This window comes from Dipteris shenzhenensis, chromosome 18 (genome assembly GCF_047967505.1).
Source record: "Dipteris shenzhenensis isolate YYH24624 ecotype China chromosome 18, Dip_SZ_1.0, whole genome shotgun sequence".
Taxonomy (NCBI): Eukaryota; Viridiplantae; Streptophyta; class Polypodiopsida; order Gleicheniales; family Dipteridaceae; genus Dipteris; species Dipteris shenzhenensis.
The window spans coordinates 35,002,559-35,066,133 of record NC_141613.1 but is presented as its reverse complement, the minus strand read 5'-3'; the positions used below and the strand labels follow the sequence as shown (position 1 = coordinate 35,066,133).

Here is a 63,575-nt window from a genome sequence, read left to right as displayed (position 1 = left end):
TTCTGTTCAGAGATCCTATATTTCATGCTCAAATGAAGCATGTTGAGGTGTGAACTCACTTCGTTCATAAAAAGATTTTGAGAAATGCAATAGAGCTGGTATATTGTCCAACAAAGGATCAAGTGGCATATATCCTAACTAAACCTCTTGCTAATATTACGTAAGAGAAGTTATCCAATGTGGATTTAAAGCCTAACTCTTTGTTATCAAGGAGTGCTTAAAGGATATGGAGTCGGTTCATCAAATCCATCATGGGGTGATTTGGTGGTTAGGATTATTAAAGGTTCCAAAAGAGTAGGAGTTCGACCTTAGGTCCTAGAAGAACCATGTGATGACATTAGAGATTTTCAAGGGCCACAAGAGGTGGCATACCTGCACATGCATCCACATGGATGGAATTAGGGGCATATGGAACCATGCTATTGGTCTAACTTAGGTATCATACAAGCATGCAATCGAGCCACTTCACATACTTTAAGGGCAATTGATCAAATGGTAGGATTGCATCCATGCATATAAGTTAGTGCTTTTCGAATTGGCATGCTATTTCAATACTATATAGGATGAGGATGAGGCCCAAGTTTCTATGTGAAGCCATCAAGTGGCTTCATTGTGACACCTCCTCACTTAGGGTTTGCTATATATTATGGATTAACTAGGGAAGCTAGTTAATGCATTAATTGTGTGTGTACACTCTCCATCTCTAGGAAAGCTTGTAGCTAGTGATTGGCACTTCTTACAATAGTTCCTTTTTAGTGCTTGAATTTGGTTTATGCCTATGTGATTCATATCCCCCTAATGGATCTCCCATCATTCATTATGAATTTGGTTCCTACCTGTGTCATTCATACCCCCCCCCTAATGGCTCTCACATAATTCCTCCATTAGTTTCTCATCTATACATTCCATTTACTTGTTCTAAAACTCTTAATCTCAATAAATTATTCCATACACATAGCTTAACCTAAGGAGAAAGGGGAAGGAAAAGGCCTTTATTTTCAATAGAGATATTTAATTAATTTCTTATAAGGAAAGTGGAGTACCATAGTTGTCTTACCACTAGGCTAAATGAAGATGTTGTGAAAGAGGTAGAGTATAGGTATGATAAGAGGGGAGGGAGTTCCTCCCCTCACAAATAAAGGACCTTCCTTTTTAATCACTTTCCTCTTTATCCCTCTCTTGCTCATTTTTCCACTAATTAGTACGTTTTTTGAATTGTTTTCAATTGGGATAACTTGTTTGTGAGAGAGCACTACAACCTAGCAAGCCTTCTCTTATCTTGTTTCGTTACCCATAAAAAATTCAGAATTGCATAGTACATGTAGTATACTTGAGAATTATTTTTGCTGCCCCAATGGCTAGCCTTAGAAAACAACTAGTGGTCATAAGAGAAATCAACTTCCTACTGACTGCCTAATATGCATCTAGATTTGGCACATTTACATCAACATTTAATTTCCATGGTTGAAAATAATTGTTATTACTATGTTGCCATATTTTTTAATGCTTCCAAAAATGTAGTTCAATTTTTCAAAATCTATCATTTCAAGCTCTTTGCATAATGAGTTGCTCAACGAAAGCATGATCAGATTGCATGCAATGAAGAGATCATCCACATAGAGTATGACAAGGATGACATTGCCATAGTTTGCAATCTAAAAGATTTAGGTCAGTTGGGGCCTTTTGCATGTCAACTTTTTTAAAAAGGACATATATCGGTATACCATGACCTAAGACGCATCTCCTCATCTCGGCCTCCAATAAAGAAGGATGATATGACATTAGATCCTAGTTGGGTCTCTAGCACTCTTAGTGCCTCCCTATTAGATCCTGTCACAACCAATCATACTTGTCCCAAAAATTTCATCTCATGTGACTTCACAGATCACTACATACCCTATAGGAATTGCCCATCATGGTGGCTAGTTCCTTTTACACTAGACACACCCCTAGGTTAATCCTTGGGGGGTCACGCGTAGGGCATTGACCCCCAAATCTAATAAAGGAATCCTTCTAAAAGTTTTAGGGCCACATCAAGGAAAATGATGTCTAATTTTAGTAACTATAAAAGCATTTGGAGTTGATGCATATTAAATGTGCATATTTATGGAGTTAGTTTCATGCTCGTTGGATTTCTCCAAGACTCTTCAAAATAACAATAGCCAATGGACAAGAATTTACAGAATGCATATGCAAATTGTCAAAAGAACTCTAAAAAAGGTCTCAATCACATCTTCATTTGCGAATAGATTTGAGATGACATATAACTAGATGAATCTAGGAACATATCGAAGATCAAACACAACACATAGTACAGTTTCAATCTCATGACTGTCAGTCACAACATTGAAGACCATAAACTCCATCACGCATGGCAAGGACTAGCTACTATGACATTTCTAACAGTGCAAATTTGAGAACATAGTTTACACTATGTCATACCACGCAACAACAATGTAGATTTGAAACCAGTGTTAAAGGATGCATACATAAATTTGCAAATCATAAAAGGACACTCAAAAACATCCTAGTACACCTTCTTTTGTGGGTATTGAACACACTATGTGAAGCATATTTTTCAATAATTTGAGCACCACATTTATTGCAAGCAAATGAAGATTTTTGCATGTGTGGCAATCATAACAAGCAAGCTTTCTATTGGCAAGAAAGGGGTTCGAATCCCCTCGTCATTGCATTTTTTAAAAAGTGGGGGATTGGCAGGGGTTTGAAAGTAGGGCCCCATGGAGCGAAAATTCACTGTGGCTTGACTCTGATAGCCGCGGCTAGAGTGGAGCCTCCAGTTTTTGGTTCACTTTCTTTTTCTCTTTTTTTGGGCAAAAAAGTAATGTGTCTTTATTGCTTTATATCATGTAATACATCAAAAAGATAGAAGTAGAGCTGTTTGTTGTGGCTAAAAGAGCCCTTACATCCTGAAGAACAACAAAAGTATAAAATCCCAAGAAAGTCTGAGTGACTTTTCAAAGATGAAAGGAAAAGCTAGAAGTTTCACTTTCTATCGCGATGCCCTAGCCCACCCCATGGATGTATCAACTAAATTTGCTATATCTGGAGAGAGAGGAGCACAAGTGAATCCTCCAGTTGCTAAGGGCTCAGCCCATTTCCTAAAATGAGTTAAACTTCCGTTGCGAAGCAATTTTGCAGGTTCCTACTTGTGGAGTCAGATGTTCCATACTCCACACCATGGGGACCTGCTCTTAAGGTGGGTTTAGACCACCCACCTAGCCAAGTATCAAAACGTTGCTTGTCTGAGTTATCCCGACGGAAGGGAGCCACCTCCCCTTGCCCATGCAACCTGCCAGTGTGCACAAGCTAAAACTTCAGCACCATCCATGAATCAAAGTTGTTCGCAGGCATGTAGTTAAGACCATCCTCCAATAATGATCCTCCTTGCAGCATTTATGACAAGATGGTAGCCATTTTGGTGTAAAAAGGTGAGACACTAGCCAAGCGATTTGGGAAAAATGGCCGGGCAGGTGGTGTGAACCCAACCTCAAGCTCTTTACACATGAGGTGCCCATCGCTGGGTTATCATTTAAACCAATAGGAGGTGAGCTATTTAACGATTTATACACACACACCACCCATGACCAGACCTTCCAGTCCTGTGGACTCCACGTCCTGCCCTCTGTGGGCAACCAAGCTTGGTTACGGGCATCCTTCAAATCTGCCAGTCACCTTTGCCCTTCTGTGGGCAACCAAGCTTGGTTACGGGCATCCTTCAAATCTGCCAGTCACCTTTGTTTTTCAGGGTCCTGTAAATTTCCATCATTGGGTAAAGGGGTGCCCATGGGTGGGCAGTCAATTTTTTAAAACCCATATTGCAATGGGGTGCGCCAACTACTTAGGACTCTTTTTGGGCGCCCATACATTAGGCTATACTTGGGCACCCTTGGCATGAGTAAACAGCCTTTGAGGCTGGTTTCACACCACTCGTTGATCATTCTACAAAAAGCGGTGTAAAGGCTGTCATCTTGATTGCCCAATAGGAGCGACGAGCCCGCACACTAACACAAAAGATTTGTGTTCGGGCCCAATGAAGGTCGCTCCCACTCATGGCCAACTCCCCCAACCACTACCATTCTAGCTCCTCCAACCGTTACACCAATCACACGGTGGTGAAATCAATTAGGAGCCTGATGACATGCCCTAGTGCATGGCCTAAAACTCTTTAAGGTCAGGTAGTGGGAATAAGCCGTTATCGACAAAGGGTGGACAATCACCTTCGTCTTCCTATGGCTAAAGCTATGACTATGGAGAGCCCCGGCTTGCTTATTTTATGTTGTCCCTTTGGTGAGTAACCCATGTCTTCTCTCACTTGGGCAGGTGCCGGGCAGTGTGTGTTACCTTGAGGCAGTCCAACTGCATAGGCGCTCTCTAGCAAATCCACGAATGATGCGTGGCAAACATCAAGCCATGTCCTTCTAGAGCTTGGTGCGATCTAAGGGTAGGATCACACCATGTGGCGGCTATCCTCGAAAAGTGTTGCAGTCCTCTGGCCCAATACGAGAGATGGGGCCGATGAAGGCCGTGTCCCCTTCAAGCGCTGCATGACTGGCCCATTCTATCTCTTCCAACTAATCACACGCGGAGGGGCCCCTAAGACGACTGGCCCATTCCATTTGTTACGCCGGGGGTGGAAATGAACCACCACACTTGGAGATCATCTTCCAAGTGGGAAAAAGCGGTGTACAATCACTTCCCTCCTCCTTCCCCTGTGGCGAAAGCTATGGCTATGGCTATGGCGATGGCTATGGAGAGCCTCGGCTCCTCTGCCTTCTTCCTTGCACCTCCATCTCTGCGTCTCTCCCGACCCATATCCTCTGCCTCTTCGAGATCGCTCACAACTCGCCCATATTCCTTTTCTATCCTCTCCAAGGCTCAATTAAACAGCTCCGACGACTCCCTCGGTGCCCCCGGCATTGCCGCCGTCGCTGGCGGACTCGTTGGCAACCCAGTGGTCGCTTGGTCCCTCTACACCCTCAAAACCACCGGCTGTGGTCTCCCCCCTGGCCCTGCCGGCTCCATTGGAGCTCTGGAGGGTGTTAGCTATTTGGCCATTCTTGGTATCATCGGGTGGTCTGTCTATACGAAGGTGAAAACGGGTTCTGGGCTTCCTAGCGGTCCTTTCGGTCTGCTTGGAGCGGTAGAGGGACTGTCTTACTTGACCGTTCTTGCCATTGGCGTTGTATTTGGCTTGCAATACTTGGATTACGGTTACATACCGGGTCCAGTTCCAGGAGAGCAGTGCTTTGGTTGAGAAGCTTGTCACAGTGCTGCGATGCCTTTCGAGTTATTCAGTGGCTTTGTAAAGAAACCCCTTCAACTTTGTTCATAAAGTGAATTACTCTGTCATACAATTGTGTAAGTCTATTAAAGGGGCGCATGTACAATAGTTTCTTGCATTGAATATCAGCTGGGTTTTGTTGGACGGCTGATAATGTTTATTGAGAGTTATGGTACACGTTTCTCTATTATGAAAATGGAGAAATTTGGAAGCTGGTTTGAAATGAGAGAAATGTACAATGTAGCTGGCTCGATATGGTTTTCCTTACAGTGGGAGCCTTATGAAGTCATTTTGTTTCAACCAGTTTCTTTCTACCAATTTTTCTTTTGCAACCATTCATTGTAATAATACTAGGTTGACAAAATTTTGGGAGTGCTGAATTTGTGATCCCTTACCTTTTTGTTACCCGTCATAAGGTGGGTACGTGGCTGTATACGTACTTGTTTCTCTTTTGTTCGTATCGATTTCTGATGCTCCCCCATCCTTGTCTCTTCTTTGCTTCTTTGATTCACCTCTTCAGTGTTGTCCATCCTTTGCCACTACCTGGTTTCAAGGGCTGCTGCTAGAATCAGGATGGAGGGTGAATTCGTGCTCTGAATTTCTTCAAGAATCCACTGTATCGTCTGTCATGATTTTTCTTGTTGAAGAGCTTTCAAAGGACTCTTTTTAGCTCCGTTGGAGTTAAGGTCATGGTTTGGATTTTTAAGTCCTATCCATGTAACCTCAGTGTGTAGCTTAATGGTTTGAATGCATTTTAGAGGCAAATCCTAGATTTAATATATTTAAATTCAGCCCTTGTCTTCATAGTATATAATGTTATTGGTGGATCTTAGAAAAGGGGGAAGGAAGTAGGAAATGTGGAGGTGAGAGCAGAGGCAGAGAAAGAGTGAGTAAAAGCCCACGACAAGTGAGCCTTGTAGAGAGGCTGTATCCTCACATGGAGCAGGTACTCTCAAACATCACTGTGGAAGTACCGTGTGTGGATAACATAAATGAAGTGAGGAGGGAGCAGGGAGCTACGATTGAGGAGTTGTGAATCTTAGAGAGAGGCTTTATCTGAACATGACAAATGCACTAGCACAACTTCGTGGAGGAATGAGGTGACGTGAATCTGAAACGTCTGAATATTTAAGTCAACTAACACACTATACTAACTGATGTGAACAAACATGGGAATGGACCTTAGATAATGAGGTTGTGCTCGATCATGCAACACCCTACTGGTAACGAGGAGTAAAGCGTTCCCTTAATGTCAGTGACTTCCTGTCTCCCTGAAGGTTAATCCTCATGTAAGTCAACGTGCTTAGTATATTTTCCCCTCACATTGGGTTCAGGCGTCCCTAGGGTCCTGACTCTGTATCCTAGCGTATCACAGTTTACGTTGATATGATAATTGTTTGGTTTTTAGGGCTTTGAATCCCCAGCGTGCCGCCCATAACTATTGGATGCCATGGGTAAGGGGCTGATGTAATGAGATTTCTGCTCCCTTTCAATATGTTCAGTATTCCTTGCGATCCTCAAAAGAATTAACATTTTCACTACCAGGAATGCTCTGGTTGTTGTCATTACCAAGCCTTTTGGCCTCTTTTGTTTTACAGGGGTTTGTACCCTCATTTTGGATGCAGTGTTAGGCAACAAATTCTTGTTGTGCACGACATTATAAAAGCAGTGGAAGCCTACAAAATTTCTTGTTAAACTCAATCATATCTGTCAATCAACACCACTAGATGATTATCCCGTCAAACTATGACAACAGGTTCCAAATGTTGGAAGGGCCTAGCTAATGAGGAGTCTTTCTTAGCATCCAGAATCAACTGTCCTGATTATCCTTATTTGCTGTATTGATAGCAGCCTGTCACTGAGTATTTCTTGCAACAGACAGCATGGGCTGCAATCACCCTTCCCCAGGCACACGTCTTCTCTCGTCCTTGCTTATCACGGCTACGTATGTTGATGACAAAATATCTGTTGAATGGAGTTGTTAAACAGCATCCATCTTTTCCAATTCGTGCGAAATGGTTTAATGGGACAGTTGCATATTAATAAACCCCCACTGTGGCTGCTGCAACGTGCTCTTCCATGGCTACTCTCTGCATCCTTCTTGGCGTGGAGAGCTATCTCATTGTCTTCACCGTGGCTGCTCTCTGCCCCATCCTTTCTGGCCTTGAAGCTCTCTCGGAGCTCCTTCATCACCGCTCTGGTTTTTGCATTCTCCCTTTTCAGTTCCTCCATCATCTGGTTTTTTTCAATGTTCAACGCGTTCTGCATCATCGCTCTAGTTTCTGCATTCTCCCTTTTCAGCTCCTCCATCACATGGTCTTTCGCATCATTGCTAGCTCCTTGTCCGCGATGTCCCCTTCAGTTCTAACTTCTTCCAGCCTATCCTGGAGCTCCTTAATGCACTTCTCTGCTTCTTCTCTTCTATGCCTTTCCATGTCAACCATTTTTGCAGCATCCTCAGCTTGCTCTCGTGCCTGCACGCTCTCTCTTCTGCCTCCTCTACCTTGGCTTTTGCACGCTCCCTAAGAATTTTCTCAAGTTGTGTTGTCTTTGCTGCATGGATGGCTTTCTCTTGTAGAAAATTCACCTTTTGAGACATCTTCTTATCGTATTACTTAAAAATCCCTTTGAGGGTAGATGTCATCAGGTGCATTGCAACTCCAGTGGACTAAGATGACAATTTGGATTTGCCATCCACGCAATTCTTCAAGTTGGTTATCACGCTCTTGGAGATCGCCCTTGAGAAAGAGACATCACATCCTTTCAGTTGCTCTACTGTTGCTTGAACTTGCTAGAATCCTCTCGTATCAAGAAAGAAGTGCATTGTCTGTTTCTGTACATACTGGAGGTCTGTTCGCGAGTTAGAAATCTTGACTCCACCATCTTTACTAATTTGAGCGTTGAGGTATACATCTAGAATATTCTCTCTCTTCCACTGCTTCTCGAAGAAGTGCTTGCAATTGCCTCCAGGAATGCCTAGCACATTTTCAATCATTCTTTCAACGATGGTAATCTTTTGACCTTGACAGACTATTTGTCCCTCCTTCACATTCACGTCTTGTACTAGCTTGGTGAAGTAACTGTTGAGAATAAGGCCCTTGTTGGTGGGGCAAGAGATCATTCAACCCTCTGTAGAATGTTTTTGTTGGTTTTTTTATGCTGGCTCAATGTTGACTTGTGATTTGTACAAGTTGAATAATTGTGATCCGGTGTTATGTATAAGGCCCTTGTTGGTGGGGCAAGAGATCATTCAACCCTTTGCATATTAAAACCAACTCCATGGAACCGGGTAGGTAGGACAAAGCATGATTGGGCTGGGGCAACATGTGTTTATGGGAAGATTATATGTGGATGCTATGATGAAGCAATGCAGTGTTATTACTTCTATTGAACAAAAAGCTTGGAGGAGGGGAGAGGACTCTTGAACTATTTCAAAGGATGCAAGACAAGGGCATTAAGCCAGACAAGTGCACATTTTTGTGAATCTTGAAAACATGTGGCAGTCTAGGAGCCTTGTGAAAGGGCAAGTTAATCCACGATGTCATGGTTAGAAGGAGTTGAATCTAATTTAGTCATTAAGAACATGCTTGTTGACATATATGCAAAATGTGGGAGCTTAGATGAAGCACAAAAAAACTTTGACAAACAGCAAACTTGAGATGTGAGCCCCATGTGATTAAATTCTATCATTTTGAGGCATCTCAGCCGAATTATCAGCATAGCCCACAAGTCTTATAGGGCATACTCTAAAAATATGGCAGGCATATCCACACCCTCTAATGCACATCTATGGCTCTGCTGGTTGACTCCTTTAGCCAAATGTGTTCATGTAGTAATTAACTTACTCTATGTCTTCTGGATGCCTTGCAACACCTATGCCGTCTGAGAGTCATCATGGAATTTAAGTCCATAGAATCTTCTCTGTGAGTTTCTATTCAGGGTTACATGTCTAGGACAAATAAATTACTTTGTCAATCTGTTAACTCCATCACCCCCTTTGTGTGCTTGAGCCATGACAGACATCCTATTCCTTAGCTTGAGTCTCGTGGGCATGGGAAAGTTGGTGGCTAGATATGTCGACCACACACTTGGGGGACTTCTCAACGTGTTTATCACCAAGATGTATGACCAAGACATATTGGGAGAATTGGATATGGCCATAAACAATCATCAGTAAGAGAATCAGTGTGATTAACATAATTATCAGCATAGGCCACATCTTTTATAGGGAACATGTCCATCAACAATCCTCAGTAAGAGAGTCCCATGCAATGAAGATCTGTCATTTTGAGGCATCTCAGCCAAATTATTAGCATAGCCCACAGGTCTTATAGGGCATACTCTAAAAATATGGCATGCATATCCACACCCTTTGATGCCCACCTATGGCTCTGCTTGTTGACTCCTCTAACCAAATTTGTGTGTTTTGGATGCCTTGCAACACCAATGCCATCTAAGAGTCATGGCATTTAAGTCCATATAAGCTTCTCTGTGAGTTTATATTTGGTGAATCGTGTCCAGGACAAATAAATTACTTTGGCAATCCCTTAACTCCACATCCCCTCTGTGTGTTTGAGCCATGATAGAAATCCTATGCCTCAGCCTAAGTCTCATGGGCATGGGAAAGTTGGTGGTCTGATATATCCACCACACACTTGGGGGACCATTCATCAGGTTGCATTCAGAGCAGCAGGCAATGAGTGAAGGCTTAGAAGAGTGTAGAGTAATCCATGCTACTGTTGCTGGGAACGGATGGCTGTTGGATAATGTTGTGGGGAATGATTTCATCATTTTGTCTTGCAAATGCAAGAGAATAGAGGATGTGAATGCATTGTTTGTTGCAGAGTGCTACAAGTGATCTGCTAGAGTATAATGATTGCTACGTGTTGGCAAGGAGGCCTTGCTTCTATTTGCCTTATGGATTTGTGAGCCATTGTTACTGTCCTAGAAGGGGGTCATGTGACCTATGTTAGTTGCATTGTTTCTACAGTAAGATGTGATCTCCTGGAGTGCCTTGATTATTGTGTGTTGCCAATGAGGCCTTGCTACTATTTATCTTATGGATTTGTGAGCCATTGTGATTGCCCTAGCACATGATTGAGTGATCCATGGCACTGCTGCTAGCAACAGAGGGGAGACAGATGTTGTTATGTAAGGAATCTATTTGCATGGAAGTTAATACTTCTAGTTGTGCTGAATAGACTTGGCTATACATATCAAAATATTCAGATTATGCAATTTATTAGTCTGTTTAAGATTTACATGTAATTTATTTGTACTAGATTTCATCATTAGGAGAGGCTGTAATTAAGAGAGTTCATCAGTAAAAATATATTTATTGGGAGACTAATGAGTTTGAGAGAGGTGTGAAGATGCAAACCTTTTCTCTTAAAACAACTTAGCATTGAATCGAGGAAAATGAAATACATCGGGCATACCAACAATCTAACAAGGCTTATAGAAAGCCACAAAAAATACCCTCCACCTAAGATGAAATCCGACATTGAAAATTTTAGTCCTTTTGAAGATAATTTTATTGCAGATATGTTGGTAGAATCAAGTAATATGGACAAGGCAATTACACTAGAAGAAAAATACATCTCACAGTTTCATACAACTGGAGAACAAGGATACAACCACCTCAAAGGACACCCTCCATATCAAAAGAAATACTACTATTTGAAATGTCGCAATCTCATATAAATTAATTTGTGTAAATAAAAAACCACAATAGTATTGTGTTAGCACTGTTTCTCAACGATTCTCTTATTTAAATTTTGTTTTACAAGAAATTGCTCTTTGATAATTAGAAGCTCTTTAATATCTTGGACATCAGTATCTAAATTTCATTATCTTAGATCTAGTCATTGATCATTCGATTCAAGCAACCATCAATCTTCGATTCCTCTCTTTTGCCTGAGCATATCATAGGCATTAATATGATTGGGGGTTCTACCATCTGTAATCGTCATTCCCAATTTCATCACTGGAAATCCAACCAAAATAGAGGCCAATCATATTATGAGACTATTGATGAGTTGAACATGTTCTTGCGGTTCATGGAACAATACAAAGAGACCAACAATCTCAGGTTTATCAATGTTCATGCCATGTTCAACAAACACAATGCAAATGAACATAAGACTAATATTTTATGTACACTCTAAGTATTATGAATTTTTTATACAAAACAATGAAATCATATATGAATCTAATTCCCTACTTTATATTTCTTTCATGTGTTCTCATTGCCTTGCAGGTAGCATTATCTATAGAAGGAGCATAATACCAAGCAATTAAAGGTAACGTTTTTGCATTTGAGATAATCAAAGTATAACACAAACATGAGCACAAAACAGAGTTGAAAGTAGACATGAAAGGAAAGGAGTCTAACGAGAGAGATATATATTGATTGTACGAGTATTGATGATTTTGAAATTCTATTTAGCAATATAAAACATGTTAAGGGCAAATTTAGTCATGCGCTACTAGTTACACCACCTCTATGTTGATATCAAAAACTCTTGAATTATATCTATTAATAATTAAGTAATCAAGAAATTAAATATTAATTAATTAAAAAACTAGTTTGTAATAAAAGTAATTAATTAATAAAAAATAGTAAAAATCAATAAAGTAAAAATTATTTAGTAATAAAAAAGGATTAGTAATAGAGTTAAATAATAATTAAGAAATTAATAAAAATGAATATAAATTTATAATCAAAGAACTAATTATAAATTTAAAAATTAATAAATAATTAGCTAGTAATGGAAGGCTCAAGCCTTAGGTGTGCACGTACGGATCAAGCCCTATGTGCCCACATATTAAGGGGTGTGCCACATGTGGGGGGCATCTTCCTCTTTTTTCTATCAAATCTTTCATTTGGTGTCAAATGTGCAAAACATTTTACTAAAAAAGATTCATTCCCCTCACGTTCTCTTTCCCACCCAATGTACCTCCACTTTTGCTTCTATAGATCATAATTTGTGGAGATCCATATGTAGTGTTGCAAAAACACCCTTTTTTGAGTCTACTAGGTCAATATCAAGTGGAGGTGATTGGTTTGGGGAAAAAGTCCAAAACAAGAGAAAAACAAATTATGAATACAGTTCTCTATTCCTCACCATGGTGATAATAGCATTACTTACTCCCATGTCCTCCCTTACTTACATTTGTAAACTAGCCGCTAAACTTGGCTTCAATGGCTTCTACCTTAAAATTAGTTAGTTTCATCTCACAAAAAATAAGCATGTCAAAAAGCTTTTCCCTCTTGAGAGTGATAACCATTTACTCCTTGATCTATGTGTAATCCAAATTGGCGGTGGGACTCAGATTAAATAAACTAGATCCTTTTCCAATTTTTCTCCACACCTTTTGATATGTTGATGACATTCTTTTCATTAATAACCCTCTCATGATCAAATTCATTGACCCCTCTCATTCCCTTAATGACGATGATCCCTTTTAAATCTACCCTCTTCACCTCATCTTACTCAAATGCAGCCTCACTTCTTCTAAATTTATCAATCCCATCAAAACCTCATAGGTCTTACCACTACCTTTCTCAATACCAAAATTTCTCTTACTGCCCTTTTTCTTGGAAGAAAAAACTTCTTTATTTTCCCACAATATCACTCATTAATTTTCATAGCAATTGACCACTTACCCCTTCATATAAAGTATATGTCACCTTCGTCTTCCAATTTATATTCATGTTCTGATGATTTTGAAGCTTTTATACACTTTGGAATCCTTATCGGCCTGTGCCACAATAACGGTTTTCACATTCTCAAAATTAAGAAAATTATCCTATTCTAATTAGCTCCCTCATTTGAAATGGGACGTACATGAACTCCTACTCCTTATGGGTAGAGAGTAGGTCATCACACTATTGATGTAATGTCTCACCTAGTTTGTTGTCCCCCATTGCGGGAAATGGTGGACACACACACACACACACACACACACACATGCACGCATGCATGCACTATTCTATTTTCCCTTCTCATAATTACTTTTTCAATATTTCACTTTCATGCCCTCTCATGTATAAACCTTCCACCCACTTTTTCTCTCAGACTTCATACTGATTTTCTCATAGTCTCATCCCTTATTAGTCGTACAAGCTTAAATTAAATCTCTTTCACATACATTTACTTCTCTATCTCTCTTTATGCCTATGAAACTTCTCATAACAACCTCCATTTTGAACCTTTATGGTATTTAAAATTTAGCCTTTTATAATTTTCAATTGCTTATACTTAACCTTTACTGCCTTTTGTCTATTTATCCTACATTGATGTTTCATCACCTCTGGCTCTTTCGTCTTCTTTTATCAATCCATTATCCACCTTCTCCCAAATTTATGCCATCCATACGCTTCATCAACCTTCTTCTCACCTATTTAATCCTTCTCCCTCTCCAACGCTTCAGCACTTGTTTCATCACTTTCATGTAAGACCTTCGTCATAGCTAAAAGCTTTCTTTATGTAAGACCTTTCCAACCCTACTTACATTGCTTGCTTGCACTTGTCACCCTCTCAACAGAACGTCTCTAGCACTTTGAAGCTCCGCAAGATCTCTACTTGGATTCGCAGGTTACTGTGGTCTACTTTGCATTTTTATGTTACTTCTCTGTCAGTCTCTCTTTTCCACATTCTCTTGGTTTGAGCTCATTCCACTCCCTTCCCTTCCTTCTCTCTCTCCCCTACTTTTTCGTTCATGCCTTAAATTATGTATTAGATTATTATAGCACACACATGTATGATACATACACATATGCATAAACATACATGTATGTATGCATACACGCATATATATGTACATGTATGCATGCACACACATATATGTATGTATGCTGTGTGTTTTTTTATAAAAATGACAGAAAAGACTTGGGTACATCTAACTAGGTGGATTAGGGCGTGGCTACATGTAGGCCTTTGCTCACAATTGGAAGACCTCCATTGCTCCTAAGTTTTGGTCCTTGTTCACATGGCAGGGAGGAGATGTTGAAGCATGTGCCCAGCATGACAATTGTGTATAGAATGAACTGAGTTTGGAGGCGAAGAGAAGAGCCTCCATTTTTGCATCGAAAATGTTGGAACCCTCATCGATTATGTACCTTAATATATCATAGGCTTCTATAGATGTTGAACATGGAACCAATTCTTACTAATATATCATAGGCTTCTACAGATGTTGAACATGGAACCACTTCTTGGAGAGCTTCTAAAGATTGAGTGAGATGTTTGAGATGGAGCTCTTAAGATTCTAAGCATTTGAAGGCACTCTCGCTTCTCAAGAGGAGCTGCATTGCTATGGCGCGATCTAGACGAGCTTACAAAAAGTCCAAACCAACCGTTCGCATTGGCTTGCCTAGCCGTAAGCCCTTCAAGTTCAAACCAGCTGCTTCCATACCTCCCAACCTGCCCACACCTCCCCACCAAACGTACTTTTCGCGTACCCTTCCTTGTCGTTTCGATTTCTGGCCTTTGGTTTGAGCTTTTCTTTTCAAGGAACCTCACTCCCCATCACGTGGGGTGGCTGTATGTGCGCAGTGCCGAATGGGACGAGAAGGGTACCTTGATCAAGAACTATCGCTCATTGGGAATCATGAGCAATCCAAACCTTCTTGGTGCACGATCTAGCAGCAAGGAAACTATACAATCCCAGAGCTTGCAGCGGCCTAATGACGCTGAGGAGATAGATCCGGACAGTGGTAGCGATGTTGAATCAGACGGTATGTTTTAAATAGAAGAACTTGGTGGTCTTTGTTAGGAAAGTTTTGCCACCTAAACAAAGTAGCTACTCGTGGGTTGGAAGAACAGGCATGAGATAACACCTGCCAACAGATTGGTTAGGGTTTTATGAAACATACTAAGAGGTCAAGTTTTGTACTTGAACAACTAATTAAAGTAAGTCGCAGCAAGCTTTCTCTCCACAAAAATGTGGGGGATTAACCCATGGAGGGGAATCGGCCTATCAAAAGTCTTCGGTTCATACTGGGATGGGTCTCTACATGAGGAGGCAGAAGAGGACTAAGGGCCCTTCAGATCACTCTAAACTGTACGAAAGGTAATAATGAGCTTCTCATCTGTATTGGGATTTTGGGAAGAAAATTAGATGATGAATAGATATGCTTTGCCCTCGGGTTAGGGCTGAATAGCAGAAACTAGTGCTTTGGGGTTACTGTTTCTAAGTATCCTATGAAGAACCACAGGCTCTTCTTGTTAGGGCTGAATAGCAGAAACTAGTGCTCTAGGGTTACTGCACTTCAAGAGGGGATTCTTGTGTTTTCTTAGATCTTAGAATTTCTCAATCTACCATAGGATTAGAGGTTGATATATACGATAAACGTGAACCACCTGAATATAGTGGTTTACACATTATAAAAATGCCTCACATTGACTCAAACATTTCTGATTTGGCAAAATATGGAGTCATTTCTTTCCAATTCCATAGATTTTCCCGCCTTTGTACAACTAAGGAGTCTTTTATCACTCAATGTAGTAATTTGATCGCTTTACTATTACACAAGAGGTATAATCCAAGGAAAATAATGAAAAAAGTTCGCACATTCTTAGATATGAAGTCTTTAATCTATGGTGTTTCGGCCTTAGGTTTGTTTAGAATGATTGAACATAAGCTGAAAACAAAAAGCGGGGAGCTGAATAGCCCGTTTTTCTTTTAGTTTCAAAAGAGAGTTTGTTTGAGTATGCTTGTGCTTTCTAAGTTAGAAATGTATTTTTGCCTCTTTGTAGAAACGATACATAAGTGTAAAGGGCCATTTAGCTTTTTATGTTTTAAAAGAGAGAGAGAGAGAGAGAGAGAGAGAGAGAGAGAGAGAGAGTTTCTAGTTTTTTGGAAGTTTTTGTTTCTTGACTTGCTTGTTTATTTTTGCCTAGTCACCTGCTTCGTTTCTTCTTTATTTCTTGTTTTCATGCTCTTTTGTTTATTTGACGTATTTTAGTAAGCACTGGGTTTGCCCAAGAGACTCCGCGGGTCTTTAGAAACCCAGTATAGCTGCTTATGCTTGGGCACTGATGACGACATAAGTGGTGCTTTGCTTGCTAAGTATGTCTTCCTTTTGTTTTTCATAAAAGTTTTTGTTTACCTCTTTTTTCTTCTCTTTCATTTTCTCTTTTATTTTCTTTGTAGAGTTTTGATCTTTAGAACAACGAAAATTCTAAAATTGTATGATTGGACTTATTCTAGTCTTACAAAGGTATATTTAATAGTACAGACTTAACTTTCATATGTACTCTGTGGGCTGCACGTACCAAAGTCGTCATAATGTTTGTATCTTTATAACTAGTGCAAATATATCTTCGATATCTATCTGTTTTCCTTGTACATCCTCATTTGAAACCAACCTCTTTTTGCTCGTCTGGAAACCGTGTATAATTCGCTTGCATCATTTAGGGTTCTTACAGTAATAGTTAACGTATGTATCATTATTGCAAGATAGAGTTGTCATGTCTTGTAAAATTTCCTAGCTTGTCTTTGACGCTCTTGTGGTCCCATGTATCTTTCAGTCGAGAATTTCACAAATTTGCCAAGTGTGTCCTTATGCTCAAGGGCTTTTACCTTTGTGCCAATTGAAGGTCACATTTTTCGTTATAACCTACCATAACAATGCTTTCTATAGTTAAGCAATTTGACTTCTAGTTGATAGAATGGTAGTCTTAAGACTTGCAAAATGATGGCCTTCTTAAAATGAAATATGTCCACTGCATCCTCCTCCTTATAGCCAGAGGTTTCACCTTCAGTTGTAGAAGCAGATCTCTGAAATATACTACTTGGGCTTTATAAAACTCAAGCACATATCCCTAGCTCACAACTCAAACTCAGAAACCATATGAGAAGAACCATGAACCAATCACCAAAGTTGACCATAAGTCATCTACTGTGGCAGCTCGGTTGGCCTAAATGATAGGCCTTTTGTTGCTGGGTACTCCCCTAGCCCATCACACCTTGGGCATAAATTCAGCCCATTGGGCCCTCCTTGCAGGCCCATGGCTGTCACCATGGCAGTCCATGTGGACTGTTCGACCTGCATGGTGAGGTCCAGTTGAATACAGGAAGGAAGATCTCTTGCTGCCTGTGTGGCAAATTGTGTGCTGACCACATTGCGGCCCCTCTGTCCCTCCCATCTCTTCCATTGTCCTCCTCATATGGGGGCTCACAGGTGGGGAGTTAACCTCTACATTCCAGCAGCCCCTCTCAGCAAGCCACTCTGTTGAAGAGATGCTCCATTAGCTGTCATTTAGAAGCTCTCAAGAACAAGACGAAGGCCGTGCCGTCATCAGGTTCAAGTTCTGGCTCCTCTTGTACCTTCAAATTCTACTTTGCATTGAACACAATCAACCAGAAACACCTCAGAATTTTTATACAATCACAACACCAGCTGCCAGTGGCACTGCCAATCCAAGTCAAGACCATGCCAGAGTCTTCAAGATATCCATGCACCAATAGGTCGATCGAGTCGTCCCTCTCAAGAACTAGGGACAAACTACATAGATTACTCACCCTGTGGCATCCTTCTAGAAGCTTTGGAAGTGCTCTCAGTTGCCTTTGTAACCAAGCTCTCACGAGCTCCATGCTAGTCTTAATCCTGAGGCTGCCATGATAACTTGCAATCCCTCTTGTTTTCTCATCAGCATCATGTCCTTGATGCTCCTTGGAAAAATCTTCCCTGTTGCTTGCACCAGTCACGTTGCAAAGTCCATGAAACCGACATCTCTAGAAGACAAATGGACAGCTCCAAATTTTTCTATTGTGACCAAAACATGCAACTAATATCAATATCAGAGAGAAAACAACCCCCGGTCCATTGTTTTGCTTGCCATCACAACAATCCAGATACCTTCGTGAAGTATCTACCAGAACATCTTTTGAGTCTTTGGATCCTTACATCCATGTGTCTTTAACTACCTCACATTTCGCCTGAAGGTGGCCTTCTTCATCCTCTCTCTTTGATGATAATAGCTGCATGATCTGAGTAGCATATGCTGTTCTCCATCTTGGAATCTGGATCCTTTGGCCTCTGTTTTTTGTTGTACATGCAAATTTCACCATTGTGAAGTTTTCATCCATGTTGTGGCCTGCTGATATTGCAATTAAGTCTTTCTATCTCAAGTGGTGTATTGCCCTATCAGCTAGATTGTCTAAGCATTTTTTTGATTAGATGATCGTTTGGGAGACTCGTTTGGGAGAGATTAAAATGAAATTGGAGAGTGTAGACAACAAGCACTTGTAGCAGAATGTGGACTAGGCTTTTTGATTAGCCTTCTCCTTTAGTGCTAGCCTTTGTCACGGCTTAGTCTGCCCTTCACCTCCTGAGTGTTGACAGAAATATGACCTTTGTATAAGTGGATGCTCAAGTATGTGTGGCTGTGTGGATTTGTATGTGTGAGATTATGTTCATACTATGCTGTACACCCACTGTTGGGCGCTGATGACGTCGGTGAGGATGTCATAGTAGCTAGTCCCTATTTTTGTGATGGAGTTTATGGTTTTCATCCTTATGAGTGACTATCATGCCATTGAAACTGCACTATTTGTTGTGTTTTTAGAGGATGAGTTTAGGGCATGTTCCTGGATTCAGCTAGATACATGCTCGCAATTACAACTGGATCATTGAATCCAATCTCGGGGCTACTGGGTGTAACCACCATGAAAAACTCGTCAACTACAGTCTACTATGTTTGTTTTCTCTGCTTCTGACTCTTCTTCTTGGCCAACTTGTTACAAAAGATCACTGACCCACCTGTTAGCCCCAATATGAAGACATTAGGGCAGTGCATCTGTAGGCAGGGTGTTACGCTCTAGCCGAGGTAGCATGACCTCGGAAGAATCAGTCGACATTTCCCTTATAGGATCTATCTTTGTAATAAATGTGTTTGCGCTTTATGTAAATGATCGGGAGGGATTAATGTCAAGGTCCTAGGTGAGGGCTGATAGCACCAGACTAGATAGATCTGAGACCAAGGGCCTAGTGCAAAGATTGTGCCTAGGGGCAAGGAATTAAATGCATCCCAAGAGAGGGGTGAAATGTTGCATTAGGAAGGCCCTATATGGATGACATGTGGCATCTAGATCTATCTAGGGATATGGGGTCTGTCAAGGCTAGTGAGAGAAGATAAGGATTCAGTTTTTTTACGTGAGTGTGATAGATCTATCTCTCTTGCTTGGAAGTCTTGGCAGAGTTGGCTGGGAGGAATAGTAAGGTGCTACTCCCGTGATATCTGCAGTGAGAGCAGAGATAGGAGATAGATAGTTTGACAGTTGGTATCAGAGCTCCAGGTTGTGTAGGGGAAAGGCGTGGAGCGTAAGACCTGTGGGCAGCGCAAGTCGACGGGCTGGCTGATCGACGAACGAACGGGCTGATAGCGTGGGGTTGACCTGATGGAACAGGGACCGTGGGAAGGCCCGTCGTCGATCATAGGTGGTGACGAAGCTAGTTGGTGGTGACGGAGCAATCGTGGCGCTCATGTGGACCCACGATTGGGCTATGCAGAACGACGGAGCGCAGGAACGTGGGGCCTACGAATTGGCGAACGCAGGCTTTTGAATTGAGGCTTGAGCCTGGGGTCCCGTAGGTTGGTGATTCGGCGATGCCCACAAGCAAGGACTGTGGCGATCTCGCAGCGGCCCGTGAGCAGTGACGGGTTGATGGTGGGCTGGTCGACGTGTAGTGACGGGTTGACCGTTGCGTGAGCAGGCATCTATCCGAAGGTCGCTAGAGTCCGTGATGGACTTGGTAGGTACAGGTTGGTGGCGTGGAGGTTAGCTAGTAGGAAGGCTAACGAACCTACGTTCCGTTGATTGCGAAACGACAATTGGTATCACCTACGTTCCGTTGGTTGTGAGACGACACCAGAGTGATTCCAAAGGATTGCTTCGGTTGCTGTTATGCAGGAGCGAACCACCAGGGAGCAGCTCTTTTTCTTCCTGCGCAAAATTTCGATTTACAGTTCATTTATTTCTATACAACGGAAGGGAATCTAAAGCGAAAAAAATAAAATAAGATTTTCGTGGACTGTCTTTCAGATTGAGCCTGTGTGCTCAAGTCAGTTTGATGCAGGAATTTCCCTAGTATAGGGAAAGTGGTTTGGGGTATATTGTGATATATGCTTGTGTCAAATACTTGGTCAGTATAGTCGTCAGATTGCAGGTATTCCCTAGTATAGGGAATTGTGTTCAGAGTGTCAGTACCCTGAAATGTGTCAGCTTGTGATTACAGTGTTCTAGGGGTGTTTTAAAAATTATTATTAAAAAAAAAAAAAAAAAAACGCCCCAAAACAAAACACCTACTGAACTAAATGGAAGCAGAAGAAGGGGCTTCCAGGAGGGACCCTGGTGAATCAGGAGTCCGGCCGACCCAGCAGGGATCGCGCCCAGTAGCTCACACTTTATCTGGCAGGATTGCCTTGCTGGAAGATGCCTTGCAACAGTTGTTAGCGCAGCAATTACAAGCCAACGCAAGGCAATCTGAACTTAGGAGAGTACTACAGAGTATGTCTGCCAGACCTTCTCGAGAGGAGAAGGGAAAGGCTCCAATGGAACTGGAGTCTAGTGTCCATACGGTCGAGCCTAGGAAGGCTAAAGTGCCAAATATTGCTAATTACAGATCGGAAAAGTATTCTGGTTGGATGAACGACCGTAGCTCCGATGTCATTGAGACCTGGCTACACAAATGGGACAAGGCGTTCGCCATTTGTGAGATCAGAAATGACATCAAAAAGATCCGCGAGGCCACCCATATGTTTAGTGAGGCTGCGGATCGGTGGTGGATTAAACAACAAAAAGATGGCATAGCATCCACTACCTGGGAGGGGTTTAAAAGAGAGTTCAGGAAACACTTCTTACCTCCTGACGAGGCATCCCGAGCTTGGGATCAATATAGGAACCTTCGTCAGAGAAATTTATCAGTGGCAGAATACACTGATAAGTTTCGAGAGAGTGTAATGAAGGTTGACGAACCCCTGCCTCAATCAATCCAAGTGAAAGATTTCATATTTGGATTGAATGATCGAATAAAAATGAAAGTTCGGGCTAAGTACGCGAACACGCTAGATGATGCAATAGCTATAGCCCTGAACTACGAGGATGCCAAGGGCAGCAAGCCAAGTGGGTTTGCACAGGTCGGAACCCAGTATGGGTATCCGAAGAAGTCTGGGTTTAAGAAGAAGTGGGCTAGTAGAGGGAGTGGTTCGCAGCAGCCTAGTGGTCAAGCCAAGCAGGCGAGACCGGCTGAAACTCCTAAGCCAAGTACCACCATTGGAGTGAAAAGGAAAGTAACTCCAATGGCAGCCCGGGCTTGGTCTAAGTCTCCCTTGAACCCATAACAAAGGGAAAAAGCGAGGAGAGAAGGCTTATGCTTTGGTTGCCTTCAACCTCATCAGTGGAGAGATTGTCCACGTAATAAAGATCGTCGGAGGGCTGAGATGGTGATCTCAGAGTGCGACGTGGAGATGCAGGGAAGTCCCAGAGCGGAAGAGATGCAGATTCAGCTAGCGGGATCTTCTCAGAGGTTAGTACCTTGTTTGTTCTGTGTGTCTGTTACTAAGTTAGTGACGAGTGCACCTGATAACATCCTATCTAAGCCCGCAGCAACGGGGTATACAACCTTCAAAGATACGGAGTTAATCAAAATGAAAGGGCAAGTGGCCAATCATGATGTCATTGTGTTGTTTGACTCAGCGTCAACTCACAATGTGATTAACTCCAAGCTCGTGAAGAGGCTGAAATTAAAGACAAGTCCATCTGACTATGCGTATACAGTCAGGATGGCTGATGGAAGTTCAACTGAAGTATGGGACCAAAGGGTTACCCAGTTGGAGCTTCGGATTCAGGACTATACTGAGAAGCTTGATTTTGAAATAACCAAGCTTGCTCATGCAGATATAGCCCTGGGAATGGCGTGGCATTCTAGGAAGAATCCAGCCATTGATTGGAAAAAGCACGTATATCAATTCAAGATGAATGATGTGCTTTATGTCTTGCGAGGTGAAAGAGATATGCCTCAGGGACCGTTGGTTTCCGTGATGGAAATCAGAAAGGCTCAAGTAGAGTTTTTATACCTTTGCACAGCATCGGTAGAGTCGGTGGATGAGTCTTCGGCTAGCACTGATGTTACGCAAAGTGGTGAAATGGCCAAGCTGGCTAATCTTATAATAGAGGAGTTCTCTGAATGCTTCAGGGATAAACTACCTTATGGGTTACCTCCAGAGCGGAAAGTTCAGCATAAGATTGAACTGATCCCAGGGGCAGAACCTGTAAATAGACCTCCCTATAGAATGAGTTTTACTGGAGAAGCGGAGGTGCGTAGGCAACTGGAAGAATACCTCAAGTTGGGGCAGATTCAACCAAGTTTCTCACCTTTTGCTTCACCAGTGATATTAAAGAGGAAAAAGGATGATACGTTTCGCCTCTGTATAGATTACAGAGCATTGAATAATATCACTGTTAAGCACATGTATCCGATGGCTCGGATTGATGATTTGCTAGATGCATTACATGGAGCCGTGATTTTCAGCAAGATAGATCTTAAGTGCGGCTATCATCAGATCCGGATTAGAGCCGAGGATGTGCATAAAACTGCTTTTAGAAGCAGGTTTGGTCATTATGAGTTTTTGGTAATGCCCTTCGGACTTACCAATGCTCCAGCGACCTTCGTCATGCTTATGAATGATTTACTACGTCCGTATATCGGAAAGTTCGTAGTACATTTCATTGACGATATCTTGATATTCAGTAAAAGTGTTACTGAGCATTGTGAACACTTAAGGATAGTGTTCAGTACTTTGAGGAAAGCCAGTCTTTACGTGAATAAAAAGAAAACTATACTGTGTATGGCTAGGCTTGAGTACTTAGGGTTCATAATTACTCCACAGGGGGTAGAAATGGATCCGAAGAAAGTGGCTGCGATACTAACTTGGCCAATCCCTCAGAGTCTGACCGCGTTGCGATCATTCTTGGGATTTGTCCAGTTTTATAGAAGGCATATCAAAGGATATTCCGGAATAGTATCGCCATTGACTGATCTGACCTCAGATAAAGTACCCTTTGTTTGGGGACAGAATCAACAGGAAAGTTTTAACACCATAAAACAAGCTGTGGTCTCAGGACCGGTGTTAAAAATAGTTGATCCCCAGAAACCGTTGTTCCTAGAAACCGATGCAAGTGGCATTGCGGTAGGAGCAGTTCTCCTTCAAGAGGGAAGGCCAGTAGCCTTCGAAAGCAAGAAGCTTTCTCCCTCTCAAAGGAATTGGCCAACTCATGAATTGGAGTTGTATGCTGTTATCCATGCTTTGAAAACATGGAGGCATTATCTGTATGGTTCAGAGTTTTATGTGGATGTGGATCATGATACTCTGAAACATTTCTGTAAACAGCCTGACTTGAGGGGCCACCAAGCTAGGTGGGCAGAGCTCATGCAGGAGTTTAATCTTACGATTCGGTACCGAAGAGGAAAAGACAATAAGGTTGCTGATGCGTTGTCTCGCATTATGCACAACCTGAGTTTCACGGTATTAGAGAGTGCTCTAATGACCGAGATCAGAGAAACTCAAAAGGTGGACGAGTTTGTCCAGAGCTTATGGCCTAAGGCTCATGTGTTAAAACCCGGGGAAAATGAAAAGGATGACCTGGCATCCAGAAAAGGCCAAACTTATGCAAGATATACCATAAGGGATGGTATGCTAGTTAGGAATGGCAAGGTTGTAGTACCTGGTCAGAATGATCTCAGGCAGAGAGTCATTCGACAATGCCATGATAGCCCGTGTGCGGGACATCCAGGAGTCGAGAAGACATATGATCTCGTGAAGCGAGATTTCTTTTGGCCAAAGATGAAAAAGCATATTCATGAATATGTGACACGGTGTTTCTCGTGTCAGGTAAGTAAGGCCGAGCGGGTGAAGCCACCCGGACTTTTACAGCCCTTGGAAATACCACTAAGTAAGTGGGAGAGCATTTCCATGGATTTTATTGTAGGGCTACCTGCAACACAAAGAGGGTATAATTCTATCCTTGTGGTGGTTGATCGTCTAACCAAGATGGCTCACTTCATTCCGACTAGAGAGTCTATTAGTGCCCCGCAAGTAGCGGAGTTGTTTATTAGACATATATTTCGTCTGCATGGATTGCCTAGATCCATAGTGTCAGACAGAGATGTCAGGTTTACCGGTCACTTTTGGACAGCGGTATTTGAGACACTAAGGACTGAGTTGGGAATGAGTAGTGGGGATCATCCTGAGACGGATGGTCAGACGGAGAGAGTCAACCAGACTTTAGAGGATATGCTGAGGGCATATGTGTCATTGAGGCAACATACATGGGACAAGTGGTTGCCATTGTTGGAGTTTGCTTACAATGATAGAAAACATTCATCTACTGGGTTCAGTCCATTTGAACTGAACTATGGTTATAGGCCAGCCAATCCAACTATAGTTGGAGTACCTCAAAAAGTGCCTAGTGCCGCGAACTTTGTAGTTCAGATGCGGGAGATGCTAGCACTTGCGAGAGCTAATATCCGCCAGGCTATGGATAGAGCCAAGGTGTATGCGGATGAAAATCGGTCTATAAGAGTATTTGAAGAAGGAGAAAAAGTTTTTCTTAGAATTCCTTCGCACTCGAAGTCGTTGACTTCAGGAGAGTGTGCACTTGCGAGAGCTAATATCCGCCAGGCTATGGATAGAGCCAAGGTGTATGCGGATGAAAATCGGTCTATAAGAGTATTTGAAGAAGGAGAAAAAGTTTTTCTTAGAATTCCTTCGCACTCGAAGTCGTTGACTTCAGGAGAGTGTGCTAAGTTATCACCTCGATACTGTGGGCCGTGGTTAATTCTAAAGAGAATAGGCAGTGTAGCCTATAAATTAGAGTTGCCACAGGGGTGTAAGGTGCACCCGGTTTTTCATGTTTCACGTTTAAAGAAATTTTTACATACTGGTGACTCACTAATCGAAGGTGTGGTTTTGTTTCAGGAGATAGAGGATATTGCAAGGCGCAAACCAACAAGAATCCTGGACCGAGGAACAATGCAAATACGAAATCGGAAGATACCCACGGTGTTGGTTGCATGGCATGGTCAGCCTCTATCCGAAGCTACCTGGGAATCCGTATATCAGTTGCGGAGAGTGTTCCCAGACTTTATCATCGAGGACGCTGATGTCTGAAGAGGGAAGGAATGTTACGCTCTAGCCGAGGTAGCATGACCTCGGAAGAATCAGTCGACATTTCCCTTATAGGATCTATCTTTGTAATAAATGTGTTTGCGCTTTATGTAAATGATCGGGAGGGATTAATGTCAAGGTCCTAGGTGAGGGCTGATAGCACCAGACTAGATAGATCTGAGACCAAGGGCCTAGTGCAAAGATTGTGCCTAGGGGCAAGGAATTAAATGCATCCCAAGAGAGGGGTGAAATGTTGCATTAGGAAGGCCCTATATGGATGACATGTGGCATCTAGATCTATCTAGGGATATGGGGTCTGTCAAGGCTAGTGAGAGAAGATAAGGATTCAGTTTTTTTACGTGAGTGTGTGATAGATCTATCTCTCTTGCTTGGAAGTCTTGGCAGAGTTGGCTGGGAGGAATAGTAAGGTGCTACTCCCGTGATATCTGCAGTGAGAGCAGAGATAGGAGATAGATAGTTTGACACAGGGGAGGGTAGCTTAGCTGCATCAGAGCAGTTCTCAGCAGATTAGGTTGCAGACTGCAACCTCTGTCAGTAGGAGATGAGGGCAGAACACAGGTCACTTCATGGGCGGCTTTTAGGACTGCCAAACTGGCAGACTTTTGGGACTGCTCAGGTCGGCTGACCTGGCAGTCAACTGACTTGTTGAACACCAGACCAGGTAGGCCTGGTCTTTTCGGCAGAACAGGTTGGCTGGATAGACCCAGTTAGTGTTGTAGGTCCTGCTGGGCCTATATAAAGGAGGGGCCCCATTGTCTGCATCCCACTGAAGCCCTTTCAAAGGCATGCAGGAGCAGACTTTCTTGAACCTTTGTATGATTGGACATATTCTAGTCTTACAAAGGTATATTTCTTGAACCTTTCCCTTTGTATCTGTATCTCAGTTTTGCAGTCTCACCTTGATCATATTTTGCCCAGCACCTTGCTGGATGCTTGTGGCTTCATCCAGAACCAGTCCAGCCAATCTTGTGGTGACCTAAACTGAGTATATTTTGGGTTCCTTTGCTGCTCTATTTCTCTATACAGATTGTGGGTTCAAATGTGCTGTTGTGTATTGGAGCAGGTGCATAGTTCAGCACTTATAATTTTGACATGGTATCAGAGCCTTGTTAGCAACTCTTGTGATACTCCTCAGCCCTGAAGGAAGGAGCCCCTCCTTGAGAAAGAGGCAACTCCATTTTCAGGAGCAGATTTCAGTTTTCAGTTTCAGAAAAGTCACATTCCCCTCCAAAACCTTTCACATCCTCGTCATGGCCTGCAGACTTCCCATCCCAAGCTTTGGGGACTCGGGAAGCTCGATGGAACAAATTATTGTCTCTGTAAGATGAAGATCCGGAGCTACCTTGTGGTGAGGATGATTTGGGAGATCATGATGGTAAGACCATAGGACATCAAGAATGCTGCTGGCGCAATGGTGACTCCAGCAGATCCTGATGCAGTTTGAGATTGGGCACTGCATGCTGCAGAGGCCCTTGCCATAATCATTGGCACGATTGTAGTTTGTGTCCTCCCCCTCAAGCAGCTGTAGCTTGAATGAAGAGAATATGGATTACTTTTTGATTAGCCTTCTCCTTTAGTGCTAGCCTTTGTCATGGCTGAGTCTGCCCTTCACCTCCTGGAGTGCCGGCAGAAACTTGATACGAAGACCTTTGTCTAAATGGATGCTCAAGTATGTGTGGATTTGTATTTGTGAGAGCATATGTTTAGACTATGGTCTACACCCACTGTTGGGTGCTGATCACGTCAGTCGTCGGTATGTCCTAGTTTCTAGTCCTTGCTATGCGTGATGGAGTTTATGGTTTCATACTTATGACTGTCATGAGATTGAAACTGCACTGTGTGTTGTCTTTTTAGAGGATGAGTTTGGGCATGTTCCTAGATTCATCTAGTTATATGTGTCCTCCGCCATGTTCAGCTTGCTGACACTGGATTTCAAGCATGGACTTCCTAAAGGATACATAGAAGATCAACAATGCTGCAAGAATCCTCGACCTTGAGGTAGAGCTCATGGATGAGGGGAATTTTGTGCATGTCACATCACCAAGGTATAGGTGGTGAGGGATCAACTCTCCGTAATCGGCCAAAGACGGATTCGGCTCAGATTACTAGGCTTTTGCTTGGCTACAAGGGTTTCATAACGACCAGATGGTAGGGCAATGTGGCACCAGTCACTTCCAAAAAGCTAGTGACATATCTTCTACAGGAAGAAGCCCAGGAGAGGAAGCTTTGTAGATTTAACAACAAAGCCTTTCTCATGAGGGTTTGCCAAAGAATGTTGAAAGAAGGTGGACCAGAAAACGAAAGAAGCTGACCAGTCTAAGGGACAAACCAAATCAGAAGCTGCCAATGTCATCATGAAGGAACTTTTCCTCTTCAAAATCAATGAGAAGTGCTTATCTCTTGCAGTGATTGATGGAGGAGACCATTGGTATGCCAATGGCGTAGTCTCAAAGCACAAGATGCGGCAGTGATTTAAGAACCTAGCTAGAGTTAGTGCTGGATCATCTGTTACTATGGGGGACAGTCGGAGCTACCCAATTAAAGGCATTAAGAGCGTCCTATTGGTGACAACTATGTGTGAAGACAAAGGTTAATCAAATGTCCTATATGTCCCAGATCTTTGTAAAAATCTACTTTTTGTCAGCCAGCTTAAAGAACGAGATGAGAGTCATCTTCAACGAGGTCTGAAGTGTTCACCACATCCAAAACGACAGACAAAGTGATTGCTCGGGGAGTTGAAGAAGACAGACTACACAGAATCAGTGCTATGATGGTACAAGGAGACGTTGGGATGTCTCAAATATGGCATGAGAGGTTTGGGCACATCTGCGACATTGCTCTATTTTGCAGAGCTTGCATGGATTCCCAAAGGAGGCCACAAATCGGGCCACAAAGCCACTGGAGGCAATCCATTCAGAGGTCTATGGGCCCAGGCCTATCAGATCACTTTTATGTTAGAGTATTCTGACTTGGGTGTATCGTCTTTCCAAAAAATCCCAAGCCCTTGAGAAATTAAAGGAATGGAGGGCAAAGGTAGAGAAAGAAACAAGAAAGAAAATAAAGACTTTTAGAATAGATCGAGGGGGAGAATTCACGCCCAATGCATTCAATGCTTACTGCAAGAAGAATGGCATCAAACAGTAGTTGACGACAGCATGTGCATCTTAGCAAAACGGGGTGGCAGAGCGGAATAATCAAGCAATAATGGAGATGGGTTTGAGCGTGATGAGGCAAGAATGTCCCCGACATAAAGAACAATGACGAGCAAATCCCTCCCTCCTTTCTTTGACATAGAGGGTGCATTCCTTGGCTAGTCAAAAAGGCATCAATCTTGGCATACCAAGATCTAGGAGCATGTTTCAAGCCACACAAGGCTTTCTTCAAGCGGCATACCTTATCCTCCATCCTAGGCATGATTAAACCAATGGGCTGAGTAACATAAACTTCTACCTGAAGATCCCCATTCAAGAATGTAGATTTTATGTCTAATGGATGGACATTCCATCCATAAAATACATACAATGCAGCCACGCACCTGGCTGTGGTCTTACGGGAAGAAGAGGCAAAGGTCTCATCATAATCTATGCCTTTCTTCTAAGCATAGCCCCTTGCAATCAAACAGGCTTTGTACCTCTCTATGGAATGGTCTGAATTTACGTTTCAGTTGTAGCTCCAATAGCTTTCTTGCTGGCAGGCAAATTCACTAGCTCCTAAGTGTGTTTTTTTAAAATGGAGTTCAACTCCGCTGGCAGGGCCTACATCCAATGCACACTGTCACATGCATCCTCAAAACAGTCAGGCTCATCCACCTTAAGTATCTTGCTGATCACAGCTCATTCACAATGGTGGGCATCCTTAGCATCTTTAGTGCCACTCTGTGTACCGCCTGCTTGCTATCCTCAAGAGTGCGGAGCAGTCAACGAGGAACTGTCTTTGCTTCCTGCACAACAACCTCCCTCCTCTCTGGGTCATATAGCCTTTGGAAAGAGGGTTATATCTCACAAAAACAAGCTTTTGGATGTGTACAGACTCCAGAGGCATCACTTCAAAAATGGGACACATCTGGTTTCTTACCAAAATAGGCCTCAAATGGAGTTATCTTAGGAAGAGCAATTGTTGGAGATCGGTTAAGGGGGTATGGACAGCCATCATCACAGCCTATCCCAAAAGTGAAGGGGAAAAGTTGCGATTCTCCAACATCGTCCTCGCCATCACAGCCTATCCCAAAAGTGAACGGGAAAAGTTGTAATTCTTCAACATTGTCCTCGCCATCTACTCTTCAGTCCGTTTCTTTCTTTCGAATACTCCATTCTCTGAAGGAGTCCTTGCATTGGCAAGCCTCTGCTTGATGCCCTTCTTTGCACAGAATCTTACGAAAGCATTGGCACAAAGCTCTCCACTTTTGTCAGCCTGAACAGTCTTTCCTTGCAATCTAGATTACTTTTCCACCGAAGCTCACCAATCCTTGAAACGAGCAAAGGTTTGGTCCTTGTCGGACAAAAGATACACCCATGTAAGCGTGCTACAATCATCCACAATGAGCACAAAATACAAGGATCCACCCAGGGTAGGGGTCTGCATGGGTCCACATAGATCAGTGTGAACCAACTCTAGCGGTTGTAAAGCCCACGGAGTCCTTTGTTGGCTCCTACGAATCCAAGAACTGCAATGTCCCTGCTTGCTGCCCACATCGGGCAAGCCATCCACCATGTGGTCTTGGAAAGCCCACCGCAGTGCATCCACTTTTACGTGGCCATATCGAAAGCGCTTCATGTCACCAAGTTGGGAACCTATAAGATAAGAGAGTGCTGAGAGTTTGTAAATCCGGTTGTTGACTGCTCCGTCATGAATAACCTGGTCTATTGCTTTGTCCTGGATAGCAACTGAATGCCCTCAAACTCCACCTGCATGCCTGTCTCACAAACCTCAAAAGGATGAAAGCCAAGAGGTGGAACATATATGACCCAGAGGAATGCTCATCCCTCTGCCATCAGGAATGATCTATAACCAGCTCTCACCTCGAATTGGGATAGTGGACTTGTCACCAATAAAGAGGAAACCTAACTGCCACAAAGATTTTTGAGCATCTCACGGGAAGGAGTCGTGTGCCCGGAAGCGCACTATCCAGAATCCACTCCCAAGTATCCCCAACGGTGAGGCCAATAGCCTCTTTGCTCGAAGAAGATGAAGCTCTGGTGTCCAGACTCCATATGATCTCTGCAACGAAAGAATCTGCACCCTATTGGCAGGTGCACTGAGGACCCTTTTGCCCACAATGGTTACAGGTCTGATCGGCCTTCAAGGGATCACAGTGCGAGTGGGACTTCTTCTCAAAAGGCTTTGATTGGGAAAGACTTCCACTTACCCCTTGTTGTTGTTGTTGTTTCGTCCTTTCCACTGCGAGGTGCTCAGGGCCTCAGAACCGGTCTTATGGAGGGTTTAGAAATCTCTCCTCCTGGTCTACGACCATCGGTACAAGCTCCAAGTAAGATTGCTGAGTCTCTTCCTCTGGTGATCAAAGAGGAGAGAAGAGATAGTGAGGTAATGCCCATGCCCTGATGATATCTCCTTGCCTACCTGAAGAACTTCTTGGTGAAGAGCTTGCAGCTTGTTGATGTGCTCCCACATGGTTGAAGACATTGTAGTAGGATTCAGCACACACATCTGCACCAATTCCAAGGAAACTATCTTCATGGGTGATACCCGATTGTACATAGAGGCCAAATGGTCCCGAACCCTATAAAGAAAGTTCTTGGAGACAAATAAAACAATACTGAAGACTAATGATAGCTGAAGAAGAAATATATATTACCAAAGGAACTCAATACAAGATAAGAAATATCTGAGAAAGAAACTGTGGAGGGAGCAAACAGCAGTCCTCCAGAACAGCCAACTGAAGTGGGCTCTGCACTAGCTCCACTAGCTGGAACTGAACCAGATCTGGGTCAGTAACCTATTGCTAGAAGAGCAAAGGTTTGCTGCAGATCTGGAGAAAATAATACAGCAGCAGTAGAGATATAAGACGATGCTGATCTGGAGCAGCAGCAGGAGAGGATGATGGAGCTGAAGCAGAGGAGGTAGAGATGCTGAAGCTGAGGCAGAGGAGGCAGAGATGTTGAAGCGGAAGCAGGAGTGGAGGCAGAGGATGCTGGAGAGGATGCAGGAAGTTGGAGAGGATGCAGGAGTGGAGGCAGAGGAAGCAGAGGCAGCAGCAATACTGGAGCGCAGGTGTGCAGCAGCCTGTTCCAGAAAAGGTGAGTTAAGTAGCCAGGGGGCTACAGCCTTTTATAGGCCTGACCTATCTGGTCAGCCAGATCTGGTCGGTTAGGTCGGCCAGTTCTGGTCGGCCAGTTCCGGTCGGCCAGTTCCGGTCGGCCAGATCTGGTCGGCCAGTTATGGCCTTTTTGGCCATTTATTTGGCCCTGACCTTGGTGTTTGGAGATTTGCCAGTTTTGGCCTTTCTGGCCAGTTGTTTGGCCCTGGCCTCTGCATTTGGAGATTGCTTGTCTTAACACCCCCTCTCAATGTCCAAGGTAGAATGGTTCCAGGGGTAAAAAATGGTTCCAGGGGTGATCTATCTTCTTCATCAGCCTTCAAAATAAAAAATAAAAAAATACAAGAGGGTTTTCATTTAGATGGAGATCCCTACAAAGTAGGTTTTCATCTCCGCTAAATGCCCAGTAGTGATGGTACAATCAAAAAGTACAAAAAGAGAGGTACTTAAGGAGTGCCCTCGCAGGGGATTTGTTCACTTCCTTAAGCACAAGTAAATGGGATTGCCGGCGAGAGCGATGGCACTTTTGTTGTCGACGTAGAGGACCGTTGGTTCAGTACAAGGAAAGTGTAGCTCTGCTAGAAACTGCCGGAGATATATGGCCTCTGTGGTACAATCATACAAGGCCCGGTATTCAGCCTCAGTAGAAGATCCAGCAACAGTTTCTTGTTTACGGTTGGACCAAGAAACAGGTGCCGAGCCGAACGAGAAAATGTAGCCGCCATGAGAACGGCGATTGTCCGAGTCGCTAGCCCAGTCGGAATCAGTGTATCCCTGTAGTGTTAGTCCTGGTCTGAAATGTAAACCATAAGAGTAAGTACCATGTATGAACCGCAAGATACGAATACATGCATGCCAATGAGTGTGCTTGGGTTCATTAAAGTACTGACTGAAGCGAAAGTGAGTGGAGGAGAGCAAGACCAAGACCACAAGAGTGGTGGCTGTGAATCGAGAAGCAAGGGCACACCACAACCCTCAAGAATATATTAGGATAGACACTTGGGTGCAACTGGTTCGGAGTGAACCGTGTTCACATTGTAACTTGTAACAAAAAAGTGTACATGAGGTGGCACAGGGCCTTAACCCCAACAACCTCCCACCTGAAGGCAATGTGCCTCAAAAAATCAGAAATTACAGCAAGTACATATAGAATGTACAAGGCCAAAACATGAGATATGGCCTATCCAACACCCATCAGTGCCCTGCAATGTGCAAACCGCTCTGCTGGCAAGATCTTGGTGCAAAGATCCGCAGGGTTATCATCAGTATGGATTTTGACAAGTTCTAACAACTTGTCATGCAATACCTCACGAATAAGTGGTACTTAACATCAATGTGCTTGGTCTTTTGATGAAAGACCGGATTCTTTGCCAACATAATAGCACTCTGGCTATCACAATGCAAAGAAGGAATATCCCCTGAAAAACCCAATTCTCCCACCAGACGTGAAAGCCATATGGCCTCCTTGCAAGCCTCAGTGGCTGCAATATACTCTACCTCCGTGGTAGACAATGCTGTGCATCTCTGTAACCTGGATATCCATGAAATAGCACCACCTGTGAAAGTAAACACGTAGCCCGTGGTGGACTTACGGTTGTTTGGATGCCCTGCATAATCTGAATCTGTGTATCCATGCACTTCTGCATCTTGCTTGCCAAAACATATGCACACATCTTGAGACCCCTTAAGGTATCTCAATATACCCTTAATTGCCTCCCAATGCCTCTTACCGGGGTTAGCCATATATCTACTTACCACTCCCACTGCAAAAGCAATATCTGGTCTAGTAGCGACCATGGCATACATCAAACTGCCACATGCAGAAGCATAAGGAACCTTGGCCATCTGAGCCCTTTCATCATTTGACTGAGGGCTGTTCTTTTGGCTGAGTTTCAAATATGGTGGCAAGGGTGTGCTCAAAGCCTTCCCCTTATCCATATTGAACCTCTCCAGGACTTTGCCAATGTACTCTTTTTGAGAAAGATAGAGTAAACCCTTTGACCTGTTCCTCACGATCCGCATACCAAGAATGTGATTTGCATCACCAAGATCCTTCATGTTGAAGGTTTTGTGCAGTTTTGCCTTCAAAGCATTCATATCAATAGATGACTTCCCAGCAATAAGCATATCATCCACATAAAGAATGAGTATAAGAAGACTACCATCTCTTGCCTTCTTAGTGTAGAGACAATGATCATGATCAGACCGTCTGAATCCTTGTGCTTTCATGAAAGCATCAAACTTGTGATACCACTTTTTGGGTGCTTGCTTGAGCCCATAAAGACTCTTCTGCAATTTGCATACGAGCCCTTCTTTTCCCTTGACTTGATATCCCTCTGGTTGCTGCATAGAAATATCCTCGTGAAGGTCTCCATGAAGGAAGGCTGTCTTCACGTCCATTTGGACAAGATCCATGTCCTGACAAGCAACCAAAGCTAAAACAGTCCTCAATGTAGTCATCTTGACTACAGGAAAAAAGATTTCATCAAAATCAACTCCCTTTTCTTGCTTGAACCCCTTAGCAACTAATCTTGCTTTGTACTTGGGCTTAGCATCCCCTGGAGTGATCTTCAACCTATAAACCCACTTGCATGGTAGGACTTTCTGGCCTGTAGGCAACTGCACTAGATTCCATGTCTGATTCTTCTCAAGAGATTGCATCTCTGAAACCATGGCTTTCTGCCAATTCTTTGCGTCCTCCCTCTTCATGGCTTCTTTAAAGCACGAGGGTTCACCACAATTTGTCACCATGATGTAATCATCAAGTGCATTCACCCCTGGAACAAACCTGTCAGGCATCCGGGACACCCTGGTGCTCCGCCTAACCCAACCATCTTGATTAGGTGACTGATTTGCTTGCTGTTCCTGCATATTTTGGGGCTGTACAGCCTGCTCTAGAAGCACATCTTGCTGAATCTCAGGCTGCATTTGTGGCTCTTCCTGTGGAGGATAATATGGAGCATTAAAAGCCGGAGGTGGCTGCTGATTTTGACCATTTTGGACAGCATTTTGATTGGCATTTTGTGGTTGTCCTGGAGGTCCTTCCTCCTCAAAAATGACTCTTCTCACTCCAATGGTATTGATAGGCTGTTTTTGCATCCTATCTTCTCAAAAAATCACATCATTGCTCCTCACAATCTTGTGAGATTCAGGGTCCCACAACCTGTAACCCATCTCTCCATTGTCACCATACCCAAGAAAGATACACTTGCGTGACTTTGGGTCTAATTTGCTGCGTATTTCCCTTCTGACATGCATAAAGGCCTGGCAGCCAAACACCTTGAGATGTTTGTAAGAGGGTGTCTTTCCTGACCACACCTCCTCAGGTACCTTCAAATCCAAGGCCCTGTTGGGTGACCTATTGATGAGATGTACTGCTGTCTTAACAGCTTCTGCCCAAAAACCATGGGTCAATCTTGCTTGTGAGAGCATGCTAAGAGTCCTCTCTTGAATGGTCCTATTTGCCCCTTCAGCCACGCCATTTTGTGGAGGATTGTAGGGAGCGGGCAACTCCCTCTTTATCCCCTTCTCATCACAAAATGTAGTAAATTCCCTTGAGAGGTATTCCCCTCCATTATCAAACCTGAGGCATTTAAGCTTCTTTCCTGTTTGATTCTCAACAAGTGCCAACCAAGTCTTGAAGACTTTGAACACATCACTCTTATGCTTAATGGGATAGACCCATATCTTCCTGGATGCATCATCAATAAAAGTGACAAAATACTTGGCACCGCCCAAAGAAAGGTTGGGCATTTCACATACATCTGTATGTACCAAAGTTAGGACTTCTTGCTTAACATTTCCAGCCTTTTTATGGGCTGATTGCTTATGTTTGCCATAAATACAATGATCACATGCTGAAAAATCAGAAAAATTAAGTCTTGGCAAGTAACCCAAAGAAGACAATACTTTCATTCCTTTTTGGCTTATATGGCCCAACCGGCTATGCCACAATGAAGTGTGTGGCTGCTCGGTCACATGGATTACATTAGCATCAACACCCTCAACATACAATGGATACAAGGTGCCTGATTTGCAGCCCTTGGCCACAACCATATTTCCCTTAAGCACCTTCCACATAGAATGACCAATTGGGTGAGATACCCTGCATCATCAAGCTGCCCAGTGGATATCAAGCTCTTCCTGAGCTGTGGCACATGTCTCACATTGTGCAATACAAATTCAGAACCATTTGGGAATTTTAGATGCACATCCCCAATGCCAACAACGTCACAGGCATAATCATTCCCAAGTTTCACGCATCCTTTCTTCCCTGCATCATACGAAGCAAACCATTGCTCATGAGGAGTAACATGATAGGATGCACCTGAGTCTAATAGCCAATCCTGTGCATACGAGCCATCATTGGCCACAAGAAAAGAACTATCACCAGAGGAGGCAACAAGCATGACATCGTCATTATCTTCATCACTGCTAATCACTGCATTGAGCTCCTCAAGCTTAGCCTTGCCCTTGGTGTCTTTGGCATCTCTTTTCGCATCTTTGTCCTCTTCTTTTCTTTCCTTATCCTTGCCTTTGTTTTTCAGCTGAAAACAGTCCCTTTTAATATGCCCCTTCTTATGGCAGTAGTGGCATTCAAGGTCCTTCCTAGGACGGGACTGACTGCGAGATTTCCCTTTATTTTGGTTTTCCCCTCTATTTTGCTGCCTACCTCTGCCCACAGCCAATGCACTTGCATTCTTATTTTCACTGCTATTCTTACGCCTCACCTCTTCCTGCAGAAGAGCGCTTTCCACATCTTGGCATGACAATCCTGTGAAGGCAAGGGCTGAATTGCTTATGGCTGTAGCAAAAGTATCCCACCTGTCAGGGAGGGTACTCAAGAGAAAAATGGCTTTCACCTCATCATCAAAATTCATTTTTTGATTTGTGAGTTGGCTGAATATAGAGTGAAACTCATTGAGGTGAAGTGAGAGGGCTGTCCCCTCTTTCATGCTTAGTTTCATGAGCCTCTTCAACCAAAACACTTTACTAGCTGCACTCTGACTCTCGAAAAGGGACTCAAGTTTTTTCCATATGCTGTAAGCGGTGGCTTCATTCTCTACATTGAAGTAGATCTTCTTAGAGATGGTCAAAAGAAAGGTACTCTTGGCCTTCTCATTCATGGTTTCCCACTGAAGGTCACTAACTTCATCGGGCTTGATCCCTTTATACTTGATAGGCATATTTTGATCTTTCTGGACCAACACATTGTATATTTGCTTCTTCCAATAAGAGAAATTTGCATTCCCCTCCAACTTCTCGATGTTCCAATAGTTGCCTTCGTTGCTTGAAGACATGATGATAAGCCCAAATAGAAGCAAATAAATACACCTAAGGCACAGAGAGCCTCAAAGTCACGTGCTGTGACTAAATGCAATGTTGTCCACTCTCCAAAACTGTAAAAAAAACAGTGCACGAGATTAGCGAGGTCACGACCCACGAAGGGCGTAGAACAGCAGCGGAACGCGACCCAACGAAAAAAAAGAACGCGTAGGGCAGTCAGAATAAAACGTGTCCGTATCAGAACTTCCTCGTCGTGCACGTTGTACGGAACGTACGGACCTTGACGCTGTAGCGTCCGTATCAGAACTTCCTCGTCGTGCACGTTGTACGGAACATACGGGCCTTGACGCTGTACGGATGAAGCCACTAGTATGATACGGGAAGTAGACGGGGAACTTCTGGGCTGAGGGTGAGGACGGAGGATAGAGATGATGAGCCAAAGCTCTGATACCAGTTGAAGCGAAAGCGAGTGGAGGAGAGCAAGACCAAGACCACAAGAGTGGTGGGTGTGAATCAAGAAGCGAGGGCACACCACAACCCTCAAGAATATATTAGGATAGACACTTAGGTGGAACCGGTTCGGAGTGAACCGTGTTCACACTATAACCTGTAACAAAAAAGTGTACATGAGGTGGCACAGGGCCTTAACCCCAACACTGACTGAGAATAGAAACTGAGTAAGAAAGATCCGGACGAGTGTGAATGAGTCAGAGCAGCTTGCCAACAACCTGACGATAGAGATGTTCATCAAAGGGAGGAGACTCCAAGTCTTTTGAGAGCTTGACTGTGGGATCCAAGGGAGTGGCAGCTAGCCTAGGCTCGTGGGGAATGATCTGATCAAGGAGTTGAAGAGCATATTTCTGTTGAGAAACAAAGATACCACCAGAATGTATGATATAGGCTGTGGTAAAAATGGAGGCAGTGGTAGTGGAAGAAGCTGTCCGGGTAGAGCGTCGAGGACCGGGAGGAGGAAGTTCTAAGGGAACAATCCCGGAATCCTTCATAGTTTGTCGATACCAGCGTGGCAGCGGGTCGTGAGAAGAGGATCGAGGAACGGGAGAAGCAATGGGTGGAGAGAAAGAAGTTTCGGGCGGAGAGAAAGAAGTTTCGGGGGGACAGAAAGAGGTTTCGGAGGGAACGAGAGGAGGTGCAAATAGAGGATTGGTAGCCATAGAAGGCCTCAAAAGGCGTCATGTTCGGGATGGGCTGAGTAGGGCAACGATTAAGGAGATAGACAGAAGTATTCACAGCTTCTGGCCAGAGACGTTCAGGCAACTTGGCCGCAAAAAACATGGAACGTGCCATGTTCATGACTATGCGCTGTCTCCGTTCGACACGAGCATTTTGGAAGGGCGAATTGGGAGATGTAAGATGGCATTGGATACCATGCTCGTGAAGGAAGTGAGTGAATTCATGGGAAATGAATTCACCACCATTATCACTACGAGCAATCCCAATAGGCTTCCCCATTTGATTCATGACCAATCGAGCCCAAGTAGCAAAGAAGGAAAAAGTGCCAGATTTCTCTTTCATGAAGAACACCCATTGATATCGAGAGTAATCATCCACAATTAAGAAGAAATATTGTGAGCCATTCAATGAAGGAACATGAGATTTGCCACTAATATCGAGGTGGATTAGACGCAATATCTCACTGGCTCGAGAAGTGGAATGAGAAGGAAAAGGAGTTCGGCTTTCTTTGCCTAATTGGCAAGGACGGCAAATATCTTTGGCTCGCGATAATTTAGGTAGGCCATCAACCAGATGATTTTGAGACATTTCATATAAAGAGTCATAGGACAAATCTCCCAGACGATAATGCCACAATCGTTCTGTGTCAGTTGGATCTTTCAGGGTAGCAAGACCATGAAGCCGATGAAACTCAGAGCCAGTATTGGAGGGAGTCTCAAGAAATTGTGTTATGAGGTACAAACCATGAGGTTGGGCTTCGCCCTGAGCTAAAAGGAGTCCCGATGTCTCATCTATGATTTCGACATGCATCTTTGTAAATAGCACTGCGCGGCCAAGAAGGCAAAGTTGATGGACGGAAAGAAGATCGACCCCTAATTGGGGGACATAAAACACTTGATCCAACTGAGCAAGATTGGGGCCTTTGTCGGTATCAAATGTGATTGAACCAACGCCACGAATAGGAGCGACAGAGTTATTGCCACAACGGACTCCCCCTGTTGCCGGTTGGCGAGAAATGAAGAGATCATGATGAGGGGTCATATGATGAGTGGCTCCACTATCCACAATCCAAGGGGCTTTAGGGCCACATGGAAGAGTATGAAATGCTGATCCAGATATGGATGGGGAGGAGTTAAGCTCGGTGATATGGATCAAGGCTTGAGAAGTGAAGTCTAGAGAATCTCTAGTGGACCGGTCAGACAGGCCTTCGGGAGTGATGAAAGGAGGGGATGGGGTGAAATGATTAGTGACATGGCCCTGTGGTCTCCAAAGGCCAGCGTTAGGTGAAGGAGGACCACTCCTAGGGCACCAACAAGGTGGCAGAGGAGTCGTGGTGGGGGGCTGTGGGAGAATGCCTTTAGCTTTGGAGCGACATTCGTCATCAACACGCCCAACTTTCTGGCAATGCTGACAAAACCGGTTCTTTTTGGGAAGGTTGTGCCAGGCGGGTTTAATACCAGAGGAGTTATTGGAGTCAGGAGTGGGAGAGGGCTTCCCGGGGCTGAGTTGATCTTTTTGAATCCCGGAGAGAAGAGCCCCCTCTGAAGCAGGAACACTATGTTTTTGGTGGACCTGAGAGTAGAGACGAGCATAACGCAAGAGTTGACATTCGAACTCATAAAAAGTAGGAAGGGAGGGTTGAGAAATGATTTGCTGCATAAAACTAAAATACTTGGGCGGGAGTTTGTTCAAAAAGAAAGTAACTTGGTCATCCTCGGATTTGGGAGGACCAGTTGTGGCAAATTGGGCAATTAACCGCCGGTAGTCTGCCAGTTTGACCTTGAGATCATCGTCAACAGTGATCTGAAATTGCTGGAGATCGTGGTCAAGATTGATGCGACGAGTACGATCTCGGGCTGCATAGCGGTCAGTGAGATGTGCCCATCGCTCAGAGGCAAGGTCAAAATGCTGTAATTGAGAGTGAAATTCAGGCAAAAGACCTTGCATGATTTCGACAATGGCAGTGGCATTACGATGTCGCCACGAGCGAACTACTTGATCAGGATAAACATGAGGATCGGGTTGCGGTTCAGTACCTTGAACGAGTTCCCATAGGTCTTGAGAATCAAGCTTATGGTGCATGAGATTTGACCATGTGGTATAATTAGACCCGTTAAAACGAGTCATATCAGTAAAAGCATGTTTGGCTGTTGTAGAGACAGGGTGAGAGGAAGAAAGGGAATGATAGGGAGAAGCAACCGGTGGATGCATGAGAGGACTTAGAACAGGGGCGGAGTGAGAAGGAGGGAGAGGCGGCACCACCGGAGAAACAAAAGGATTTGGAGAAGGCCCTGAGGGGGAGGGATAAACATGAGAGGCGGGATACGACATGAGAGGGGAAAAAGGGGCAGCGGGAGAGATAGAGAGAAATAAACTATAGGAGCCCAGTGGCATGGGAGAAGATGGAGGATGAGAAGCCACTGGAGGAAAGATGGCAGCGGAAGATATGAGAGGGATGGGAGGGAAAGAAGAATGAGAACCGAAAGCAAACTCATTGTCTGACGCATTTCTCCTTTCTCGTCTACGAGTGTTCACATGCATGTATGGATCTGTGTCCTCGTGATTACTCGTTCCTATGCCTTGCATAACAGACGGAGTTGCACCAAGGGAATAGGGCAACATACCTTGCACTGATTCTTGTGGGATAGGCATTGTCGAATAACCCATTGTCCTCATGCCGGCCTATCCTCTTTCGTCAGGGTATACTTGTTCTTCGTCGGCACCGAACTTGAGATGTTGCTCAGCTTCTTCTGAGTTGAATAGAGGTCCTTGTTGACGTATCGGAAGAAAACGTGGAGAAGAAGAAGCACGAGGTGTGCGGGTACCTGCTTCAAGTTCCTTCCATTTCTGAAATTCAGCAAATTCTTCAAAGAGTTTGGAGAGGTATTCATCACCTTCGATCCTTGCAGACTCTCTCTCAACATATGACGAGGGTGGTGGTTGAATAGAGGTCGATTCGGGCTGAGATCGCTTCGGGGAAGAAGGAGAAGACATCTTCAGTTGATGATCTATCTTCCAAGCTTTCCAGGTCAAGGCTCAGGTGTCGATAGGCACACCTTGCTCTGATACCATATAAAGAAAGTTCTTGGAGACAAATAAAACAATACTGAAGACTAATGATAGCTGAAGAAGAAATATATATCACCAAAGGAACTCAATACAAGATAAGAAATATCTGAGAAAGAAACTGTGGAGGGAGCAAACAGCAGTCCTCCAGAACAGCCAACTGAAGTGGGCTCTGCACTAGCTCCACTAGCTGGAACTGAACCAGATCTGGGTCAGTAACCTATTGCCAGAAGAGCAAAGGTTTGCTGCAGATCTGGGGAAAATAATACAGCAGCAGTAGAGATATAAGACGATGCTGATCTGGAGCAGCAGCAGGAGAGGATGATGGAGCTGAAGCAGAGGAGGCAGAGATGCTGAAGCTGAGGCAGAGGAGGCAGAGATGTTGAAGCGGAAGCAGGAGTGGAGGCAGAGGATGCTCTGCTGGAGAGGATGCAGGAGTGGAGGCAGAGGAAGCAGAGGCAGCAGCAATACTGGAGCGCAGGTGTGCAGCAGCCTGTTCCAGAAAAGGTGAGTTAAGTAGCCAGGGAGCTACAGCCTTTTATAGGCCTGACCTATCTGGTCGGCCAGATCTGGTCGGTTAGGTCGGCCAGTTCTGGTCAGCCAGTTATGGCCTTTTTGGCCATTTATTTGGCCCTGACCTTGGTGTTTGGAGATTTGCCAGTTTTGGCCTTTCTGGCCAGTTGTTTGGCCCTGGCCTCTGCATTTGGAGATTGCCTGTCTTAACATATAAAGAAAGATTGTCTGCACCAATTCCAAGGAGACTGTCTTCATGGGTGATACCCGATTGTACATAGAGGCCAAATGGTCCCGAACCCCTTTGGTCAGTGCCATATGTTTCACTGATTGATCACGTGAGGTGTGCCAGTTCAGGAACAAGAAGGAGGGTACACGGGCATTGACATGATCCCATAACTGTGCCAAGGTTTCCTCCTCCTTCTGGACTAGCAGGTCAAGGTCCTCCTTTGGATCTGGCCATGGAACTCCAACTAAAGTGAAATCAGCCAAGTCATAAGACTGCAACACAGACTCCATCATTTCCTTCCAAATGCCGTAGTTGTTCCTGTCTAACTGATGGTCCACTGGGAATGTGAGGCCGGGGATCTTCACAGGCTTCTCAGCCATCTCAACCAAATCTGCCATCCCAGGGGGGTGAACTTGCTCTTGTGAAGGGAGTGTGGGTAGGAGACAAATGAAGAAAAGGCTGCTTGTGCTTGCAAGGTGGCTGTCCTGTGAATCCCGCTTCTCATTATCCAGTACAGTCTGATGAGCAGCAAATACCTTCAGTCCCAAGCGCTCTCTCTGTGTCCAAGGCTTCAAACTACCTCGTGCTCTGATATCATAAGGAATGTAGTGGAATAACTGTGAAAAAGAGAGCATGAATGTGGAGAGAATGCAAGAGACACGTGCTGGGACTTCTGCTTTATTCATTGGAGAAAACCCGCTTTAAAATTGGAGTACAACAAAGGGCAGATTAGCCGTATTTATAGGCTGGTAGGGGGGGCCTCTGGTGGACAGGCAGACTGGCCTGACCTGGTTGGCTGGTCGGTTGACTCAACCTGCTGGTTGGCTGGCCTGACTGGCCCCAGCCAGTGCTCCAAAGGCTGGCCACACACAGCCGATACCAGTTCACTTCCAGCCACTAACTCCAGGCCCTAACTCCAGCCCATGTATCCTGTCAAAGCGCCCCAACTACTAGCAGAAAGAAGAGAAATCTATTATCTGCAGGTGGGCACACCCACAATAACAGCCCTCACTCCCTATGGTACAGACAGGAGATGAACGGAATTCTAACAGCACTAGCCTAGTCTCACCAATTAACATCAAGATATGCACTGATGCCCTCTCTGAATAGGGGGGGCTCCCAACTATGTGACCATGCTGTGTGCAGATTCCTGAAACAACAGATTTCCACACAAACAATCAATCTATACACATGAAAATAGCATCTGGAATATGCTAAATTGAGGAATATCAAAATGTCTTAAGGCAGTGTAACCAGATGCTACAATATGTCCGTGTCTCTCTTACGAGAGAGTACTGAATGAATTTTGTAAGACTTCAATTCTGCTGAGATGCTGTTAATGCAGGTGGTCTCTATTTTTTGTTCTCTCTTTCTGCATTTTTCATGACAATAGGTGCTCTCGCTCGGCTGGTTTCTGCTTTGGGTCGCATAATCTGGAATGGGTTTGGCATAATCATGCTACCCTTTGCCATGAGGTGTGGATTGCTCTTGGAAATGGACAAGTCTTTGTTTCTGTTATTGACATGGCTTATTGTCGCTGATACTTTTTGATGCCCATAAGCATGATCTTTGACGTCAGCTCTTTGCTCTCTTCTCTTTCTGAAGTAAAATGCCCACTAGCTGTCAAATGATAGTAGCCAAAACACCTTTCATAAGGATGCTCAAATGAGTAGTTTAAGTTTTGGATGACCTCAGAAGAATGTCGAGAGTGATCATTCTCTAGACGTCTTCTCTCATACCAATCAATGGCTCTTGAAGGTGCTTGATTTTTGCGGTATGCTCTGCAGCTCTGTTACCTCTAGGCTTAAAAGCTGAAAAAGTAAATGCAGCCTTCCTTTTAATCTCAAGCGTCTGTGAGAGCCATGCTCCTAATAAGGATTCAACTTTATGAAAGAGAGTTAATGGATGAGGATTTGGGATCCACCTTTGTATAAATGGATGCTCAAGTATGTGTGGGTGTGTGGATTTGTATGTGTGTTTATACTATGGTCTACCCCCACTGTTGGGCGCTGATGATGTCATAGTAGCTAGTCCATGCCATGCGTGATGGAGTTTATGGTTTTCAACCTTACGAGTGACTATCATGAGACTGAAACTGCACAATGTGGTGTTTTTAGAGGATGAGTTTGGGCATGTTCCTGGATTCATCTAGATATATGTCAGAACAGAAGCATAGGGACCAAGTGTGATGTGAATGGATTAGGGGATCGGGGGGAGGCAGTTGTGGGTTAGATTGGTTATAACCTTGTGTGTGACTGTTATGATGTTGAGAGCTGAACTTATCGCTTCTGTCTAATAAGGCGTTGGGCCATGGAAAGATAGATGCAACAGGTAAGAGGCCCCTTCTCTCTCTCTCTCTCTCTCTCTCTCTCTCTCTCCCCTTTTCCCAAGGTGCCCTGGGCCCCCCCCCCTCTCTCTCTCTCTCACACACACACAAACACACATACACCCACACCTTTTGCCAAGTGTCCCTGGTCCCTCTTGTTCCCTTGATCAGCTGGAGGTCACTATTTGTTGGGTTTGCTCCCTTCATCAGCTGGAGTTCAGGGAGACTTCTCTTTTGTAAAGATGCAACACTTTTTATAAATTAAGAAACAGCTAATTCGAATTTCTCAATTGATTGATCATATGCCCTTATCTAGGGGTGAGCTTTTCAAATTTCTGCTTAGATGCATGGATAGTTCCTTAATTGTTTCTTGTATTTTAGTCGTTGTCTGAGTTCCCTTTATTCTGTGGGTGGAAAGGGTCTGACGTGTGACTTTTTTTTGGTGAATTGGATGTTTTGAGTTCGATCTTTGGAAAATCAAGACTCAGACTCTTGTAGCTCCTAATATTTCTTGGTGTGCCAGACTTGAAAGCTGCTTTAGGGAAAAAAAGGCGAGACGGTCAACATGCTCCTCTACAAAGGCTTACTAAGATGCAGAGGGTTTATGTTAGCCGCCTCATTTTGAAGCACCATGATGATTATCAGGTTAGATGTTGGAAGCTTGTTTTGGTACCTTGGTTTGATCGTCATCCTTGTCACTTTTAATGTCAATAACATCTAGATTTCTTGCAGGCAATGTCTGGGGACATGAAACTGAACAAGATGCAACACCCACCAGCAGCTTTAGAAAAGCTATGCAAGCGCTTTCTTGCATATGAGAGCTTATCTTCATAGCAGCTGGCTGATTTGCAATGACCGACATGCTTAACTCGCTTCTATTTGGCCTCAACTTCAATAGAATTGTTTGAGAGCTTTAAACGAAATGCTATGTAAGGGCAGAAAGGTTAAGAGGGTCTTATTGTTCTTGGCTGTTCTGCAAATGTAACAGGACCTTTCCTCACTATAAAGAACAGTATCAAAGCTGCCTTGGACATATGTCCACAATTAGTGCGATTAATATCTAATTCTAGTCAAGCCTTTTGAATCTTAAAGGTTTAGGATTTAGTTTGGCATTTCTAATGATTAATGTATGCAAATTTATGATTGGGGAGAGCATGTTTGCATGTGGTTTATAAGGCTGTTTTGAAATTGGCAGTTGCGTGGTGCCTTTTGCACAACATGTGTTCTCCATTTGCTGATATTGAGCATCTCTCTCTCTCTCTCTCTCTCTCTCTCTCTCTCTCTCTCTCTCTCTCTCTGCTTTATCATGGCTCATCGGCATTGAGCATCTCTCTCTCTCTCTCTCTCTCTCTCTCTCTCTCGTTTTAGAGCCATTGCCAAGTGAGCTCCTATTCTCTGCTCAATTGTTTGGTGCAGTTGGTCCCATAGACAGCATGCATAGGTCTAGTCACTCAGATAGATAGTTGACCGACTGGTAGATGACTAGGGGCTCTCCCTTGTTTTGTCTTTTTGGGTTTTTCTTCTCTTGCAGGGCGTGATGTGTCTTATTTTTCCTCGTCATAGATATCAACCTTGGGTATGGGTGCTTGTTTAGTGGCCCTACCCTTAGGTTTCATTGTATTTGGATTTTTTTCAATCTTAGAGACCCTTTGGTTTTTTGTAGTTGTTAATAAACACACACACACACACACACTCTCTCTCTCTCTCTCTCTCTCTCTCTCTCTCTCTCATGATTTGGAGTTGGCGAAAGTGCTTAGATAATCTAGCTACTAGGGGCAACACACCACTTAAGATAGAAGAATTTATTGCAATTTCGGCAAGTGAATCATGGGCGAAATCTTCACAAGGTGATTCGCACGTTCGCTAATACGGCAAGAACATATATCTAGATGAAGGAACATGCCCAAACTCATCCTTTGAAACATAACATAAAGTGCAATTTCAATCTCATGACAATCACTCACAAGGTTTAAAACCAAGTTACTATGATGCTCTATTTGTCCTTTTGCACTTGCCCTCGACTACTATAATTGTTCCCCCTCAATGTTCAATCTCGCCTCCCAAACTTGAAGGGGGCTTGCCTTGCTTACAATCCCAATCCTAGTTGCCAATAGGCATTCCTATATGTTGCCTTTCACCAACTAGTAGCCCCTAAGGAGCACTAGTAGGCCAAACAGGCAAACATAAATTGTGCTAGCACGTCCACACATCTCGGGGGTCTTCATCTACACCACGGATCCCTACACCTCTATTGACAATCACTCACAAGGTTTAAAACCAAGTTACTATGATCCTCTATTTGTCCTTCCGCACTTGCCCTCAACTACTACGATTGTTCCCCCTCAGTGTTCAGTCTTGCCTCCCAAACTTGAAGGGGGCTTGCCTTGCTTACAATCCCAATCCCAGTTGTTGCTAATAGGCATTCCTATTATGTTGCATCCCACCAACTAGTAGCCCCTAAGGAGCACTAGTAGCCCAAAGAGGCTAACATAATTTGTGCTAGCACGTCCACGCATCTCGGGGGTCTTCATCAACACCATGGATCCCTACATCTCCATTGATCTCCCCCTTCAAGTCCCTCTTACTCCCACAAATCTCTAATGTCTCTCTAAAACAAAGCAAGACTTGAAAAAAGACTCACTTTTTTCTCTTTGTGGAAAAATCAGCCCAAAATTTGACTAAAATGAGCATCATTTGAGGAGGCCTTTTGAAAATCTCACCCCCTCAAATATGAGGACTATACACATACACAACACACACGAAGAGTGATAAGTGGAGATTTTGAGGGTTGTGGATTTTCATCAATGGAACCCAACAGAGTTGGCATTCCATCCTTTTTTTGGGGTCCTCAAGGTGCCTCCTTTTTTTTTGTCTTTGCATAAGTTAGGAGGATATTTCCCTACTTGCAAGATGATGAAAAGTACGAGAAGGAGAGTGATGAAGGCTTTGGAAGAGGTATTCAAGAAGTTGCCCTTTCCAATGAATAGGGACAAAAATGTGAGATTTCAGTGTTGCATGTAGAGAATGGATAGCAAGGTAGACTCACTTGATGCAACTAGAAAAGAGAATGAACGGATCAAAAACATGTTGGGGATTAAATTTCAACCATTAAGGCAATTTTGCTTGAAGTGTAAGAAATAAAACAAGCCAGCTTGATGGCACAAGGTTCGATGGGGATTTTTCTTTTTCAACCATTCCCAATGCAGTAGAAAAGCATGCTGCACAAATAAGATGCCATGTTTCCTATCATCTGAAATGTAGAAATGGTAAGTGTGTTGCACGGACCTAGACTTCTATGAGTCAGCAAGCAGATTGGCATCAGTCTCGTAGAAGAATCAAGCCAATGACTGTACATGATATGCATAAGAATTGTTATCTGCTTGTTGTACCAGTGAGCACTTTGTATCTCATATCGTTCTTGAAATGAATAATTCTCAGCAAAATCTATGACAGAGACAATAGTGTCATGTAGAAAATTGGCAAAGCACATCCTGAACTGCTTATCTTGCTAGCTAGCCGTGAAATTGTGAAGCACATATTTTGGGATGGATTGAACCACGTGACCTATAAGCTCCCTTGGCTGAGTTCTCTTATGCAATAGTTGGCATGCTTATGAGCCATATAGCAAAGCAAGTTCATGGAAAAAGAAACAATTCAAAATTGTAAAAATAGTGTTTGATTTATTAAAAGATCTTTGCACATGCACAAATTGCACATTTTTTACTTCTTCCATTTTAGGTGAATCTAGATACCTATACCAACAACTATCAATGTTTTAAGACCACCATGCAATAGTCCCACTAGTTTGGATTCCAAATTTTCAATTCGTTTTGATTTTCAACAAATAAAAAAAAAGTTATGGAGCGTGCCCTCAAATGGGTAAGCAAAACTTTAGCACAACACTGGAGGCCTGTTAATCCATGCCTAACATTCTCATTTAGGTGTGTCCTTGGGTTGAGGAGAAAATCATGTAGTGTAGTTTTTAATGATTACTTGGTTGCATATATGTATAGAATAAAATTTTGATGTTTTTAAATAAATTGCTATATCCTAGAGTCTTGAGGATGCATGCTTCACATGCAACATAGCACTTGTAATGCTTTAATAGTCTCATTCCAAATCATTATTCTATATTGGTCTCATGTCCAAGTTTGGAATGTGTACTACAACTTGAAGACAAAGTTTGTCGAATTCTGTTGAGCAATGCATAAGTTATGGGTCATGCAAGATACCTATATACAAAAAATTCCCTGAACCTCACCAAAAATGGCTACACCCAACCAAATAATGACCCTCCACTACCATGCAAGATATGGATGCCCATTTGTCACCTATGATAACTCTAGTCTCATTTGTGCCTTTGCCTTCACTAGCTGAACAAAGTGCATCTACTCCTCTAAAGCATCTAAGAAAAAAGGGAAGGATGCACATTCACAAAAGATTCACGAGTTACGATAGGAGAAGAATGCAATTCCTGACATCTGAGGCTCAGTTAAACGAGACGTGCACTATTGTGTGTTGTATTTAAAATTATTTGGGGAGATTAGGTGTGAGAAAGTTGAAAGTGGTGAGGACGCATGAGGAACAAGATTATTACTTGAATGCAACAATCACCCCCCTGAAGAATGAGCAGGTGGAGTATCGTTTAGGGAGTATGAAATTTTGTAGATCAGTCTTTAAAAGCATTCATAGCTTTGGGAATGAAAGGCTTGCACGTGTACAAAAGAGAACAAAATGTTTTAGGAATCCATGTCTAATTGGGCCTATTGGACATATGGCAGTATCATGGATGGAAAGCTATTTTGCTTCGAATGCATAAGTGCATCCCACAAGAGGAAAATTGCACTTGATGGATAATTACACAAGATTTGAGGTTTTCACACTCAATAAGGAGGAGATGTCAGAGAGCAATGAGCAGTTTGCTAGCTATAGTCATTTCAATAGATTATGGAAGAACTTCTTCAATAATGTGAAGATTTCCAAAAAAATGAGAATGACGGTATGTAGTGTATGAAAAAGAGCAAAAACCTCAAGTGAATGAGGTAATAGGGTATTTTACGTGTACAATTAGATTTTCTAAAACATTTGGGTGTGTGTTATTTCTAATAATTGAGTGTTTTGACGTGCAATTCAAATCAATCGTGCTCTTAAGTACCATAGAGAGCAATAGCTCCAAGAACAATCAAATTTGGCAAAGCATAAAAGAAAGTGCTTGAAGAATCCCAAAAAGTATCTTGGTCTCTTTATCACAAAAGGTATCATAAAAGTATCTTGGTATCTTGAAGAATTCCAAAAAGTATCTTGGTATCTTGAAGAATCCCAAAAAGTATCTTGGTCTCATGTATCACAAAAGGTTCCAAGCTGAGGTGTTTTTTGCCTATCCAAATTTGCATGATGATGCAAATCCAACAATCACACTAACTCATCACATTCTCACATCATAGGAAGGCCCCCTTCCAAGAACCCTATATATCTTGCTTGACAATACAACAAGAGAAAACAAAAACCACACGTCTTGAATACCTGTGCATGCTTGTGGATAAGGAAGTTGTTGATAAGATAAAAGTTGGATTTCTCTTAGTTGGTCATACTCACAATCAAATTGATCAAATGTTTAGTACATTCTCCAAGAGGCTTGGAAGAAATGTTGCATTCACTTGGAAGAGATGATGGATCTTGTGAAAGAGTCTTATACTCCATGGCTTGAAGTTCGTCACTTGAAAGAGACTTAGGATTTTAGGAGATTTATTTAAGGTGGACCAGGTGATGAATGTTGTATCAAGAGATTGAATGGCTTGAGCTTACATAAGAAATTTCTCATAAGGAATGAAGAAGATCAAAGAACATATCTATATCGTAACAATATATAGAGAAGGCAAAAATGTACTCTAGAAGTACATACAATGGAATGTGGTGGAATACTTTCTTTGAAGAAAAAGCCCTCATCCTTTAATGGCTTCCAGAGTAGCACTACTAATTTGTGCAATGATTTTGTATGGCCAACAACTTTTCCTCCTTTAGAACAAGTTACACAACCTTAGAGTCTATCACTTGAGGTTGAAGCTTTAATCAACATACTTGCACGAGAGATGTATCTTGGTGCACCAATCTTGTCAAAGTTGAGAAGAGGTCACTGAAATGTGGGTACTAGGTTCTATCCAAGATTTGAAGGTTGGATCTATGATTGCAACTCTTTCTCAAGAGGACCCTCTTGGGAATCCATTATGGATTGCAAAAGTGATACAAATTCAAAAGTCTATGTTGCAAGGCATGTAACTTGCATTGTTGTGCAATGGTTTAGGGCTATGCATGCTAATCCATTGAAAGGGAAATATGCTCTAGAAATAGTTTCATGTCCAAAAATAAAAGGGCAAGAAGGGGTACCAAAAACCAACCATGATTGGATGTTCTTAATCTTGGAGAAGTAGACATACTTATTTATGATTTTCAACTTACAAATGATGGATGCCTAGGGAAGAAGACAATAGATATCCTCTTTGAGAAAGTTCCATCCTATGCGACACATCTTGTTGGATCCTCCTCCTCTACACTCACACAATTGAAAATGGAATAGGCACTAGGTCTTCACAGGGATAGTGTGGAGAAGGACGGATCATCCACTTCTAGATCATCATCAAATCATGACAATGGCCATAATAATGATGAAGTTGTAGGTGTTGGTTCAAATGAGGATGCACTTGTAGAGTGAGACGGCTTTTGGTTATGTTGGAATCTCCTAGTGTTCATCCTTTTTTTAGTATCATATGAAGAAATTGCCCAATTTTTCAATTCCTTTAATAAAGTTAGCAAACCATAAGGACTATGCATTGTGTTTTTTAAAATTATATAAATTTTGACACATTTAAAATTGCTAAGAAAAATACACCTAAATTTAGGACTTTTTATGTATATTTCTTTTTCCATAGTGACATTGTGTAATAGTGTTTTTAATTATGATAAAAAAAGTATCAAAAATTTCTTTTGAAAAAGGAATATTTCATTGAGTTCTCATTTGTGTGCAATGTTACCCACTTTATACACAATAGTGTTAGATCACAAAAGAATCTATATCCGTGTACTAATACTCCACACAAGTGTATTTTTAGTCCATGTTACCCTCCAATGGAGATGGGGTGCGTCTAAAAGTAGGAAAAGTTATTACATTCAGATCCATGCCATCAATGGTGATGCACATAGACTCTCTTGATATCTGAAATAGCTTCCTCCCTCTAAGAAGCATACACTATTCTAGCATCTTGCACATGACGTAAAGGATTGCTCTCCACATTAGATATTTTCCTTGAGGTTTCTCACATTTACCATGTTCAATGGCATTTTTCAATTCATGATATGTCTTGCATTTTTTCATTCTTTTCTTCGATGGCGTCTTCACATTGCAAAATTGTCCACGCCAAATTTTGTAAAAAGTAGCTCTAGAAATTTCTCTCCCTTCTCTATCTTGTAATGTTCTGTTAGTGGGACTCTAGCACAACCTTCTTTGTCATTCCTAGAGGAACATGGCATTGGCACATGATACTTCCATCTGGCATTGTTTGTGGAAGATGAGGTTGTAGCAATGCATTGTCTTAAAAGATTTGCTTTAAAGTTGTGGCTGCATTCAAGGTGATTCTTTGTCCTTTGAACTTGCATACATTTCTGTGAACTCTATGAATCACTTCATCTTTAACCTCTGCCCATATGCCCCAGTAGGTACCATGTGATAATCCACTTAATTGGTATCCTCAGTTATAAATGACTAGTCCATTAACTATTGGCATCAATGAAGGTTTGGATAGCGTTATCTTTAAGCTGCCTTCAAGTTGTCTAAGGAAGCAAGAAAACTCTTGAAGAAGATGATTATGTCTATTTGGCCTTGTCTTACCCTAAATACTTACATGTATAGCCTCACAATCCTCCTTTGTAACTCTTCTAAGGCAAAGTTTCTTACCGCATACTTTCATTATAGTTTCTTGTATATTTTATTAGGATAGCATTGCATGACTCTTGGGTTTTGGAATTAGTGCTATGATTCATCGCCTCTTAACACTTACATACTTTCTTTTTAAGCCTAATAGCTTTCTTTTCCTATTGGATGTGACATCGATGTCCATTTCAAATTGCATTTCTCTTGCATCTTCATTTGTAAAGTCAAATGTTGGATGGCCTTGATAACTATGTGACAATTTGTAATACCTTGGAAATGGCAATCTTTTAGATAAGTTCATTGAAGCCAATATTTTGAATCCAAAAGCATATGATTGAGTATGTCATTGAGTTAGTTCCATTTTTATGCAAACATCAAGTCTATTTGTATCACAAATAGGTGTTGGTCCGGTATTTATACCCTCATGACCAATGTTACTAATGTCTAAATCAATCCAAGTCCCACAAATGACATCTATGTCTTGCACCCCAGTCAAAAATTCATGGCCAATGTCATTATTATCATCAATCCCATTTATTGCATCACTTGTCCCACAAATGGCATCGATATCCACTATTTCAATAAGTACTTCATGATTAATATCATTAAATCTATCATTGACTCTTGATATTGCATCACTTGTCCCACAAATAGCATCAATATCCTCTATTCCAATAAGTACTTCATGATCAATAACACTAAATTTACCATTTATCCCTATTACTACATTCCTTATCCCACAAACAACATCAATATCCTCAATTTCAGTAGGTACTTCATGACCAATATCATTGCTCTCTATTAGCACATAACTTATTCCACCAACTCCTTGCCCTTGTGATCTCAAATGTTTAGATTCGGTGCCCTTTAAATGTCACCTTCCATTATTTTGGTAGTACATTAGACTGGTGTCATCAATCATATTGAAAGATAATTTTTTAGGCCCATGGGATTTCATGAATGCTACCCCCCAAGTGATAGTATTCTGCACTTGTAACTATGATTCACCACAATCCATTGTACTTTGAAAAATTCCTTCACTTGTCAGCTTAATAATCTTGATCATGCAAAGTATATTGTGAATATATCCCAACCATGTGAGTTTCATTCAATAGGCCTTCCAGTGCATGGAAGTTGTCATGAATTGTTGTTGCGGACATTATGAAATTGTAGTGTAAATGATGGAATGGTCAAACCAATAAACCTAATTTATATCATTTTTCTTGTTCGATTGTTTGTCTATTGTCCATATGTGGTCTTAGTAGGATCCGTATATTGTTGTAAGTGTTTCGATTAGTTGTTGTAAATTGTTTGATTGCATAAGGGAGTTTAGTGACGATGATCCTTTTGTTCTGTTAATAATGTAGTCAATGTTGAAGTCTCTTGTTATGTACGTTTCTATTTTATTTGTAATTTTTGAAAGTATTGTTTGTAATGTTGTACAAAGGTTTGTAGTATTTGGACGTGGTGATTTGTAAAGATTTATTATTGCTTGCATTAGTCTTGTTGCAGAGCGATGAATTGTAAGTAATATCTTGACACCATTGTCTATGAAGAATTTGCTAGATATCAATGTTATGTCTTTGTTGTAGTATGTAGTAGCAATTACAAGTCCCATGTTGTTGCATATAACTTTGTATCCTGGCAATTTGATTTTGTTTAGATTGTGTTCATGTGTTTCTTGCAAGCTAAGGTATGTTGCAGACAACAAGCTAGGACAAGTTAAGATGTCATCTTTGCAAGTATTGAATGATCTTGTGTTGAGTGATTGCAAGCTTAGTATGTTATTGGGGGGCAAAGAGAAGTCTACTTATTTTGTTTTCCATTTTGCATGTGTTTTTAGTCTTTCAATTTCTTGCATTGCATTTTTGTCAACTTTCATGTTTGAGTAGGAAATCAAACAAGCTCCCACCATGGAAATATGGTGTAATGGACCAGATTTTGCTGGAATAACTCACACAAGCACTGGATGCACTACCTGCATTGCCCATTCTCTTCACGCTTCACATCTACGTGTACTAATGATGCCCTTGTACTACTTGCCAACATACCACCTACGTTGAATGAACCCTAGAGAACCTATTAAACGAATCTTGTACATGGTTCCATATCCTCTAGATCCAATCATCTCTCCTTGAAAAATCTCTCGCTTTGTGAGAGTGCAAAGATAAGTCACATCTCCTATATGACTAGCACGATGTTGTAATCTTTGTGCGGCACCTCTAAGCACCGTGCCTCTTAGAATTGTAGTGTCAATATATGCCGATAGTTTGTGTCAGTATACACCCACACAAATACCAAGGCACATTTTTTAATACTTACACCGACAATTTTTTGATGCTTTGTCCGCCGAAAAAAAAAAATTTCGTCGGTATAGGTGTCAAAAACTTATATATACCTTGTAGTGAGCCTACATTAGTTCTTAAAGGATGTGAGAGTTAATATGCATCTACACATACACTAAAATGTATCCCATACAAATAAATCACGAGGCCAATTGCAAACCATATATTGATATATACAATTGATGTTTGATGTGTTATTGCACTAAAGCAATATCTATGTAAGAATATGATGACTATATTTGATAAACTAATGATACACTTGATTATACGATTCAAATATAATAATTGTATGATTTACATCTAGGAGGATGAAGGAACATCTACATGAGCGACACAAAATTCAAAAAAATTTGCCGAGATAATGTAGCCTAAGATAGATGAACTTGTTGCCCTGCTTGAGTGGTATTAAGATGTGAACTCAAATAGGTTAAATAATCAATTCCCATGACTCGGTCCCATCATTGTATCACCAGGTGTGACTTTTGTTAGAAAGATTAAGTATAGAGTAATATCCATATGTATTGATATAAAAATCTCCATACTTTCAATGAATCCATGTATATTATAGAGGACAAGTAACAAAAAACATTGGTTTATTTGAGAGCTTGTCTCATAAATAACGTTACAATTTTGTTAAGAGTGGTGTGACTTATGGTATGTTAATGTGTCTCTTGGCAACATGAATCAATATGAGTACATATATATACATATAGAGAGAGAGTGTGGATGAAATCAATATAGATATAAATGCTTCACAAATCAATATAAGTACATATATGTATAGACAGAGAGAGAGAGAGAGAGAGAGAGAGAGAGAGAGAGAGTAGAGATATAGATACTTCACAAGAGAGAGAGAGAGAGAGAGAGAGTAGAGATATAGATACTTCACAATAAGTCTACATGTAGCATATACATGCAAGATGGAAAGAGATATCCATTTATATCCCCAACTTCATATAGAAATGGCAAGCATTGAGAAAAAATAATAAGTTGTATCAGAAGTGATAGTTTGTTTGGACTGATAGATAATGTGAAGGTCTTGTTATAACAACAACTAGCCTAGATAGCCTCATTTACTTTGATTTCTCTTACATGATACAAGTCTCCTTGTTTACTTATTTCATGTCCTTGGTATTTTCTGGGATAGAAGTAGGCTAATGTGGGTTAGCATAGTAGAAAGAGGCTAATGGACTATATGTAGCTTGTCCTCTCTCTCTCTCTCTCTCTCTCTCTCTCTATAGAAGATGCTATATAAAGAGCTTGCTATATGAAGAGAGGGCTATAAATAGAGAATTCTATGTATAGAGCCTACTATATATAGAGAGATGTATTGATTATTCATGGGGAGGTTCCAAAAGCAAGAGCCATATAGACAATAATTTAAAAAACAAACAATTAGAGACCTAAAATCAAGAGTCAAATATATTATTATCTTGTTGCAAAAGTCTATGATACTAATAAGAGCTTAACAAAAGTAGCATTTGCTAAAATTGTTACATGAAGGAAAATTTGATGAAGAGAAAACATGCACCTGGTTTCAAATCCACCAATTGCAAACCTGATTCTGATGTTAAACAAGAGCGAAGCAATAATTTTGTTTTAAGTTGCTTTCATATAGGGCAGATTTACCAAAAAGCAATCCTTGTCTGATATAGCCAAAATCAGAGAGTAAGCCATATCTTTGCATACCGCAGTGGAATAGCCTCATGTTGGGTCCAAAAATAGGCCTGGTTTGCAAGACAACACGGGCAAATTTACCAAAAAGCATCATATGAAAAATTCAACATGCTATGATGGAGGCAATCCCTCACTGGTATAGCCAAAATCAGAGAGCGAGAAATATATTTTGCATCTAACATCAGAATTCCTTCATGTTGAATCTTAAAATTCTTGGAATAGGTCTGGTCTACAAGACAACACGAGTAGATTTGGCAAAAGGCATCATATACAAAAGTCAACATACTATAAGGGAGGTAGTCCCTTTCTGATATAGTCAAAATTAGAGAGTGAGCCATATCTTTTGCATTTCACGATGAAATACCCTCATTTTTTGTCTTAAAATTCTTGGAATAGGCCTGGTGTGCAAGACTTCACAAGAAGATTTACCAAAAATCATCATATGCAAAATTCAATGTGCTATTATGGAGGCAATCATAGCTCTCATACCACGTTGAAAGGAGAGGGAGAGAGGAGTGAGACAAAAGATTTCTCCCAGAAGAAGTAAGTGTATTCATGTATCATTGACATATATATAGTTGAGGACTGGGTTGAGGTAGGGCGAGCTATGTATAACTCTAACAATCCTTAAGACCTTATTCTTCTCCCCAAAGATATGTCACATTATTGGGTACAATAAGCTCTTTGTTGTCAATCCAAATATGATGGAGAGCATGTGACCGAGCATCTTAAAAGTTGGATATAGATATTGATACTCATCCCTAGGAATTGTAACTCATAGTTTCTTGGAATATTAGGATAGTATCAATGGCTAGGATATTATTGAAGCTTATGAAGAATTACGTAGCTCAAACTTTACCTCTTACTGAATCGCTAAAAAATCTAAGAGATTTGAATTTTGAATAGCGAATCCCAAAATAGGGGCATTTGGACAAATGAAGCTAAGGCTCAAAAAGTGCCAATATTAGTTTCTCCATATTATGAAAAATAGTTCTTGTATTCAGAGTAGAAAGAGTGAAGGCTACTGCATGTTGTCTAACCCAGTGTGTATGTCTAAAGATGTTTGACTCAATGGTATTCCATAGTAGAAAGCTACTCCTTGGCCCAGTCAGGGTATATTTGAGTAGAGATATTGTGTTTATCAATTATATATGATACACAAAAACTAAGGCACTACATTCTTAAATCCAAATTTATCTTCTTTGTTGAGACAAATGGTGCATAAGTTGATGATGAATAAGTTGCAGCCTTTGGATCATTTGATAAGGTGGATTACTATTTTGGAAGAATTTATTCCTACAAATTGCAATCAATGCTAGAATGTTGGACCAAAGGTAATGCTTTGACTGTAGACGATTTAGAAGATTAGGAGCACCTAATTTCACAACGCCATCTAAAAGAGAATACCTAATTTGGCATGGTGAAGATCTTTTAGAATTTATCTTATCCCTGAATGATATGAATTTTATTGTTGAATACTTGTTGATGCATGAAGTTCCTCATCATTTCAATTGAAATCAAAGGAGGAAGGTTATTATCTAGTCCTAACAATTCAATGGTATTGGGGAACCCCTCTCTAAGAAGGGCCTTATATCAAAGTCATGCTACTAATCATGGAATATACCTTTGATGTACTACAAGAATCACATGACTCATCCTATAGAGGGCATTTTGCTAGCTAGGATGCAATGAAAAAATCCTATTGGGTAGGTATTAATGGACAATGCTAGTAAAAGATAGCTTTATGCATTTGAAGACTTGTGATGCATGTCAATGAGTAGGTAGGTCAAACCATTGGACTTAACATTTAATCTCAATATTGACACTTTTATCTTACGATGTTAGGCCTAATGCCTTAGCCTTCTCCTTGAGAAATGTTATTTTCTAGTTGTCACCAAGTGGAAAGAAGTAATAGTGATGGCCAAGAATGATGCTACTATTGTAGCAAAGTTATTTTTTCGATTGGATTATTTGTCTATTTAGATTGCTAATGAAATAGTCATGGATCAAGGCACTCATTTTATGAATGCATTGATAGAATCGATCATGGAAAGAAATTCTATCACATGCATGGGGCAACTCCTTATAATCCCAAGGCAAATGGTCAAGTAGAAATTAGTAATGAAGCCTTTGGAGCCATCTTGTGAAAATTTGTTATTGTTTGACAGAGAGATTGGGACCCAAACCTACCAAAAGCTATTTGGGCATAGATCCTGACACACAAGAAGAGTATAGGTACACCCCTTATTTTCTTGTGTATAGTTTGGAATACATTCTACCCATGCTTTGGTACAAAATATGGGGAGAGACATGTTTCAACAAGTAGTAAAGTTTCATTTCACACATGCTTGACTGTTTGTTACAAATAGCATAAGAAAGCATGTATGTGATCCAATAGAGAGAAAGTGTGCACAACAAGGAAGCTAGAAGGCTATTGAAGTGTAGCTTTGTTGAGGGTAGCCTGTATCAACTTATCCAAGTATAGCTATATGTGAAATTGTAGTGCAGCTTTGCATCAAAGCTTTTTCTTGCAGCTTGCTTGAGTCTGTGGCTAGTGGAACGTGCTTATACAAACCCACAAAATGAATAATTAAACTGACTCGATCTCTTGATCCCCTCCTATTCTCCATTTTCAGCTCGCCTATCTTGCTATAGGTCTACCTCTTGTGCAGTTACCTACTAGTACAGTTATCTTGATATAGGTCTATCCTACTATAGGTCTCACTCTAGTGCAGTTAACTAGAGGCTACAATGCTTTGTAGTCCAAACAATTGGGAGGACCCCAATGGTCTCTTTATGAAGGGGCTGAACTACATCTGCACAGAATCATTGACCAATATATAAAATTGCCAACAAGCCACATAGTGGGCCAACTAGAAGCAACTATCGATAGTATATCCAACTACCTGCTTGGCCTAACTTGTTCCTACTTCCTATGCTACTGTTGAGATTCTTTTGTGTCACATATTTAAGGCCTTGATTGAGCCTCTTCTTTGTTGCAGCAATCTATAGCCTACCCTAAACCTAGCCAAGGTCTTTTTGAAATCTCAATCTAGCCTTTTTGGTTGACATCTTTTCCATTTAGTGTCTTCTCTAGCTCCATTTTGTCAGTCTCTTTGAATGTGTGACTACATTGGCATCCACTTCCTTTAGCATCTCTATGAGGATTGCTTGGCATTCTATAGTTCCCACGATGTCAAGGAATTATGTTAGTATCTACTACTGCTTGCATGGACATCGAATAATTATGATTGCAAACCAATGGGTATGCACCTCACCATAAAAAAGCTCAAAGTTGATTTGGTGCATCAAGCACTCCGCAATAATTGGGAAACCCTTACTTTTCCTCAAAGCCACGTCTCTGCAGCCAAGGTCCACTTCAAGCCAAACTATAAACCTTGCCTAGTGTTTTAAAATTGCATGAATGAATTGTCAAAACACTCTCCCTAGAGTGGTTTTGCCCACTTCATACATGGCATTGTCATGATGAAGGCACCCCTATCTCAAGAAGATACAAGGACATGGAATCCTTCTCGACTATACACTACAAGGATGCTTTCAAGCATATTGGTTTTTGCGATAGATTCTCTTTGACCAAGTATCAAACAAAGGAGAAGCATGAGAGTGGGTTTGCCCACTCCATACATGGCATCGGCATGATGAAAGCACTCTTATCTCAAGAAGATACAAGGACATGGAATCTTTCTTCGCTATACACCTACAAGGATGCTTTCAAGCATTGTTTTCTATGATAGTTTCTCTTTGAAAAAGTCTCAAAGAAAGGAGAAGCATGCCTTTTGCAATGAGAGATGCTCTTTGAAATAGATGTCATCACCATGTGAGAAGTCCATGAAATTTTCTCAAAACTCTTTGTTTTGTGAATTTCCACGCCAAACACCAAGGGACGAGTCCTTGAGATTGTGATCTCACCTAGATCCTGTAGCGGCCAAAATATGTGCATACTCCTAGCAATTTTGAGGGAGAGAGGGTCAATTTCATATTCCATGAGAAGGTCATCTTCATCATTTGTAAGGATGTCATCCAAGTCTTCTTCTTGAAAGTCAATCAAACAAGGCTTGCAAGGCCAACACAAGGGCTATAACTAGAGAAGGCAACGCAACTACGTCAAAGTCCATGGTGGCTAATGTAGGTGGAGTGGGATGAAGGAGGAGGAGATTTGGGAGAAGGAAGGAGGGGTTATGTAGAAGAAAAAGGAGGAGGTCAATGAGGAGGAAAAAGGAGCTTGAGGGGAAGGAAGTTGATGAGAGGAGTGTCGACAAAGATGAGATAGATTGACAAGGAATATGTGGACACTGAGGAGGGGGGTTAATGATGAGGAAGAGGTTAACAAAGGAGAAGTAGGTTGAGAAAGGAGGTTGAAGAGGAGGAGGAGGTTGAAAGGAGAAAATGTTGAGGAAGGAGGTTGATGAGAAGCATGGAACAGAAGGATGGGGAGAAAGAGGAAGTTGGAGGGAGAAGTAGTGCAAGGAGATTTGCTTATCATGGTTGAACATTTCAACATCAGATCAATGCACGATGTCCTCCACAGAAGATGTGTGACTGATAGGGGTTCATTACTCAGAGGAAGAATGAGGTTGACAAATTTAAGGAGGAGGAGGAGGAAGATGAAGGAGTAGGGGGTGATGAGGAGTGTTAGGAGGTGGAGGAGGAAGAATGAAATATAGTATAGTAGTAGGAACGACTTGAGAAAAAAGGAATGAGGAGCCTACGAATGGCACCAAATTCTCCAAATTTCAAAATCTACCATCCATGACCATTTGACATGAATTAGGAGGGTAGGGAAAGGGGGGGGGGTCGAATGTATGTGGATGGCATGATGATATGTGGCACAATTTCATACCCACCTTCTACAAGGAAGCTTCACATCCATCCTGATCGATGTATGGGGATAACCTCTTAAACCACATATTCTAAGTGGTGAGTTTTAAGAACACTTCATGTTTGGATTGAAACAAGTTTTCTACAATTTGAAACAATCCTATTATGCTTAGAATTTAAATATTAATAACCATGTTTATGAAAAAGAGTCTCCATTAACATTTATCCAGTAGAGGCTTATGTAAAAAGCATGATAACAAGAAGTATAATTTTAAAGTGTGCCAATGAACCAATGAAATACTCCAATAAGTATTATTGTGCTATATTCTCAACTATCATTTCGACTAGATATATAAAATCATTAGAATGATAATTCAATTTCCCTTTCTTTTCACTTGCTAAACATTAGTGCTAAAAATCTCACAACACATTTTCTAAGTAATGATTTTAAAGAGCACTTCATGTTTGGATTGACACAAGTTTTCTACAATTTGAAACAACCCTATTATGCTTGGTGTCTAAAAACTAATAACCATGTTTGTGAAAAAGAGTTTCCATAAAAGTTTATCCAATTGAAATTTATGTAATAGCATGTCAACAATAAGTATAGTTTTCAAACTAGGTGTTCATTGGTTTTCAAACTAGGTGTGCCAATGAACGAATACAATTCTCCAATAATCTAACTTAATATTGTTCTATATTGTCAACTATCATTTTACCTAGTATATAAAATCATTAAAGTTCCATTTTCCTTTCTTTCCACTTGCTATACATTAGCAAGTGCCTGGATAACAAATAACTCTATAATGTTCACATTGAGCAAATTGTAAACAGTAGTTGCCGCTATAGAGCTTATTGTTGCAAGAAAAGAATTAATGAAATGAAGCTAGGAGTTCATACTTCTCTTTACCTTGCCTTATTTTATGTAGTAAGTATGTTCTTAAGTATAGCTTGCAAACTAGGTGTGCCATTGAATCAATGAGGTTTTGCAATTAGCAAACTTAATATTGTGCTATACTCTCAACTGGTCTTTCAACTAGATATTTTCTTTCAAAAGATTTTCATTTCCTTTCTTTCCAATTGCTTCACATTAGATGACATACATTGAAAAACAGTGAGTTTAAGTAAATAAGTGTTTTTACAATACAATAATTTCAATTACTTTTTCAATATTTACATGTATATTAGCATAAGTGCATTACATATTTTTTCTTTCCTTCTACAATATAATCTAACTTTTTTAAAGTTGAATGTTCAATTTTTCCTTCATTAGGTAATATCTTTTATGCTAGAAAAGGATTTGTAGAAAGTTAATGTTATAATTGCAATGTAATTCAAGAAAAGACTTCAAGAATTATGACATGTATAAAATCGTTAAACTGACATAGCAACAATAAAAGGGGCTAAGGATGGGAGAAAGGATAAATTATAAAGGAAGAGTTTTTATCTAAGCACTTACTTTTATGACCAATAACTCAAAGGTCTACATTCCACATCAAGGGTCTACAAACTGTCTTCCTTTTAGAAAAGGGCAGATCGACAAGTTAATGAGTTAAATTTTTTCGCAAGTATATTGTTCATTAGTATTTTATTATGGAAAGGAGCACATGATTGATTTCAGCAGACGACTGCATATTGTGCACATTTCAGGTTAAGGCGGATACTATTGAATTTATTCATCATCTGAAATGCTATTTGGATAGAACTGACCGTTACGAAGAGTGACACACTTCACGAAGAGTAACATCAGTTCAAAATTCAGCTTTTTTCAAAGATTTTACATTGTACGATTGATCCATATTGAAATACAATCCACAGCTTGATCCAATTTCACGCAGCTTCACGTGCTTTACAGAATTTGGGCCTAAAAGAAAATCACCTTCGATTAAGAGAAAACAACACAATCTTCATTTTTCAAAACTGTAGGAACAAGAGAGAATACAATTAGCAGGTGGCTGTACATGACAAAGCTGACAAAGCTCTCTTGACATCAGTAGATCAGATTTCAACTCAAGCGACCACTCTAACCGCTTCGCCGATGCGAGAGTTCTGAGGTACGACTGGCCACGTGAACACAGGAAAGCATGCATTGGGAGCTCTCTTCCGTCCAACAGTAAGCGAAGGCAGACGAGCGCGGCTCCCGTATCAGACATGTATCTGCAATATCGATTTTGAGGTGACAATACAGCAGATAAATGCATGAGTCGGCAGCTGCAATCATCTTCCCAACCATTTGTTGGTTAGAAGGGAGCTCTGGCTACGTGCACCCCGGTCCGCAAAGCTCTTTTCCAGGGACTTTGAAAGATGACCTACACAAGACAGACATGCAATTCAGGGTAACAAACCGTTCCTCACCATAGATCTAATAACAGAAATCGTCATTAAGTACATAATGGCAGTCG

General features: G+C 41.8%; 2 protein-coding genes across 2 annotated transcripts; both read left to right on the top strand.

Annotated features, from left to right (window-relative positions):
- Window positions 1–4,666: 4,666 nt before the first annotated feature.
- LOC147891160 (anti-muellerian hormone type-2 receptor) lies at window positions 4,667–5,580 on the top strand. Its single transcript, XM_087389786.1, has one exon. The coding sequence runs from the start codon at window positions 4,748–4,750 to the stop codon at window positions 5,276–5,278; it is 531 nt and encodes a 176-aa protein (XP_087245912.1). The 5' UTR covers window positions 4,667–4,747; the 3' UTR covers window positions 5,279–5,580.
- Window positions 5,581–14,486: 8,906 nt separating this feature from the next.
- LOC147891159 (nucleolar-like protein) lies at window positions 14,487–45,453 on the top strand. The gene is made up of 4 exons (XM_087389964.1): window positions 14,487–14,756; window positions 14,866–15,047; window positions 44,912–45,033; window positions 45,121–45,453. The coding sequence occupies exons 1-4, from the start codon at window positions 14,626–14,628 to the stop codon at window positions 45,220–45,222; spliced, it is 537 nt and encodes a 178-aa protein (XP_087246090.1). The 5' UTR covers window positions 14,487–14,625; the 3' UTR covers window positions 45,223–45,453.
- The last annotated feature ends 18,122 nt before the right edge of the window (window positions 45,454–63,575 follow it).

Coding starts and splice junctions, on each gene's coding strand:
- LOC147891160 (XM_087389786.1), top strand. CDS start 4,748: ATGGCTATGGCTATGGCGATGGCTATGGAGAGCCTCGGCTCCTCTGCC.
- LOC147891159 (XM_087389964.1), top strand. CDS start 14,626: ATGGCGCGATCTAGACGAGCTTACAAAAAGTCCAAACCAACCGTTCGC. Junction 15,048..44,911: donor TAGCGATGTTGAATCAGACG/GTATGTTTTAAA, acceptor TTGGTGTGCCAG/ACTTGAAAGCTGCTTTAGGG. Junction 45,034..45,120: donor AGCACCATGATGATTATCAG/GTTAGATGTTGG, acceptor GATTTCTTGCAG/GCAATGTCTGGGGACATGAA.